This window comes from Triticum urartu, chromosome 7A (genome assembly GCF_056163025.1).
Source record: "Triticum urartu cultivar PI428250 chromosome 7A, HENAU_Tu73, whole genome shotgun sequence".
NCBI classification, from domain to species: Eukaryota; Viridiplantae; Streptophyta; class Magnoliopsida; order Poales; family Poaceae; genus Triticum; species Triticum urartu.
Genome location: NC_141879.1, coordinates 694,508,375 through 694,580,463, shown reverse-complemented (window position 1 = coordinate 694,580,463; position 72,089 = coordinate 694,508,375). Strand labels below are relative to the sequence as shown.

Below are 72,089 nucleotides of genomic sequence, written 5' to 3'. Positions count from 1 at the left end.
AGACTAGCAATATCAACCTTGACGTAGGTTGTCGATGCGGGGGCATCTTCAAAGCTGACCTGGCGAATCTAGGATGCAAATGGAGGGTATGCTTAATTTCAAATATGCTAATCTTTGTTGGAGGTAGTGCAGCGTGATGCAATAAGATGGCGGGAAGTTGCTATTTTCTAGGCTAGGCCTGACTAGTGCGCTTGGTAGTAATTTTTTTTGCGACTTTTTAGGGCAGGCTTGAGTCTGTTCAAGCCCGCTGAGTAGAATCATCAGTGGTTTCGACACAGTTTGCCATCCAACGTGATACCTCATCGGTCCGCAGAGCGGTCCGGACGTCTGTTTTTCGGCAATAGAACCGAACAAAAAGGGCTTTGCGGGAGTCTGGACATCCACATGATGAACCAAAAGCCACCACGTGTCATCTCTCCATCTGGATGGTAAAAAGCTGCTGCTAATCCTTGTTGCTTTGGCGAAAGGCTTTGAAAGCTTTGCAGAAACTACTTTTAATCCATCCATGTAGTTTGACGGAAGCTAGTTTGTAATTTTGGCGGAAGCTATCATTAGTACTACTTTTAATCCATGTAGTTTGGCGGAAGCTAGTTAGTAGTTTTGGCTGAAGCTATCCATTTCTAGATTAGTGCCATAGATTAGTAAAATAAGCATGCATGTAATTTGGCAGAAGCTGCGCATGTGATTTGACGGAAGTTAATATTTAAACAAGGTTTAGAATTTGGCAGAATGCAATATTGACACAATTGATTTGACGGAAGATCAAGTTTATTCGTGTTGCTTGTGATCTCAATTGAGGCAGACGTGTTTTATTTTACCAACACAAGCAACACGATCTGGGATTTGGCGGAAGGTTATTCTACTAATGCACAATTGTTTTGGGCATGGTTAAATGGCCGGCTTCTGTATTACTCTCCGCGGACTAGTCCTTATCGATCCGTGAACAGATATGATGTCCGATTTATGAGTCAATATTGGAGATGCCCTTAGTTACTTCTACACTCTGTGATATATTGCTCGATATACGTGGTTTGCGATTGCAAATTAGTAAATTACAAGAAAAAATGTGATAAAAAGGAAACAACAAGAAGGAAAAAGAGTAGAGCTTAGATGGGAAGTAAGTAGCCGCCGCCAAATGCACGATCGATCTTTGATGCCTTCTTCCTCAACATCGGTGATACTTGAGGCCATCAGTTCTCCCGGTCAGTGTCGGTGACATATGGGTTGAGCTTACGGGTACGCTTGCTGGACCTCTGGGCTTGCCCTGCAGATGTGCCAACAGCTGAGCACAGACGATCCATCCTCCCTCTTGCCATGGCAGCATAGATGCAGCACGGCGTTGGAGCAACGTACTTACGCCGAGCGGCCTGTGCCATTATGGCTGCTTCATTCTTGAACCCCTCGCGGGCGCCCAACACAACGATGTACTCCATTGCTGCCGACACGGCGGCCATGCCCAGCGCCGGCCACGGGCCGTAGCACACGAGGGTGACGACGATGTCGACGAGCGCCACAGCTCCAAACAGCACCCCGAAGACGCACTGTACGCACAGAAGACAAATATATATATATATATATATATATATATATATATATATATATATATATATATATATATTGTGTTGCTATTCATCACCCAGGATGCAGAATAAGTTATTCTTCACCTGAGGTAATCTTACGATCATTTCATAATTAAATTACGTTTCAAATTCGAATAGTTACATTCTTATATATATATATACATACATATATATATATATATATATATATATATATGATGTGAACTAATTTGTAATAATGTATTTTTTGAAGGTTGGTTGTAACGAAGGATGGGGTGAGGTCGATACTGACGGCAAGGTTGTCATTAACAAACCTGATTACGAGCCATGTATAACTAAAGATGATGCAGTCTCTGGAAGTCCAAAAGGAGGCTGGTATGCAAGTGAAGATGAGGTTGACAGCATCTGGAGCAAGAAGATTAAGACTGAGCCACTTGTTTAACTTTCATGCAATGTATTAGTAGGATGTGTTAAGTGGCTGTCGTTTCATCTTATGTATCAGTTTGAATTAATGATAAAATTTGGAAAAAAGTACCTGCTGTGTATTTTAATAATTTGAATGCAATGGAGTGGGCTTGTATGGCTGTCGGTGGCCGGCATGTAGTAAATTGAGCGTATCTATAAAGATATGATACAGAAGTTCTGTATAGCAGGCCTACATGTAAGAGGCGGAGAGGCGTGTATTTACAGCACGCATGCTGCCATCGAGCTGGTTCGAGCCTTCACTACGGCTCTCACACTGGCCAACTAACATAAGGCCCTGTTTGGTTCCAAATAAGTCATCAACTTATAAGTCGAAAAGTGTAAAAAGTGATTTATTTTGTCAAACGGACCCAACTTATAAGTCACCCCAACTTATAAGTTATAAGTTGCTTCACCCCAACTTAAAACTTATAAGTCATCCCCTTTTACATGGGTCCCATCACCTTTACATAAAAAAACAAGGTGGAAATGTGTGCTTAGATGACTTATAAGTCAGGTGGCAACCAAATAGACGTGACTTATAAGTCAGGTGACTTATTGAAACCAAACAGGCCCTAAGCAGGGGTAAATCCTCCACCTGTAGTTATTGCCGTGCACCGGGCAAGATGCGTGATCGTACGCATAGGGCAGTGGCAAAGAGACCTGTAGCAGAGAGAAAGAGAGCATACTATTGATGGTGAGTTGACATGTTGGAAATAAAAAATGAGTTTTACTTGGGACAAATGCGATGTGAAGCCGGTGCACATTAATACAAATGTGGCTACTGGGGGTAGATGAGGGAGAGTTAATTCATTTGGGTCTCTGCTCTCGTCGCCTCTCTTCTAGCTCGTCTTGTATGGAATATGCTATGAACCAGAGAGAGAGCAAAATCTGAAGAACAGACGGCCCGTGCATTGAAGTACAAGACCTAGAGGTAATATCCAATAGATAAAACATTTGGAAGCAGTTTTCTGTCTCTGGTTCGATTTGGATTAGGTTCTTTCTATCCCTACAAAGCTCTTTGACCTGGATGGACAGGTGGGCTGGTTCGAAATGTCCTGGTCAAAGCTTTGTTTCCTCTTTAATGGATCTGGGTCTGAGTTTTTCTTCTAGATCCTTGTTCATATGGTGTGGGTGCTGGCTGTACTGGTGGTCTTCGATTTGGTGATGGTAGCTGAACGTACTATGGTGAACTAGAGTATTTAGTTTCTGGGTGTATATGCACCTGGATTCATCCCAGCACACACTTTTTTGGAATTTGGAAGGGAGATTTCTGCTTTTAGGTTGTACTTTATTTCCATAGATGTTTGGGGGTGGCGGGGGTGGGGGGGGGGGGGGGGGGGGGGGGGGGGGGGGGGGGGGGGGGGGTGGGTTGAGGGAGGATGAGATATGATTCGATCTGGAATGTACAGTAAGTGAAAAACTGGGTACTGTACTGACTTTGAACTTTATTGCAGATGTCACCAGAAAGAGGGATTGGTACCAGTAGGTTGCCTAAGCATAGGTTCTTGTCTGATTGGGAAACTGGATGTAGCAGCATATGCCCAGTTGCAGAGCTTTCTCCTACAAGGAGGTATGAAGATCTAGGGGTGGTTCCAGACTGGAAAATTAACACTTGCTACACTCCTAAAAATCTGAAAGTTGCAATGGATGGTTGGGGGAAGACAAGAGGGCAGCAGTCAGATCCATGGGGCACTATGGGGTTCTTGAGATTGATACTTTTCCAAAGAAACATAAAGAGCAGGCAATGCAGCTGCTGATGAGTGTGATCCCTGAGCAGTCATGTTTATCATTGGACACTGTCGGTCTGAGAACTGTTGATTTGAATGCAGATGTGTGGTGTAGGATACTTGGAACCAGGAAAGGTGGTTCGAATGAAATACAAGTGTGCTCAGGGCCTGCTGAAGTAGATGATATAAAGTCAGTAAGGAGGCTTCTGAAACTTCCCGAAACATCTGTGCCAATAAAAGTGGATGAACTTCTAAAGATTTTGGTTAAGGAGCATAAATCAACAATGGAACCGACAGATAAAATTAGGTTTCAGAGGGCGTTTGCAATGCTTTACGTGACATCATTTGTAGGTCCTAGGGAACACCTAAATCAAGTTACTCATTCTGCTTGCCAATTGGTGTTGGAGCATGAAGATTTGACAGATTTGAACTGGGGCAAGTACACTGTTGATGAAATACTTGTTGGTGCGACAGAAGTCAGGGCAAGACAACACATGAAAACAGCGTGGGTATATGGTTACCCATTAGTACTAATGGTGAGATTACCTTATTGATTATATATGAGAACCAACAATAATTGCTGGAAGTTGAAAACACTGATGTTTTTTTGGGTCTGAATGTAGGTACTATTCTTCGACTCGGTTGACGTAGGTTTCATAAAGCTTGATGAATGAGCGGAGCCAAGGATCAAATACTACAATGCTAGCTTGCTGGAAGCACTTGTGAATTATAATAGTTCAAAGGTGGATGGGTTAACAACATATGGAATGCTGAAGGTATTTGTGTAAATGGGTGATAAATGAGATGTAATTGGGATTAAGCTATAGTTATAAAAAAAGTGTTCTATGTAAGTTTTATATAAAACTCAATTGAGCGATATAACATAGACGTAGATATAGAGTTGAGGAAGATTAAAAGTTGATGTGGCAAGAATGGATTTGATTCTGACTATTTTATAAGTTCCGTGGAACAGAATACAAATCGGTACTAGTACATGGCATAGAAAAAAAGACTTTCTATTGTGATGCAATAAGTAAAATTTGTTTAATTTGGATGATAGAACAGCAATTATTCTTTTCAGTATTTCCTTATAATTATATTGGTTAATTTGTAAGAAAATAACAAAAAACTTGTGGGGCTGTCATTCGTAAGAACTAATATTCAGTGTGTATATAATGTGTAAAATTGAAAAAAAAAACCTGTTATATAATGTCTAACAGTGAAACTATTATGTATTCAGCCTAAGAAAATCGTGCCGGACTTGGATTACGAAGAAGGAGAGGCGGATATTCTGGAAATGGCAACAAGTGTAAGTAATTAATAAACTGGATTGCAATAGAGTAATAGTTAAGCATAAATGGTCTGATTGTTGTGTTTACAACTGTCAGGCGATGCCATTGTTCATTGCACATGCGGAAAGAATGGCATTGGAGGGTACAAATCGTAGCATGGATTTACACGATATGCTAGTAACAGTAGGCGGGGCTAATACAGATATGGCCAGGATGGTTAGGGAAAATTACTTACATAATGAGAAGAGTAGGGTTGTTGAAGATTTCAGGAAGTTGTTTGAGTGCATCATAAACATCGGACTGGAGAAGAAGAAAAATAACATTAGTTATTTGAAGAGCTGTGGAAATATGTTGGTCGAAGGTAAAGAAAATTGTATAATTACAGTTGCATTAAAACGGACATAAGAAAGTTGCGGAATGTTTGACAGGTTTGAAGATAGAAAGCTTGGATTTATTGAAAGGGATCGGTGCTTCGAAATACAGCAGTGTGGCAGGTATGAAACACTTATTTGAACAAGTTGTTTACATCACAAGTAATGTAATGGGCGGTTGTTAGAGGTGTGTTTATTCCTATATGGAATAGGTGTTCGTCCAAACAATAAAACATAGTTATCTGTTCTGGTTTAGCATGGGTAATTTCGCATTCTAACTAATTCATTATATTTTATTCTATGGCGGGCAGGGTCGGCTACTGTTGTCAATGAAATTAAAGGGAAGGAGAAAGTGGGTGATTGCGCTGGAAAGAGCTTACTTGGTAAGTTGTGTGATGATGACAGAAAAATAACTAGAATGTAATTACATTTAATAGTTGATGAGTGCAACCTAATTAATTTGAAATACATAGGAGACGACAAGGGTGGTATTTCTGATTATTCGATGGGACCTCTTAAAAAATTACCAAGGGACAAGTTGGGAATGGATGAGTGGTGTGAAAGGAAAGGGGTATTTGTTCCAATGACCGTGTTTGCGCAAGCATATTTAAGACAAAGAATAAATGGTAAAAACATTGTTAAACAAGTATTTGTAGTTTATATGGTAGGAGCATGAATTATGGTTCATGTATATAATATATTGACATCTGAATGCAACAGCTGAAATACCAGATTTGAACATCCCGACGTATTATGAAGGAGAGTTTGTAGCCCAGTCAGATGACGTGGCACTTAGGCAGAAGAAAAGGCTGGCTTCTAGTATGACAGGAGAGGAGGAAATAGTTTTCCAGCCGGCGAAAAGGCCATTCGTATATGCGAGACAACGTAGGAAGAAAGTTGTTTTTGCAATCTCGTCTTTTGTACTAGGGCAATGCTACGAGGAGATAAGGCGCGCAGTGGCCAACCCGGGGTCGCGGAACATGAAGCAATCTTTCAGGGGTACGCGTCCTCGGTAAGCTTTGAGGACCTAATTTTGATTCTTTAACATGAATTAGAAAGTAGCAGGTGAGATGTACTGACACTGGTTAAAACTGTGGTTGTAGCATTTGGTTCAAGCATGAGGAGCCAGATTTGCTGGAGATGACTGGGGACGAATTTGTAGATCAGTTTACTGGTTTGTGTGGATTGAATTACAGAGGATTTGTTGTGGTCATAAGGATGATGTGGGAGGTTGAGCTGACTTGGATGACACCTGCACAACGAAACCGTTGGAGGCACATCTTGCTACCTCTCTGGGCGGTGAGTTGTTATGTTCTGTGGGACAATAACTGATTAGTGATAGTAGATTCCTTGCTAATAATGACAATTCAATATCTGTTTAGGAGCTGGTGGCGTATGACAAAAATTATCTTGCTAATTCAAAGGTGAAAGAAATGTTCACAAGTGAGGTTTGGGGGTATGATCTGCGTTGCTGCAGGATGGTAAGTAGATTGTTTGTACTTGCAATTAGAAGTTTGTAGTGGGAATATTAGTTTTGATATGAAGTGAGTTGTGTGACTGGTTATTTTAGATAATGGCGCCGAGAAGGGATAGAGAGCAATACTGGACATTGTATGCTATTGACATGAGCGAATGCATTGTGCATGTCCTTGATCCAAGGGATTCATGCATTGGAGAGGAACGTCTCCTGGAAAAACACAGTGGCATTTGTGAGAAGCTGATTACTGGATTAGGCAAGTGTGCAAGAGAGTTCTGTAAGGGCTGGGAAGTGGTGCCCGAGAAGTTTACATACAAGTGTCACGAGGAACTTCATGGGCCAGCAGACATGTAAGTTAATTGTTTACTACTATTGTGTTGTGCTTATATGAAAACTTTCTTTTATTAAGAACTGGTTTCGATCTCACAGTGACGAATCTGCGTTCGACATGGTGCACTATTTCAAATACTTCGACGGGAAATCGCTGGTGAATGGGAGATCAAAGGCAAGTTCTTCCCCTACTTGCCTATCTTTTTGAAAAGATAGTTATTAGATATGGTTATTATATAATGTATATGATATAACCGGCTAGAAATTTAATATATCGAATGTTGACTGGTTGTAGGAGTGGAATAAACAACTGAAGGGCAATGTGTTGCAGATGGTTCTGGGAATGAAAGGGAACAAAGGATGCCCGCCTAAAGGCGTCCTTGCGCCTGAAGTCTAGATTACAATGGATTAGGGGAACAATTATGTAGAAGAGATATGTGTGTATTATTTTGCGCCTGAATATGTATCAGGCTTTATCATGGTACTTAAGTATGATGACATGTGGACAAACTACAACATGTAGACATGGCTGCATATGTGGAGTGCTTAACTATGAGGGAAGAAGATTTGGCTTGTAACAACTAAGGGTAGGAGGTTCTGGTTGGGGTCTGTTAAATACTAATCAACCTACTCTGGTTCAAAAAAAAACTGCAGTCAAAGATTTTAAAACTTTGAAGGCTGTAGTCCTTAATTTGCAAAGAGACCTTTTTGGTGGACAAATATAGATTCAAAAAATAGCACCTAAGTAGTTGTTTAATTTAGGACAAAACTTCAGAGATTTGGACAGAGGAGATTTTTTTACCACTATGATTTAAGAAGGAGGCGTACTGTAAATATTAGGATTAAATTTTTTTAAAAATGACATGTGTTGAGTGAATAAAAGTGTCTTTAGAACATTATCAAAAATTTGATTGCTTATTTACACATATCGTGCAATATCCAATATAGTTGTGGCAATTTCTTCAGTATGTAATTTGAAACAAATTTAATAATTTGCTAGTTAAAAAATCAACATCCGAAAAAATGAAATTGATAGGCATATTTAAGTATATATTGGCCGTAGTTGTTGATTTTTTCCTCTATGTAAGCCTAATGAAACTCTAGAGATTTTGACAATGTTTATGATTTATGTCTTGAGAAGGAGTGGTATATTATTCTAAAAATACAGAGTGTGAACTGGTACGCTTCAGAAATATAAAAATGAAGAAGTTGTTCCTTGGGGCACGCAAGTTATTGTATGGTCAACATTCGTGAACAGAAATAAAGTCAATTTATTTTGAGTAAAAAAAGAAGAAAAATGAAGGAATAGTGGGACTTGCACAAGTAGTAATTTTGCAAAGGCATGAACTGAACATGACATAAATTATTCTGATAAAAAACATGATTGGCATGTAGAGAGGAAGTTAGGGGACTCACATGGGGCTGCAGGTGGTCTGCCAATCTTATCAATCTTTAACCGATGGGCAGATCAAGAGACATCTTGCATGAGGGGGTCTGCGATCCAGCTGGAGGATTCGTTCAGTAATGGAATGATCAGGGTAGTAACTGAATGTTGTATATTGGAGGGGCCAGGGGAAGGGGAGAACAAATGAAGATCTGAGAGGAGAGAAGTGAGGAGAAGTGGGCAATGACAGATCTTTAAGGCCGAAGTGGTGGGACGACTTGGGGGTAGGTGGTTTGAGCGGCTTTGAGTGGGCGGAGGTGAGTGAGGTGAGGATGTGGTGTTGGGTCACTAGTGCAGAACCGGGCAATAGCACTGGTTCGTAAGGCCCTTTAGTGCCGGTTCCATAACCGGCACTAAAATGTGGGCACTAAAGCCCCCCCCTTTAGTACCGGTTCAGCACAAACCGATGCTAAAGGGCAACCACGTGGCACGAGCCAGCTCCGGGGGCCGGGAGCCCTTTAGTACCGGTTGGTAACACCAACCGATACTAAAATGTTTGGGGGGGTTTTGGTTTTATAATTTCTTTTTCATTTAATTTTGTGTTTTTCATTTTAATTCTTTTTCGTTTCCTGGTATTTTACGATACTACACATTGTACACGTTATGCATATATATATATATATATATATATATATATATATATAGAATTTCTAGTAGAATCAATCATATATATATCATCAATGTCTCACAAACCACCATATTAATTCACACATACACACATGTATAGCTATATACAATTTCTCCTACATATGCATGTTGCCTTCGGAGCGAGTGGCATTTGCCTAATTGGTGCCTTCGGAGCACGATGACAATTGGAAGTGGTTCATGACCTGGTCGATGGGGGCGGTAGCGGGTAATAGTATTCTCCCTTCGGATTTATGACAATTGGAAGTGCTTCTACGCGCTCCGTTTCTAGGAGATTGTCCCGCACCTCTGTGAACTGTTAAGAAGGAGATCAATATGCATGTGTATTAGTTGTGTGACTAGATATCGATAATGGTGTAAAAATTGTGAATAGTGTTCTGACAAGTGTACCCATTCCTGTCTTTGAGATCTGCTCCTTTCGGACGCCATCATGCGAATGTTCTCGTAAACGCAGAATGCACACAGATCAGTCCCCTGCGCCTGCTTCAGGGCCTTTATTACGAGAATGGAATTTAATTTGATCAGATAATAATTAATCAAGCATGATAATTAAAGAGATGGCAGCTAGCTAGCTAGCTAGTACTACTTAATTACTTACCTTGGGTCAAAACCATTTTAGCTGTCGTTTCCATTCGCCTTCCGTGACGCTGATGAACCTTGCCCAAGCCCTGCCCACCGACAAAGAAAATGAATAAAGGGGTTATTAAATAGTTCATATCATGAAATGACGAACTAAATAGGCCGAGATACATAGTTAATAATGATTGAAATTACCTGTTGACTATCCCAAACAAGATGTTATAGTCACTATTTGCTCTGAGTAGTGAGTCCAGTATTTCAACTGTTCCGGCGTCAACTTTAATGATACACAAGATCCAGTGAAATCTGCATGCACACACGTTTGCATGTCTTAATTAAGCGGGCATATGTAAGCAAAAACATGTAGCTAGCTAGTAGGCAAAAATAGATATAATCTCGAATACATCGTCTCGAATAATAGATATAATCTCGAATACATCATCTCGAATAATAGATATAATCTCGAATACATCGTCTCGAATAATAGATATAATCTCGAATACATCGTCTCGAATAATATATAATATTGAATATTACATCACTGGCTAGGTAGCTAATTAAAGATCGAATACTACAGAAGAATCTAGGACACTCGCGGTTCCTGCGGCGCGGGCGGTGGACACCCAAAGAGAAGGAACCCTCACAGGATCATAGCTGAAGTGAGATCCCTGAAGAAACTGCCAGGTATTGGAGAATCTGCCGCCCTCTAACGCAACCATGTAGCGATGGACGTGCTCGTCCTCCTCCCTGACACGGCGACGTACCACCTCCGGCGGGGCCGGCTCCCTCCGCATCGAAACTGGCCCACGCGAACGCCACCAAACGAGATCAGGGTCGACGACGGGACCCGGGGCCGGGTTCCTCATCAAGCGGCGCGCCCCTCCAGGCAGCACCTCCCAGTGCCAGCCCGGCGGAGCCCAGTCCCGGACATGGGTCAGTCGGACATCGTCGCGGACGGGTCGACGACGAGGATGCGGGTCGGGCATCGTCGAGAACAAATACTAGCTATATGCCCGCAAAAAGTAACATTTTTTTAATGATTGGATTTTGATAACTAAAATTTCTAACACTTCTATATAACACTAATTATGCTATCATTGCATATGTCAAAATTCTATATGCTATTTCATACTAATTAAGCATCTAACACTAAAAACAGAAAACACAACTTTTATACATCCATTAAAAAACTGAAAAACAACATTATATAAAAAAATTCCATACTAATTAAACACTAATTATATCCATCTAACATGCATTCATACATATATACTAGTGAAAAAATAATAATCTAAAACATCTAAACTAATTAAACATACAAAATACGTATATACTAATATATACATGCATTAATTCATACATATGTACGTGTGTGTGTGTGTGTTCATCATGCTTGTGTGTGTATGGGCTCGGGGAGGGGCGGCGCCCATGGTGGCCGCCGGGGGCGAGGGAGAGGGGTTAGAGGGGGAGAGCTCACAACGGGGCGACGGCGACGGCGAGGCGACGGCTGGGGGCGGCGACGGGCCGGGGCGTGACGCGGGGGCGGCGACGGAGACGAGGGCGGCGACGGGGACGGGGGCGGCGACGGGGACGGGGGCGTCGACGGCGACGGCGTCGATCGATCGGGGCGCGCGGGCGGTGCTTCAATGGGGAAACAGAGGAAGAAACAGAGGGAGAATGAAATTTTCGTATGTGTTGTATATATAGAAGGCACCTTTAGTACCGGTTGGAGCCACCAACCGGTACTAAAGGCCTGTTTTGTCCAGGCCAAGCGGCGGGAACCGCACCCCCTTTAGTACCGGTTGGTGGCTCCAACCGGTACTAAAGGCCCCCCTTTAGTACCGGTTGGTGCCACGAACCGGTACTAAAGGGGGTGCGCTGGCGCAGGTGCGGTGCGCAAGTTTAGTCCCACCTCGCTAGCCGAGGGGCGACCGCACTGGTTTATAAACCCCCGTGCGGTAGTTCTCTCGAGCTCCTCTCCAAAGCAGGCCTACTAGGCCTACATGTTCTGTGCTGCCCTGTTGGCCTACTGGGCCTTTGCGGGCCTGCATCCTGGCCCAACAACAGGTTGGGTTTCTAGTCGTATGCAGGCCGCTCTGGCCTAGTAGGCAGACTTTTTTTTTATTTTTTTGCTTTATTTATATTTGAGTTGTTTTTTGTGTGTATTTAGAGTTTCTTTGTGAATATTTTTGCTTTAGGTACAAAGAATTACAAACTTTCTGTTAGTGCCCGTAGTTTTCAAATTTGAATAGTTTAAATTTTGAATTATTTGAAATTAGTGTGAATCACTAGTTTGTGAATAACTTAACTTTAAAAATCAGTAAAGGCATGAAAGAATTTGTTTGCAGATGAGTTCTCGTCCGAAACCCTGATACTTCGAAAGAGATTGTCCAGTTTGTACACGAAGTGCGTCCAGTTTTTGCCGTGACCCTCTCTACTCTTTCGCACATGCTATGCGGGTGAAATGATGATACCATGCTAAATTTCAACATTTTCACAGTTCATTTTGTAGTGATTTTCAATTTCACGATCATTTAGCTCTCTAAACAATTAGGTAAATGACTGAAAAACAACAAATGATGTCAGAACATGTTGGAAATTGATGACGTCGCTTTGAATGCTGCATACGGAACACAAGAAGTCCGGAGTTCAAATAAGTTATTAAAAATAAAAAAGAGGTGCAATGCTGGTTAATTTGCTTCAAGCCTTTCGGAATAGTGTAGATTGCACTGCACATAACTCAGTGCAATCTATGCTATTTCGAAAGGCTTGAAGCTAATCAACGTGCAGGTGAGCATTGCGCCTCTTCGTCATTGTCTCTGCACTCACGGCTTATAAACCGCTCATACTGCCTCTCTCTTGGCGAGGTGGGACTAAAAATCAGCTTACTAAGAAACTCTAGTACCGGTTCATGCCATGAACCGATACTAAAGGTCTTCGTGGGGGCCCCAGCCTGACCACAGCCGCACTGGCCTCATTAGTACCAGTTTGTGGCATGAACCGGTACTAAAGGTTGCTCACGAACCGGTACTAATGATGCCCGCCTGCCTAGCCGTTGGAACCGGCACTAATGGTCACATTAGTGTCGGCTCATATTCAAACCGGCACTAATGTACTTCACATTTGACCCTTTTTCTACTAGTGGGTGCTGATTGGTAGAAACAAGGGTGATTTCCTGGTGGGGGGTCTGAAAGAACCTGGTGGAGAGACTTAAGAATGTTACAGGGTAAAGTGGACAAACTAATGTTTCATGAATGGAAAATGAAAATTATTGTAGCTTTGTGGCAAGATTACTAGCGTCTATATGAAAAAGATACATAAAAGTATGAGATTAAAAAAAGGAATATTTTGAAGCTAGGAATAAAATAGTTGAATAATAATAGTAAATCATTAAAACAGGGGGTAGATTCGAATATCCGTTACATTGTTCGCTAAAAAAATTGATGATATATGAAACTTAGTATGGAGTTCAGATATAGATGATGTGCGTACATCATGGAGTACTGGTTTCGAAGAACTATTCTTCCTTATACTAGCCATGTAAGATTTTTGTCAACGTTGCTGGGAGGATGGCGAGGTTGCCATCTAACTGGAGTAACTCGGCCGCCATGAGTTTCTTCTGATGACCAAGTGTTTCCTGAGTTTTGCAATGAGACAGGTGGGATGTGAGCGTGATGATGAAGATATAAGTTTATAGAATATAGTAGAGGGAGTTGTCTTACATTGTCAAGCTTTGTAGCAAGATCGATGCCGTTGAAGTAATGCAAGACCGATGCCGTTGAAGTAATGCAAGACCGATGCCGTTGAAGTAACTGTTATTGAATAATGTTTTTTAGTATACTAGTTACCTTCAGACTTAGACTGCTGCTTCGAATGCCGGTACAAATTAGATAAAAGAGGGCTTTCAGGTGGCTGCAGTTCTTGTGCAATGCATGTTGTCCCACGGAGCGTGCAACAGATGCAACTTTTAGATAAGGTGGACAGAAGGCTGTGAAGAAATCTAGTGTTCTCTTCATGAACGAATCGCTTCAATTCATTGCAGGATTTAAATGAAACAGCGTTGTGCTGATTGAGGAGTATGCCGAGCTTGGAATGTGCCTGTATATAAAAATGAATTATATATTTACTGGGAGAAATTATGTGGTGCTGCAGAGTGGTTTAAAAAAAGAGTTATATGTTTACCAATTGTGGGTAGTTAGACTTGAGGATGCTGCAGAATTCCGATGGGGTAGGAATGTTAGTCAAGAATGAAGAAGTTCCAGCAGAAACAGGTTGAGGACTATCTGTAACGATAGTTTTTTTTGAAGGAATAAGTGGTTTCTTTGATGCCATCATATTTTGCATCAGTTTTTGAATCCCAAACAGAGCGCATGTAGCATATCTGAGAATGGTGACGTATCTGAAAATAAATAAGGGAATTAGTGCAGTGAACTCAAATTTCATCGGCTCCAAATGAATGGATTGGGTAATTACTACAGTATAATACCTGGCCTACGGAGAAATCTGGGGGCCCGGGGCCAATTTTAGAGCACTGGATTATCATCTTCCTGATCCTCGATTCATCGAAGCTGGATATGCGTGGGTACGAATTGTGAGGCAGGTTTAGCATGCCAAGGTCTAGGTTGTCAAGATAGAAGATCTGCAATTGAATAGAATTTTAAATTATGGTTGATTGGAGGAGACAAAACAATAATCTTGCATGTAATGCAGAAAACAAATTATGTTTGATAGGTGATAATACCTGGAAAAAAAGGTGGCATCCCATCAAGTGAGTAACTGGTCTATTGTTTTGAATGTCTTGCTTTACTTTCCAGCAAGCCGCCAGTAAATCAGCAAACACATAATCACATAAGTTGAAATCTGTAATTTTATCTGTGTTTGCGATAGCTGACCAGTAATCTATGATGGCATGGTCGTGCTTACTGGACGGGGTCAGGATGTGGCAGTCAATCTCTAAATTGCTGGCAGTTGATTCATTTAGATCTTCCATTATAACCAATTCAACACATTTGAGCACTTGATTCCCCTTCTCAGGCATACCCAAGACAGATCTAAAAAACCGAACTGAACTTTCTGCTTGTTGATATTCAATGATGTGTATGTCTAGGTTGCCACATGGGATACCGAAAACTTTGTGGATATCCCCTGGCCAGAAACTAATGGATCTATCATGAGATAGTCTGATGCATCTGTTGGGCCCATCTACCATGCTCATGAGCCATGTGCTGAATTTCAAATTGAGCTTAGAAATAGCGGGCAGACGCAACATGCCACCAAAACCAATTTCTACTACAGGTGGGATGTGAGCGTGATGATGAAGATATAAGTTTATAGAATATAGTAGAGGGAGTTGTCTTACATTGTCAAGCTTTGTAGCAAGACCGATGCCGTTGAAGTAACGAGCCATGTGAATCATACAGACGCCACTCTCGTTGCGGTCAAACAATGTGGCCGAAAGGAACTGGAAGTTTTTCTTCCAATTAGCCGCGTCAACATGCCATGACCTGGAAAACTTGTTCAAATAGGTGAAGAGGGCATCATGAAGCTTTTCTGCAATAATTAGGTGGCTGGCTTTTTGGGCAGTGTAAGAAGAAGCATCGGCCAGTGGGTCGCACATGTGGATGATCTTCCTCTTCATGTCCCAACAATACACACTCCATCCAGACTGAAGGTAAGCTGGGATAATGAACTTAAAGAATGAAAAATGTTAAACAATTTCCTTCGTATGCATCAGTGGAACGTTTTAAGTTAAGATACTTACTAGGCGCGTGTTCGGCAGTTGTTGGCTTATATATTCTGGGATGAATTGTTTCTGGACAGATACCATGTCCCATACATTTTCGCCAGCGAGTACAGCAGTCTTTAGCAATAAAAAAAGTGATTGTTAGTTGGAACTAAGATTTTAAAGCAAAAACAAAGAACAAGTACGTCATACAGAGAAATCAGCTTCGATGTAACGGCGCCATTTCGGGGTGGATCCAGGGTATAGCAATTTGTTATCAATCTGATTCAAACGGCGGAATATGAGACAGCAAGCTTCGTGGTCAAGAAGCTTGGATCCATACAACTGGTCGACAATAGTTTACCAGCCAGAGAGCAATATCGGGGACTGGCATGTGTAATCCACGGGCTGTGATAATAGAGGTAGGGTCAGGAGAAATGGAAATAAAAGAACAAATTATTGAAACGTAAATAAGGGATATGTCATACCAGCTAAGTTCACTTGGAGGGTGGTTCCGAAAATATGAGTGAATCACGATTAGAACGTCTGGTGGTGGATGAATGTGTAATCTACCATCAGTCCAATGAGAATCAGCGTAAGATGTGTGCAAGGTAGATACGGGGGTTGGTTTGAATGGTGAGATCTGAGCAAATACGACAGCATCTTCAGGCGGGTCAGTCTCATCGGTGAACATGAGGATGCCGCCTATTAGGCTGTCAGCCCAACATTTGGACTCTTCAGTTGGTTGGTGCAATTTCGTGATTTTTGGAGTAACATCGTCATCAGCGTCATATGCTGGAAGCATAACATGGAGAGGGGAGGTTAAAAAAATAGTAAAATACATATATATATATTAATGCACATGAAATGATGAGATGTAAAAAAAATATTGACTTACAGTTTATCCTGCTTTTCTTGTGTGATGGTGTGACCTCATTAATAGTGTAAGACGAATTGGCAGCCTTATGTTTATCCTTTGGTGCTGCAGATGTGGCGCCTGACATGGAAGAAGATGTGTTAAGATGTGAAACTGTTATTGAATAATGTTTTTTAGTATACTAGTTACCTTCAGACTTAGACTGCTGCTTTGAATGCCGGTACAAATTAGATAAAAGAGGGCTTTCAGGTGGCTGCAGTTCTTGTGCAATGCATGTTGTCCCACGGAGCGTGCAACAGATGCAACTTTTAGATAAGGTGGACAGAAGGCTGTGAAGAAATCTAGTGTTCTCTTCATGAAAGGATCGCTTCAATTCATTGCAGGATTTAAATGAAACAGCGTTGTGCTGATTGAGGAGTATGCCGAGCTTGGAATGTGCCTGTATATAAAAATGAATTATATATTTACTGGGAGAAATTATGTGGTGCTGCAGAGTGGTTTAAAAAAAGACTTATATGTTTACCAATTGTGGGTAGTTAGACTTGAGGATGCTGCAGAATTCCGATGGGGTAGGAATGTTAGTCAAGAATGAAGAAGTTCAGCAGAAACAGGTTGAGGACTATCTGTAACGATAGTTTTTTTTGAAGGAATAAGTGGTTTCTTTGATGCCATCATATTTTGCATCAGTTTTTGAATCCCAAACAGAGCGCATGTAGCATATCTGAGAATGGTGACGTATCTGAAAATAAATAAGGGAATTAGTGCAGTGAACTCAAATTTCATCGGCTCCAAATGAATGGATTGGGTAATTACTACAGTATAATACCTGGCCTACGGAGAAATCTGGGGGCCCGGGGCCAATTTTAGAGCACTGGATTATCATCTTCCTGATCCTCGATTCATCGAAGCTGGATATGCGTGGGTACGAATTGTGAGGCAGGTTTAGCATGCCAAGGTCTAGGTTGTCAAGATAGAAGATCTGCAATTGAATAGAATTTTAAATTATGGTTGATTGGAGGAGACAAAACAATAATCTTGCATGTAATGCAGAAAACAAATTATGTTTGATAGGTGATAATACCTGGAAAAAAAGGTGGCATCCCATCAAGTGAGTAACTGGTCTATTGTTTTGAATGTCTTGCTTTACTTTCCAGCAAGCCGCCAGTAAATCAGCAAACACATAATCACAGAAGTTGAAATCTGTAATTTTATCTGTGTTTGCGATAGCTGACCAGTAATCTATGATGGCATGGTCGTGCTTACTGGACGGGGTCAGGATGTGGCCCATGCAAAAGATCACGAAAGCCATATTGAAACAGTCAATCTCTAAATTGCTGGCAGTTGATTCATTTAGATCTTTCATTATAACCAATTCAACACATTTGAGCACTTGATTCCCCTTCTCAGGCATACCCAAGACAGATCTAAAAAACCGAACTGAACTTTCTGCTTGTTGATATTCAATGATGTGTATGTCTAGGTTGCCACATGGGATACCGAAAACTTTGTGGATATCCCCTGGCCAGAAACTAATGGATCTATCATGAGATAGTCTGATGCATCTGTTGGGCCCATCTACCATGCTCATGAGCCATGTGCTGAATTTCAAATTGAGCTTAGAAATAGCGGGCAGACGCAACATGCCACCAAAACCAATTTCTACTACAGGTGGGATGTGAGCGTGATGATGAAGATATAAGTTTATAGAATATAGTAGAGGGAGTTGTCTTACATTGTCAAGCTTTGTAGCAAGACCGATGCCGTTGAAGTAACGAGCCATGTGAATCATACAGACGCCACTCTCGTTGCGGTCAAACAATGTGGCCGAAAGGAACTGGAAGTTTTTCTTCCAATTAGCCGCGTCAACATGCCATGACCTGGAAAACTTGTTCAAATAGGTGAAGAGGGCATCATGAAGCTTTTCTACAATAATTAGGTGGCTGGCTTTTTGGGCAGTGTAAGAAGAAGCATCGGCCAGTGGGTCGCACATGTGGATGATCTTCCTCTTCATGTCCCAACAATACACACTCCATCCAGACTGAAGGTAAGCTGGGATAATGAACTTAAAGAATGAAAAATGTTAAACAATTTCCTTCGTATGCATCAGTGGAACGTTTTAAGTTAAGATACTTACTAGGCGCGTGTTCGGCAGTTGTTGGCTTATATATTCTGGGATGAATTGTTTCTGGACAGATACCATGTCCCATACATTTTCGCCAGCGAGTACAGCAGTCTTTAGCAATAAAAAAAGTGATTGTTAGTTGGAACTAAGATTTTAAAGCAAAAACAAAGAACAAGTACGTCATACAGAGAAATCAGCTTCGATGTAACGGCGCCATTTCGGGGTGGATCCAGGGTATAGCAATTTGTTATCAATCTGATTCAAACGGCGGAATATGAGACAGCAAGCTTCGTGGTCAAGAAGCTTGGATCCATACAACTGGTCGACAATAGTTTACCAGCCAGAGAGCAATATCGGGGACTGGCATGTGTAATCCACGGGCTGTGATAATAGAGGTAGGGTCAGGAGAAATGGAAATAAAAGAACAAATTATTGAAACGTAAATAAGGGATATGTCATACCAGCTAAGTTCACTTGGAGGGTGGTTCCGAAAATATGAGTGAATCACGATTAGAACGTCTGGTGGTGGATGAATGTGTAATCTACCATCAGTCCAATGAGAATCAGCGTAAGATGTGTGCAAGGTAGATACGGGGGTTGGTTTGAATGGTGAGATCTGAGCAAATACGACAGCATCTTCAGGCGGGTCAGTCTCATCGGTGAACATGAGGATGCCGCCTATTAGGCTGTCAGCCCAACATTTGGACTCTTCAGTTGGTTGGTGCAATTTCGTGATTTTTGGAGTAACATCGTCATCAGCGTCATATGCTGGAAGCATAACATGGAGAGGGGAGGTTAAAAAAATAGTAAAATACATATATATATATTAATGCACATGAAATGATGAGATGTAAAAAAAATATTGACTTACAGTTTATCCTGCTTTTCTTGTGTGATGGTGTGACCTCATTAATAGTGTAAGACGAATTGGCAGCCTTATGTTTATCCTTTGGTGCTGCAGATGTGGCGCCTGACATGGAAGAAGATGTGTTAAGATGTGAAACTGTTATTGAATAATGTTTTTTAGTATACTAGTTACCTTCAGACTTAGACTGCTGCTTTGAATGCCGGTACAAATTAGATAAAAGAGGGCTTTCAGGTGGCTGCAGTTCTTGTGCAATGCATGTTGTCCCACGGAGCGTGCAACAGATGCAACTTTTAGATAAGGTGGACAGAAGGCTGTGAAGAAATCTAGTGTTCTCTTCATGAAAGGATCGCTTCAATTCATTGCAGGATTTAAATGAAACAGCGTTGTGCTGATTGAGGAGTATGCCGAGCTTGGAATGTGCCTGTATATAAAAATGAATTATATATTTACTGGGAGAAATTATGTGGTGCTGCAGAGTGGTTTAAAAAAAGACTTATATGTTTACCAATTGTGGGTAGTTAGACTTGAGGATGCTGCAGAATTCCGATGGGGTAGGAATGTTAGTCAAGAATGAAGAAGTTCAGCAGAAACAGGTTGAGGACTATCTGTAACGATAGTTTTTTTTGAAGGAATAAGTGGTTTCTTTGATGCCATCATATTTTGCATCAGTTTTTGAATCCCAAACAGAGCGCATGTAGCATATCTGAGAATGGTGACGTATCTGAAAATAAATAAGGGAATTAGTGCAGTGAACTCAAATTTCATCGGCTCCAAATGAATGGATTGGGTAATTACTACAGTATAATACCTGGCCTACGGAGAAATCTGGGGGCCCGGGGCCAATTTTAGAGCACTGGATTATCATCTTCCTGATCCTCGATTCATCGAAGCTGGATATGCGTGGGTACGAATTGTGAGGCAGGTTTAGCATGCCAAGGTCTAGGTTGTCAAGATAGAAGATCTGCAATTGAATAGAATTTTAAATTATGGTTGATTGGAGGAGACAAAACAATAATCTTGCATGTAATGCAGAAAACAAATTATGTTTGATAGGTGATAATACCTGGAAAAAAAGGTGGCATCCCATCAAGTGAGTAACTGGTCTATTGTTTTGAATGTCTTGCTTTACTTTCCAGCAAGCCGCCAGTAAATCAGCAAACACATAATCACAGAAGTTGAAATCTGTAATTTTATCTGTGTTTGCGATAGCTGACCAGTAATCTATGATGGCATGGTCGTGCTTACTGGACGGGGTCAGGATGTGGCCCATGCAAAAGATCACGAAAGCCATATTGAAACAGTCAATCTCTAAATTGCTGGCAGTTGATTCATTTAGATCTTTCATTATAACCAATTCAACACATTTGAGCACTTGATTCCCCTTCTCAGGCATACCCAAGACAGATCTAAAAAACCGAACTGAACTTTCTGCTTGTTGATATTCAATGATGTGTATGTCTAGGTTGCCACATGGGATACCGAAAACTTTGTGGATATCCCCTGGCCAGAAACTAATGGATCTATCATGAGATAGTCTGATGCATCTGTTGGGCCCATCTACCATGCTCATGAGCCATGTGCTGAATTTCAAATTGAGCTTAGAAATAGCGGGCAGACGCAACATGCCACCAAAACCAATTTCTACTACAGGTGGGATGTGAGCGTGATGATGAAGATATAAGTTTATAGAATATAGTAGAGGGAGTTGTCTTACATTGTCAAGCTTTGTAGCAAGACCGATGCCGTTGAAGTAACGAGCCATGTGAATCATACAGACGCCACTCTCGTTGCGGTCAAACAATGTGGCCGAAAGGAACTGGAAGTTTTTCTTCCAATTAGCCGCGTCAACATGCCATGACCTGGAAAACTTGTTCAAATAGGTGAAGAGGGCATCATGAAGCTTTTCTACAATAATTAGGTGGCTGGCTTTTTGGGCAGTGTAAGAAGAAGCATCGGCCAGTGGGTCGCACATGTGGATGATCTTCCTCTTCATGTCCCAACAATACACACTCCATCCAGACTGAAGGTAAGCTGGGATAATGAACTTAAAGAATGAAAAATGTTAAACAATTTCCTTCGTATGCATCAGTGGAACGTTTTAAGTTAAGATACTTACTAGGCGCGTGTTCGGCAGTTGTTGGCTTATATATTCTGGGATGAATTGTTTCTGGACAGATACCATGTCCCATACATTTTCGCCAGCGAGTACAGCAGTCTTTAGCAATAAAAAAAGTGATTGTTAGTTGGAACTAAGATTTTAAAGCAAAAACAAAGAACAAGTACGTCATACAGAGAAATCAGCTTCGATGTAACGGCGCCATTTCGGGGTGGATCCAGGGTATAGCAATTTGTTATCAATCTGATTCAAACGGCGGAATATGAGACAGCAAGCTTCGTGGTCAAGAAGCTTGGATCCATACAACTGGTCGACAATAGTTTACCAGCCAGAGAGCAATATCGGGGACTGGCATGTGTAATCCACGGGCTGTGATAATAGAGGTAGGGTCAGGAGAAATGGAAATAAAAGAACAAATTATTGAAACGTAAATAAGGGATATGTCATACCAGCTAAGTTCACTTGGAGGGTGGTTCCGAAAATATGAGTGAATCACGATTAGAACGTCTGGTGGTGGATGAATGTGTAATCTACCATCAGTCCAATGAGAATCAGCGTAAGATGTGTGCAAGGTAGATACGGGGGTTGGTTTGAATGGTGAGATCTGAGCAAATACGACAGCATCTTCAGGCGGGTCAGTCTCATCGGTGAACATGAGGATGCCGCCTATTAGGCTGTCAGCCCAACATTTGGACTCTTCAGTTGGTTGGTGCAATTTCGTGATTTTTGGAGTAACATCGTCATCAGCGTCATATGCTGGAAGCATAACATGGAGAGGGGAGGTTAAAAAAATAGTAAAATACATATATATATATTAATGCACATGAAATGATGAGATGTAAAAAAAATATTGACTTACAGTTTATCCTGCTTTTCTTGTGTGATGGTGTGACCTCATTAATAGTGTAAGACGAATTGGCAGCCTTATGTTTATCCTTTGGTGCTGCAGATGTGGCGCCTGACATGGAAGAAGATGTGTTAAGATGTGAAACTGTTATTGAATAATGTTTTTTAGTATACTAGTTACCTTCAGACTTAGACTGCTGCTTTGAATGCCGGTACAAATTAGATAAAAGAGGGCTTTCAGGTGGCTGCAGTTCTTGTGCAATGCATGTTGTCCCACGGAGCGTGCAACAGATGCAACTTTTAGATAAGGTGGACAGAAGGCTGTGAAGAAATCTAGTGTTCTCTTCATGAAAGGATCGCTTCAATTCATTGCAGGATTTAAATGAAACAGCGTTGTGCTGATTGAGGAGTATGCCGAGCTTGGAATGTGCCTGTATATAAAAATGAATTATATATTTACTGGGAGAAATTATGTGGTGCTGCAGAGTGGTTTAAAAAAAGACTTATATGTTTACCAATTGTGGGTAGTTAGACTTGAGGATGCTGCAGAATTCCGATGGGGTAGGAATGTTAGTCAAGAATGAAGAAGTTCAGCAGAAACAGGTTGAGGACTATCTGTAACGATAGTTTTTTTTGAAGGAATAAGTGGTTTCTTTGATGCCATCATATTTTGCATCAGTTTTTGAATCCCAAACAGAGCGCATGTAGCATATCTGAGAATGGTGACGTATCTGAAAATAAATAAGGGAATTAGTGCAGTGAACTCAAATTTCATCGGCTCCAAATGAATGGATTGGGTAATTACTACAGTATAATACCTGGCCTACGGAGAAATCTGGGGGCCCGGGGCCAATTTTAGAGCACTGGATTATCATCTTCCTGATCCTCGATTCATCGAAGCTGGATATGCGTGGGTACGAATTGTGAGGCAGGTTTAGCATGCCAAGGTCTAGGTTGTCAAGATAGAAGATCTGCAATTGAATAGAATTTTAAATTATGGTTGATTGGAGGAGACAAAACAATAATCTTGCATGTAATGCAGAAAACAAATTATGTTTGATAGGTGATAATACCTGGAAAAAAAGGTGGCATCCCATCAAGTGAGTAACTGGTCTATTGTTTTGAATGTCTTGCTTTACTTTCCAGCAAGCCGCCAGTAAATCAGCAAACACATAATCACAGAAGTTGAAATCTGTAATTTTATCTGTGTTTGCGATAGCTGACCAGTAATCTATGATGGCATGGTCGTGCTTACTGGACGGGGTCAGGATGTGGCCCATGCAAAAGATCACGAAAGCCATATTGAAACAGTCAATCTCTAAATTGCTGGCAGTTGATTCATTTAGATCTTTCATTATAACCAATTCAACACATTTGAGCACTTGATTCCCCTTCTCAGGCATACCCAAGACAGATCTAAAAAACCGAACTGAACTTTCTGCTTGTTGATATTCAATGATGTGTATGTCTAGGTTGCCACATGGGATACCGAAAACTTTGTGGATATCCCCTGGCCAGAAACTAATGGATCTATCATGAGATAGTCTGATGCATCTGTTGGGCCCATCTACCATGCTCATGAGCCATGTGCTGAATTTCAAATTGAGCTTAGAAATAGCGGGCAGACGCAACATGCCACCAAAACCAATTTCTACTACAGGTGGGATGTGAGCGTGATGATGAAGATATAAGTTTATAGAATATAGTAGAGGGAGTTGTCTTACATTGTCAAGCTTTGTAGCAAGACCGATGCCGTTGAAGTAACGAGCCATGTGAATCATACAGACGCCACTCTCGTTGCGGTCAAACAATGTGGCCGAAAGGAACTGGAAGTTTTTCTTCCAATTAGCCGCGTCAACATGCCATGACCTGGAAAACTTGTTCAAATAGGTGAAGAGGGCATCATGAAGCTTTTCTACAATAATTAGGTGGCTGGCTTTTTGGGCAGTGTAAGAAGAAGCATCGGCCAGTGGGTCGCACATGTGGATGATCTTCCTCTTCATGTCCCAACAATACACACTCCATCCAGACTGAAGGTAAGCTGGGATAATGAACTTAAAGAATGAAAAATGTTAAACAATTTCCTTCGTATGCATCAGTGGAACGTTTTAAGTTAAGATACTTACTAGGCGCGTGTTCGGCAGTTGTTGGCTTATATATTCTGGGATGAATTGTTTCTGGACAGATACCATGTCCCATACATTTTCGCCAGCGAGTACAGCAGTCTTTAGCAATAAAAAAAGTGATTGTTAGTTGGAACTAAGATTTTAAAGCAAAAACAAAGAACAAGTACGTCATACAGAGAAATCAGCTTCGATGTAACGGCGCCATTTCGGGGTGGATCCAGGGTATAGCAATTTGTTATCAATCTGATTCAAACGGCGGAATATGAGACAGCAAGCTTCGTGGTCAAGAAGCTTGGATCCATACAACTGGTCGACAATAGTTTACCAGCCAGAGAGCAATATCGGGGACTGGCATGTGTAATCCACGGGCTGTGATAATAGAGGTAGGGTCAGGAGAAATGGAAATAAAAGAACAAATTATTGAAACGTAAATAAGGGATATGTCATACCAGCTAAGTTCACTTGGAGGGTGGTTCCGAAAATATGAGTGAATCACGATTAGAACGTCTGGTGGTGGATGAATGTGTAATCTACCATCAGTCCAATGAGAATCAGCGTAAGATGTGTGCAAGGTAGATACGGGGGTTGGTTTGAATGGTGAGATCTGAGCAAATACGACAGCATCTTCAGGCGGGTCAGTCTCATCGGTGAACATGAGGATGCCGCCTATTAGGCTGTCAGCCCAACATTTGGACTCTTCAGTTGGTTGGTGCAATTTCGTGATTTTTGGAGTAACATCGTCATCAGCGTCATATGCTGGAAGCATAACATGGAGAGGGGAGGTTAAAAAAATAGTAAAATACATATATATATATATATATTAATGCACATGAAATGATGAGATGTAAAAAAATATTGACTTACAGTTTATCCTGCTTTTCTTGTGTGATGGTGTGACCTCATTAATAGTGTAAGACGAATTGGCAGCCTTATGTTTATCCTTTGGTGCTGCAGATGTGGCGCCTGACATGGAAGAAGATGTGTTAAGATGTGAAACTGTTATTGAATAATGTTTTTTAGTATACTAGTTACCTTCAGACTTAGACTGCTGCTTCGAATGCCGGTACAAATTAGATAAAAGAGGGCTTTCAGGTGGCTGCAGTTCTTGTGCAATGCATGTTGTCCCACGGAGCATGCAACAGATGCAACTTTTAGATAAGGTGGACAGAAGGCTGTGAAGAAATCTAGTGTTCTCTTCATGAAAGGATCGCTTCAATTCATTGCAGGATTTAAATGAAACAGCATTGTGCTGATTGAGGAGTATGCCGAGCTTGGAATGTGCCTGTATATAAAAATGAATTATATATTTACTGGGAGAAATTATGTGGTGCTGCAGAGTGGTTTAAAAAAAGAGTTATATGTTTACCAATTGTGGGTAGTTAGACTTGAGGATGCTGCAGAATTCTGATGGGGTAGGAATGTTAGTCAAGAATGAAGAAGTTCCAGCAGAAACAGGTTGAGGACTATCTGTAACAATAGTTTTTTTTTGAAGGAATAAGTGGTTTCTTTGATGCCATCATATTTTGCATCAGTTTTTGAATCCCAAATAGAGCGCATGTAGCATATCTGAGAATGGTGACGTATCTGAAAATAAATTAGGGAATTAGTGCAGTGAACTCAAATTTCATCGGCTCCAAATGAATGGATTGGGTAATTACTACAGTATAATACCTGGCCTACGGAGAAATCTGGGGGCCCGGGGCCAATTTTAGAGCACTGGATTATCATCTTCCTGATCCTCGATTCATCGAAGCTGGATATGCGTGGGTACGAATTGTGAGGCAGGTTTAGCATGCCAAGGTCTAGGTTGTCAAGATAGAAGATCTGCAATTGAATAGAATTTTAAATTATGGTTGATTGGAGGAGACAAAACAATAATCTTGCATGTAATGCAGAAAACAAATTATGTTTGATAGGTGATAATACCTGGAAAAAAAGGTGGCATCCCATCAAGTGAGTAACTGGTCTATTGTTTTGAATGTCTTGCTTTACTTTCCAGCAAGCCGCCAGTAAATCAGCAAACACATAATCACAGAAGTTGAAATCTGTAATTTTATCTGTGTTTGCAATAGCTGACCAGTAATCTATGATGGCATGGTCGTGCTTACTGGACGGGGTCAGGATGTGGCTCATGCAAAAGATCACGAAAGCCATATTGAAACAGTCAATCTCTAAATTGCTGGCAGTTGATTCATTTAGATCTTTCATTATAACCAATTCAACACATTTGAGCACTTGATTCCCCTTCTCAGGCATACCCAAGACAGATCTAAAAAACTGAACTGAACTTTCTGCTTGTTGATATTCAATGATGTGTATGTCTAGGTTGCCACATGGGATACCGAAAACTTTGTGGATATCCCCTGGCCAGAAACTAATGGATCTATCATGAGATAGTCTGATGCATCTGTTGGGCCCATCTACCATGCTCATGAGCCATGTGCTGAATTTCAAATTGAGCTTAGAAATAGCGGGCAGACGCAACATGCCACCAAAACCAATTTCTACTACAAGTCTGCATTTAAAATCGTTAAATGTATATATAATTGAACAAACTTTTTGAAGTGAAGTCCTGTAACTTGGGGTCGGGCAAGCGGGGTCAAAGGACGAAAGGTCGAGGCCGGGGTGATCCCCTTCTTCATCCGGTTCCATGAAGGCTGCTGTGAGGGTCAATAAAAGAGATACAAAAATCTTAGCAGACATCCGGTGCAAGAGGGGGAGAGGAACAAAGAAGGAACGAATACGGCGTGGAGAGGAATAATGGAGTCTGGAAGCTTACATGATGTGCGGTCCGCCCGTAGTAGGAGAGGGCGAGCAGGTAGAGAACGCGTCAGATGGAGACACTATGGGGCGGCGGGAAGAGGGGTAGCTCGGGTGAGGAGATCTAGGGTTCTAACAGGAACAGTAGAGCGCGGGGCTGCTTCCGATGGAGGCTCTCTGTTTTGTTCTGCTCGGTTGGGGTAAGTGGTGAGAGGGTGAGAAGAGGATGATGAATGTACAGAGGTATCTGTCTGTCCATTGGGCATGAACAGTACTAGGCGTGTACAGAAATGATAATGATCACCGAGTAAACAAAAACGCTTATCACTAACTGTATATATTAGTCTCGAAGGAGTAGCTGGTTAAATGCAAAAGGATCAATCCGATTATGAGGCATTAATTAGGGCCTCTTTGATTCGTAGGATTTTGAAAACATAGAAATAGGAAAAGTGTAGGGTTGGAGTGGCATGCCCATTTGAATCCTATAGAATTAGCAATGATTGTTTGATGCCACGGGAAAAACAAAGGAATTGTAAAAAGAGGTTCGAGTGGATGTTAAATTTTCTATGAAATGTAGTACAGAAGATTTCATGAGAAAAATTCCTATGAGATTCAATCCTATGAATCAAAGGACCAACATAGGAAAAAATCCTAAGGATTTTAATCCTCCAGAAATTCTATAAAATTCCTTTTAATCAAAGAAGCCCTTAAACTGGTTATAAGCAACACAAAACAGTGTGAAGTGGCCCGACGCGGTCTGTGTACTGCGGCCTTCCGACGTGAACAGTGGGCAGGGCAGAGTTGGGTGGGGAGGGAGTAGCAATATAAATGCGAGCGGGACAGGTCTGCACAGGTCTGAAGGAATCTAATACAGGGCGAGCCGGTAAAGGTAATGTGCTAATACAAAAGTTGACCCGGTCATATACTAATAGGCACGGCCGGATGACCGTTGAGATTCCGGGGACAGATGTCCCCAGGAACCAACAGGCATTTCCCGACCACTGACCATTTTCTCTCTACTCAGAAGAAAAAATACATCTGGTTATCAAAGTGTCTTCATTGTTCATTGGTGAGTCAACTATTTTTTTATATATTTTTTGCGGGGAGTCCATTGGTGAGTTACTAATCCAGCTACATTCTACGATGGATACAGTAAGCTAAAAGTATGCGCATAGAACTCTATGTATCAATATAAGGTGTGGTCTATTAGATGGACCATGATTTTTCATGTTCACAACTCTACAACATTGCTTGTACTTAGCAGTGCAACATCCACATCCTATTTGTAGGCATGGAGCTGCTATACCCACACCGTTCATTTACTTACTATGCTAGTCTTTATTGTAGAGTGATGGATGCTGCTTGAATATGAATTATGAGTTATGTTCATGTTCCTCTTATTAGTAATGTTTATATATACTTGCACTAAGCTTCTACGATCATGGAATATTGGAATGATTGGCTAGTATCCAGATGTTTTCATTTATGAATGAACCTTCTTTGTGTTTTAGCCCCTGTGTTCACATAGTGATATTTTTCGGAAAGGAAAAATCCTATTCCTACATACTCGCTCTATAAATAAATGTTTTTATATTTCTTTATGGAGGAAGTAACACTTACAAAAAGGAGGGGGACCGGCGCCAAGTCCCGCAAGCTAGCCCCTCGCTTTTCAGGAATGATGTTGTTCTCCTTGCAGGCATGGGCAACCCCACGGACGTGAGGCTCGACTCTTCAAGATTTGTGTGTAAATTTATAAGGTCAACTCCAATGCGCAACCCCGTTTTATCATTATTTTGTTTATTTTGTGTATGTTCGGTCTCATTTTCGGATCAAATTTGCTCACGATTTGGGTCCGAAGCAGACACAAACCCGACGTTTTATGCGTCCTGGTCGTCTAGCTGTGTCCTCTCTTGTATGGCCTGGGTACACCTGCCATTCACCCACCATCCCCCCTCTCTCTCTCCACCTTTTCCTCTCTCTCTTTTCCCCCGCACACCCACCCAGGTGCAGACCACCAGCCATGCTGCGGGGGACAAGGCAGCCACCGTGGTCACGCCTCCGCTGTGCTAGCTGTCGGGGCAGCGCTAGAGCAGCGCCTCCGTCGTTCTCACTTGCTTGCGCTCTGGTCCGGGGCGCAGCTGCTCAACAGCATGAACAGGCCGCCTCGGACGTCAGGCGCTCCTCGCCACTCTAGTCCAGGACGCAGCACAACCAGGCCGCCCTCGCTATATCCCACATGGACTCCGCCCTCCTACAAGTTGTAGCTCGCCTGTGTTGCTCTCGTGGGCGTCACCACAGACGCCGCCTCCGCCAACTACCTGCAGTGTTGCGCCGTTGCGCAGCTCAGCGGCAACATTGCGGACGCCAGGCGCTCCTCGGCGAGCCCGGTTGCTGCTGTGGGCGAGCGCAGGGCGGGCGCAGGGCAAGTGTGGTGAGTGGCGGGACGAGCGCATCGGGTGGGCGAAGGGCGAGCGTGGTGGGCGCCGGGCGAGCGAGCGGCGCACGGGCGGGCAGAGGGCGAGGGCGGGTGCGCTTAGGGCTGCGGGGCGAGCGCGCTGGGCGGGCGCCGGCGAGCGCGCGGGCTAGGTGTTCGAGGAAATGCCCGGGCCAGACAGCTCACCAAATGGGGCAGCACCGTTGGGTGTAGAGGTCCTCTGTCCGTTTTCTCGACCTAAACGGATAAAATTCGAATAAATTGGACGTGTGTTTGGGGTGATGCGTTAGAGTTGGCCTAACCTTCTGGTGCTGATCAAGACGGAGGAGATGGGCTGGCTTCTGGGCAAGAGAATGGGCGTCGCATCGGAACAAGAGGATCGTGGATGAAAACCTCTGCGTCAGTGTCAAGCACATGGTGGACAAGCTGCTCAGGAAGTTTGTTGTTACGACCTTGATCGGAAGTAGAACTGAGATTCGGTATGATGTTAAGTACTAGAAATTACCAAATTTCTATTTGTGATGTGGAGTTGTGGGACACACAACTGCGAAGTTCTGCAGCATCCCTAAGGAGCAATGAAAGGCGTCTCATCGACATAAACGTGCACTAGTCGGCGCAATCAAAAGGTTGGAACTTATAAAAAGCTAGGCAATACACATATACACTTCAACACCCTCTCTTACATGCGACGCGGGAAGTCAACACATTAATAGACTTTGAGGTATGGCTCAAGAGGTCTATACATGGAGACAGAGGGGGCATCAACAGTTATCTTTTATATCTAAATAGGAGCACCCCACTAGCTGATTTCTCTTGACATGCAGCCTATACACATCAGCAACCAATTGCAATCTTCCACCTCAGCAAACCTGCCACTTCAGCATTTTCTTTTTTTCGTTTTCAGCGATGCGAACCATGAGATTTTTAATCTCTGTAGTTGGTTTCTCTCTGTCTTCCGAAACCGGCGAGTAGTCTATAATAGGAGCTGACACATATCGTGCTAACCTTCTCCCGTGATCCATTACTCTTTCCATTAATTCACCTCCCGTTTCCTGTTTTCATCTCTCCCACTCCCCAAACCATCCCTTGGCCCTCTACAAATCTGCACACATAAATTCACCTATTTGTTGCCTCATCAATTGTTGTCGCTGCAACCAACAATCCGTGCAACCAATGGATTCCATGGGACCATGACGAGGGGCTATGCCGGCAACATCTGCAACCTAGCTCTAGCGCCCTCCTCCCATGTCATATTCTGCCACGGTTGGATTCGATGGCGTGGTTCTGCGCAACCCCTTATGCAACCGGCTCTGCTGCCCTCGCTTCCTTCCCCATCTTCCAAATCTTGCCTAGATGGAGCCCAATGAAAAGGTGAAAAATGATATATTTTTTGTATTGCATCATTTAATTATTTTATCTGAAATTTGTCGCTTTTTTGACTGTGGTATCCCCTTCTTCAACCGGCTTTACTGTCCTCGCTGCAACTGGCTCTGCTGCCCTCGCTCACTTTTGACTGTGGTATCCCTTCAATGTTGTTTCAGTAGATGTTATAGAAGGAAAGAACAGTGATAGAAAAACAAATGCCTAGGATAATATAGCTGAAGGACCGAGAATCCAACACGGTACACTGGTAAGCATTCTATATTTGATGTTTTTTTGGCAAAACAACCATGTTTGATTAATCTGTCTACACATCATGAATTAGATTCAGTATGATATGCACAATTACAGTATGATATGGAGTACAAAGGAGATTATGGTTGTTCTGTACACTTATTTACTTTCATGGAGGCCTATAAAAATTTACTAGAGATTTTGATCCATGACGTGAGTAGCACTGAATTTGTCGTCCAAGTTTTTGCAATCACATGCATCAGAGTGTTTGTCTGCTGATGTTGGCATCCTACAGTACATTGATACAATATATCGTATTTATTTTGAGTTTCCTTCTTCTCAAAGCATATGCACTAGGGCCTTAGTATCATACCATGAGTTCTGCACCTTTATGTAGAAATCCATGAAAGGCGATTCATGCACATCTGAACAGCCATGTACTCCATAAATCAGCTAATCATCTATATCCTGAAGATGCATCTATATTTTCCTTCCGGTTTTCCATCGTGGATGTTTAAACATTGAGGTGTTTATATCACGAGATATAATATAATTATTATGTAAGGATTATTTACATGGTTAATTTTTTAAATTCTAAGTCTCTTTAATTAGCTTCGACATGCATGTACTCCCTCTGTTTTTATTTAGTCTGCATATTAGGTTTGACCGAAGTCAAACTTTGCAAAGTTTGACCAAGTTTATAGAAAAATATATAAACATTTACCATAACAAATCTATATGATGTGAAAGTACATTCAATAATGAATCTAGTGGTATTGATTTTTTATTGTATATATTAATATTTTTGTTTATAAACTTAGTCAAAACTTACAAAGCTTGACTTTGACCAAAGCTAATATGCGGACTAAATAAAAACGGAGGGAGTATATACTATTCTTAACTCTTGCTAGCTTTTGTTATTAAATAATCAATGTAACATATTTTGGTCAGCAAGTTTCCCGTTTTCTAAAATTCCATAAAGTGCATCTTAGTTTGACTTTTTACAGGGAGAGCTATATGTTCTTTCAGGAGGGAGAGAGGTTTAGATGTTCTGTCTTCAACATGTTAGTTGCACGTATAGGGTCGTAGAGTATCAATATCTATATTCACTTCATGTTGTATTTGTTTTCTAGCGTCTAGATTATGTTGTAATCTTAAAGTACACATAATTTATGACTTCATATTTTATTTGCTTTGTACCGTGCAGATTATGTATGTCCTTCTCAAATCATTTTATGTGCTAATTCCACTAAGGGGTTGTAGTTTTTTATTCATGTTATCAAGATATTTTGTTTAGTTGAGTCCTAGCAGAAAGTAAATTTGACTGGCCATTTTGATTATTCATTAAGATATTGTACTATTGAGCCACAACCAGATAGGAAAAATGCTATTTAGGGCAAGTTATTTTATGTACACAATAATCACATTCAACTTCATGCAAAACATCCTGCAGCAACGCGCGGGGTTTCTTCTAGTTTGATAAATGCCTAAAGCCAGAGAGCTGCACAAAAAATAATCCCGGCCCAACATTTAAAGAATTGGCCCATTTTCATTTACATTTTTTTCTCTACCCCATGTATGAATATATTAGACTAAAAAAGTGTGAAAGTATATTGTTATGAACGTATTATATGTGTATTTGTCCATGTACAAATTTTTTTGGTGCTATGAAAATTGTTTTTTTAACTCCACCAATGCACCCGTCCACCGAAAGGCATTTTCGCTTCATCGGGTCAATTAGCCTACCGTGTAACCTCTTTTTTTTTGCGGTTAGCTTACTGGGTAACTCATTTTTTTTATTTTTTTTTTCAAAAAGAGGGATCTCCCCGGCCTCTGCATCAGAACGATGCATACGGCCATCTTATTAATCAAAAAAAGGCAAAAGTGCCAACAAGGTTCCACAGTCTTCAGCTAAACAAAAAGAAAAAAGAGAAATGCAGCTCACACAGAGCTACAGACGGCTAGATATACAAACTAGCCCAAAAAAGATGCCACAACCGGCTGGCTAACAATAGATAAGGAAACTAATTGCCTATCCTATTACATGACCGCCATCCAAACCGGTTGAAGATACCCCGAGCGACCATCTCCCAACGGATAGATCCAGTAACCAAATGCTCCCTGGCCTCCATCGGAGTGAGTAGCGACCACGAACGGATCAGTGCCGTAGCTCGGAAAATAATCTGCAAAAAATGAATCCGTGATGTTCTGTTAAAAACCAAATCATTTCTGCAATTCCAGATAGTCCATAACAAAGCGCAAACTCGAACCCGAATATGTCTTGCGAGAACAGGCCCAACCCCATTAAGCCATGTCCCAAATAAAGCATTGACAGAAGTCGGTGGAGTAAGATTAAAAGCAATATGGATCATCCGCCAAAGAACTCTAGCCAACGGGCAATCAAAGAATAAATGCTTAATCGTCTCATCCCGATCACAGAAACTACACCTAGTAGGTCCTGTCCAATTGCGTTTAATCAAGTTGTCCTTTGTTAAAATAACTTGTTTATGGACAAACCACATAAACACTTTTATTTTTAAAGGCACCTTGACAGCCCAAACAAACTTGGAGGTTGGAAGAGCAGTCGAATTAATAACATCAATATACATTGATTTAACTGTAAATACTCCAGAACTAGTCAACTTCCAACGCAATATATCGGGTCGGTGAGAAAGTTGAACCTCCATCAGTCTCCTAACTAGGTGAAGCCATTCTTCCCAACGATTGCCCGCTAGCGACCGTCGAAACTGAATATTAAGGGGGATAGATTGGAATATCGTTGCCACGAACACCTCACGTCGTTGAGCAATCCGATATAAAGACGGGTATTGAATGGCTAAAGGTGATTCACCAAGCCAAGTATCCTCCCAGAAACGGGTACTTGTACCGTTTCCAATAACAAATCTCGTCCTATTGAACAGAGATTGTTTGACTTTCATTAGTCCTTTCCAGAAAGGCGAGTCAGTCGGCCTGACTACGACCTGGGACAATGTTTTAGTTTGGAGGTACTTGTTACGAAGGATCTGCGCCCACATGGCCTCAGTCCCGGAGGACAGCTTCCACAACCACTTACTAAGAAGACATCTGTTCTTGACTTCAAGATTTTCAATACCGAGACCCCCTTGGTCTTTTGGTCTACAGATGATGTCCCATTTAGCAAGCCGGTATTTTCTTTTAAGTTCATCACCCTGCCAAAAGAAGCGCGATCGATAGAAGTCCAGTCGTTTCCTAACACCAACTGGGACCTCAAAGAAAGATAAGAGAAACATAGGCATACTCGTGAGCACCGAATTAATCAATATCAACCGGCCTCCGTATGACATGAGCTTACCCTTCCAACAACTCAGTTTTTTCTCAAATCGATCCTCGATGCACTTCCATTCTCTGTTTGTTAGCCTACGATGGTGAATCGGGATACCAAGGTAAGAGAAGGGTAGACTCCCCAACTCGCACCCAAACAACTGCCTATAAGACTCCTGGTCGTCTTTGGCTCTACCAAAGCAGAACAATTCGCTCTTATGGAAGTTAATCTTTAACCCGGTCAATTGTTCAAACAGACATAACACAAGCTTCATATTTCTCGCCTTGGCCAAATCATGCTCCATAAAGATGATTGTATCATCGGCGTACTGAAGAATGGAAACACCTCCCTCCACAAGATGAGGAACCAACCCACCCACTTGACCATTTTCCTTAGCCCGGCCTATCAAAATTGCTAACATATCCACCACAATGTTAAACAGGATAGGGGACATCGGATCTCCTTGTCTTAGGCCTTTATGTGTATGGAAATAATGACCTATGTCGTCATTCACTTTAATTCCCACACTCCCTTTTTGCGTAAATGATTCGATCTGTCGGCGCCAGGCTTCATCAAAACCTTTCATACGCAATGCCTGTTGGAGAAATGGCCACTTAACCTTATTGTACGCTTTTTCGAAATCCACCTTAAAAATTACTCCATCTAATTTTTTGGAATGGATTTCATGGAGCGTTTCATGAAGGACAACCACCCCTTCAAGGATGTTCCTGTCCGGCATGAAAGCAGTTTGGGATTGCTGCACCACAGATTGCGCAATCTGTGTGAGCCTATTAGTTCCGACCTTGGTGAAGATTTTGAAACTAACATTGAGGAGGCAGATCGGCCTGAACTGCTCAATCCTCGCAGCATCCGTTTTCTTCGGAAGCAATGTGATAGTTCCAAAATTCAAGTGAAATAATTGAAGCTGTCCAGAGAATAGATCATGAAACATAGGTAGTAAATCCCCCTTAATAATGTGCCAGCACTTTTTATAGAACTCAGCCGGAACCCATCCGGACCGGGAGCCTTATTGTTTTTCATTTGTGCAATAGCATCGAACACCTCCTTTTCTGAGAACGGGGCAACCAGGATATCATTATCAGCAGCAGTCAATTGAGGCACGTCCTCAACCCTGGACTCATCGAGGGACACACAATTGGCCTCCGGCGGTCCAAATAGCTGTCTATAGTATTCGGTAATATAGGTTTTGAGATTATCCTGCCCTAAAATAGTGCCCTCATCCTGCTCTAGCTGAAAGATCCGCTTCTTTCTGTGTTTACCATTAGCAATGAGGTGGAAAAATTGAGTATTCGCGTCCCCTTGGACTACTTTGCGGACCTTGGCACGCAAAGCCCACTTCAATTCTTCTTCGCGGAGAAGTTCTTTCAGCCTCTTCTCCGCCTCATTTTTAACTTGGAGCTCGGTGGGCAACAACAGCGCGGATTCAGCTTTTACGTCCAATGCCTGTACAAGAGAGAGGAGCCTATCCTTCTCAATCTTATACACCCCACTTAGATGCTTAGCCCAACCCCGTAAGAAGCTTCTCAAATGCCTAATTTTATTCTGCCAGCGCTCGACCGCCGTCCTTCCTCCAACACCCTTAGCCCACTCCCTGGCTATGATGTCTAAGAATCCCTCACGTTCGAACTAGGCCATCTCAAAAGAGAAGGTGTTTTTGTTTCCTATATGGTTCGGCTTCCCTGAGTCCACGAACAAAGGTGTGTGATCGGAGATTCCCCGCGTGAGAGCTTGCACCGTAACAAGAGGGAACTTCTGTTCCCACTCCATGCTGGCGAGAACCCGATCAAGCTTCTCATATGTCGGGTTTGGCATAGCATTAGCCCAGGTAAACTGTCTACCAGTGAGCTCTATCTCCCTTAGATCTAAGCTTTCAATAATAGTATTGAACATAAACGACCACCTGCCGTCGAAGTTATCATTGTTTTTCTCCTCTCTCCTTCTAATGATATTGAAATCACCCCCAACCAAAATCGGAAGCTGTTCGGACCCACATATCCGAACCAGATCCGCCAAAAACTCCGGTTTAAGCTCGGGTTGGGCGGCACCATAGACCGCTACCAACGCCCAGTTGAACCCATCAACTTTAGACCTAACTCGGAACTTTACCGCGAAGTCACCCATTACTACACTCCGGACTTCAAGGAAATCACATCTCACACCCAGTAAGATGCCCCCCGATCTACCTCGTGGCGGGAGGCAATGCCAATCGAACTCAAGGCCACCCACAAGAGAGGAAAGAAGCTGCGGCGCAAAATTATCTCGACCGGTTTCCGACAGAGCAACGAAATCTAACCGGTGTTCCAGAGAAGCTTCAGCAAGAAACCTTCTTTTAGCCAAGTCTTTCAGACCTCTGCTATTCCAAAAGATTCCTTTCATAGTTCATCATGGAATTTTTTAGCAGTCCGAATCGTAGCACTCCTACGAACAGCAGAGTCGGGATAAATCTTTCGCTTCCACTTACACCTTGGCTTAGTGCGCTCCGTCACCCGGTCCTCATAACCGGACTGAACGGAACTGATATCTACATCATCTAAGGGCACATCCTCACCCTCCGACTCCTGATTAGAAGGTGCTAGGTCCGCACATAGATTATTTAGCACTCTAACCCCTAACGCATCAATTTCCTCATCATTCATGGGCTTGACCACAGCAAGATGACGAATAGTCTCTAAGGCCCGCTCCGCCTCTAAATCTAACATATCATTCACCGAGTTGGAGATTTCAATATCATTAGCGCCTAGTGAAACTCCTAATTGGTTTGCATTATTAACAATCTCCTCAGGAGCAAAATGCAATAAAGAATTAGATATGTTAACGGACATACCAGTAGATATCGCAGCATCGTGAAGCTTGGCCGCCCTCATAGCGCACCGCTGCTGCAAATCGTCCACCTCCGGAAGGTCCAGAACGCGAGCACTGATCCGTCTCCCCGTAGAGACCGGGTCTGGGATACCACCGAAGGCAACAACCTCCTCTCGAGAATGAGGAGGCTGCGGGCTCCCGATGCCCTCAGACAAGTGCCCGGCGGGTATGGCAAGAGGCGGGACAGCTGGGGCCACCTGCCCACTCCCTCCTCCTGCCCCGCCCACCGGCTCAGAGCGGAGCGTCGAAGTCACCGAGAAAGCGGTCCTCCTGACCGCAGACGATGAAGGGAAATCTAGGGCCACCTGCCCCAGCCCCTCCCCCCCGGCGTCCCGGGGGATGCTGGCGCCATAGCCAGGGCCTGAGGAGGGGGAGCCGAAGCCACCTGCCTCGTGCTCCCGCTCCTATCGCTGGCGGCCCCCGACGTGGCCAGTGACACCGGCGTCTGTATAGGTAGGGAAGAGGATAAGGCCACCTGCGCTGACCCCCGTCCCGTAAGGCCCACCTCGGTCATAGATGACAATGTCGGAACCACCTCAACCTGTATAGCAAGGGAAATAGGAGCGACCTCCGGCTCTACATCCCGAACTGCAGTCCCCGCAAAGTCCAAAGAAGGAAGCGTGTGCTCAAACTCATCATCAGTCTCTACCCTATCGCTCCACAGCTTGGGAGGCGCAGAAGCAGGCTCAAAGGATCCAAAACGCAGTGTCGTCGTGGGTACCGGAGGCGGAGTGGAGCCAGCACCGGTCCCCTCCCCAGGCAACTGAGCATCTGGACGAGATCCGGTCGATCCCTCTCGAGCAGACTCGTCTGGCGCCCCCGTGGCTCCTGCACCACTATCACTCTCGTGCATATCAACATCATCCCCAGCAACCTCGTCAGCGAACATCTCAATGTCCTCAAACTCTATGTCGAGCGGGAATACCTCTCCCCTATATGTCCAGTGAACGACATCAGGCACGAAGTCAACATTCAGAACACTCACCAATATCCGAGCCACTCCATGAGCCCGAGTGGAAGCCATATCCACTCTCTCCGTCTTTCCAACCATGATACCCATACTGGCTACAACTCGAACGTCCTGCAGAGGCTTAGATGGGGCCCCAGAAAACCGCAACCAGATCTGTGTAAGCGGCTTGCCTTTAGGCTCCACCTTCGTCCACTCGTGAAACTCCAAAATACACGTAGTACCTGGAACTCTACACAAGCCAAAACTCAGCAATTTCTGTAAATCCTCCACAGAAGGGAAATCCACCTTAAAGACATTCGCTTCGAGTCTGACTAGCTCCCACTGATAGTCCCCCGGTGCCAACTCCTGAAGCCTCTGGATAATCTGAGCCTCAGTCACCTCGCCCTGAGTTTCTTTATTTTGTACACCATCGAGACAAATGCATACACTTACATATAAGTGACTTGATTACTCGCTGATGAATATGATTACTCCAGACATCATCTACGTACTTTTTGTTTCATATTCACCTGCCAAGGATTAGTACTAATAATAAATGACGCACTACTTTCATTTATATTAACTGCCACATGACACTAAAAACTAATTATCTAGATTCATTTTTTCCCTTGCTATGAATATGACCTATAATAGCAAATAAATTCTGGCTTTCTCGCTCTGAAGTCAACGCAGCTTCTTTTATTGTGAAAATTTATATACTATTGCGCAAGTTACTCCAATTTATTCTAAAAATAGTTTCTTAACTATTTTGACTTTTTGTTTAACCATTAAAAAATCACCTTACAGGGTACATATTTCCCCATGAAACATTGGGTTTTTCCCCACCAAAAACTTATTATATAATGTTACTGCAATATCCCCCCCCCCCCCCCCCCCCCGGCGGTTAAACCAGCAACCTACACTTTCTCCACCATTTATTAACTACATTTTCCTTTGTTCTTATTAGTACATTTTTTGGGAATAACTAAATATTTCCCTTGTACTTCGGAAAATAAAATAGTAACAAAGACCACATGCAATAGATTTTGTAATTAAAAATTAGACAATAAAGGAGATCCTATAGCCAAATCACATGTTTTATCACTACACACGACGGGTATTGAGCAAGACAACTTCAATCGGACAAAGTTTGTCAACACGGAAAAATAATTAATCTCATAGTTTCCTAGTTTCTTAAACCGACCAAAAAAACCGCGGACGTAGATTTCTTGTACTCGTTACAATGGTGTATGGGGACAGCTACACCCTTGTACGACAAAAATCTGTAATTCCACAATAAGTCAATAGTTTCTGCAATTGTTTTTCCAAATAATATCGATTTTTTATTGTAGTCATTGCAGATAATCAACAGAAAGAAATCTCCTTCTGACTACCTTTATCAAAGCAGTCTAATGTTTTTTCAATAAAAAATAATGAATAGTGAGCTATATACTACGGGAAATCCCCTTTCGCACCCGCATGTATATACCCCCTATATGGGGATTATTTTATAAATAATTAAGCAAAAAGTCAAAATAGTTCAAAAGTATTTTTAGATTAAACTTGACTTCACGAAAAAAACAACCTTCACTTCACAGCGTAAAAGGGAAAATTTATTTGCTATTATATGTCACTATTCATGATATTTTGATCGACAATTTGTCTTCTTTGGAAAGAAGTCAAAGAGAAATTTTCTTTTTGTGAAACTTCTCTCACTAGTACAATTAAAGGTCAAGTTTATTTCAAAAATATTTTCATAAATTTTTGACTTTTTGTTGAATTTCTAATTTATTTTTTCATTTAGGGTACATATGTACCCAAAACCAAACGTTCCCCTCCCCTATACTACCAATTAATTTTTGTACTTATTTAATTAGTCCCATGGATAAATCTATTTTTCATACTTATTTAATTAGTCCCATTTTCTTGCCGATCCTTTGGACATTCTTACACGCCCACTTAACCAAGCTACGTTGACGACGGGCCTCTGACAAAGACCTCGTTCTTGCAAAAAGGTGAGTGTTCCAGCATTTATCCATGGACGATGGAAAGCGCGTCATCCCTGCCGGCAGATCCTGTACCAACCTGTTCCACCGCCTAGTACAGCACTGTTCATCAGGTTAATAATCAACTTTCCAACTTTCCCTTCAAACCGTATAGTGCCAGACGCTACTTTATCTGCCAATCGCGATGCCCCTATTGACGCATTGGATAACCGGGACACATGTCCTCATAGACCAAACGTTCGCCTCCGTCTAACTTTCCACTAATAAATTTACTGGTGCCCCAATTTCTTCTCTCTCCTGCCGTGTTTTTTGGGCACCAATGTTGGTGATACTCTAATGTTTGTCCGTAGAGTCGCTGTCCGAAACGCAGAACAGATAACAGAATACAACTAGAACTCTAGCTAGCTAGATAGCCACGCGATGCGCCGGCTACATATACATGGAGCTCGGACCAATGGAGAAAGCATATACGCGGGGAGATTGAAACGCCAGGCCGGGGAAGAGAGAGGCGGAGGCATCCAAACGTCGGACTCCGACCATGGCTGCGAAATTCATGGACCTCAAGAATGGCGGCGCCCCCATGGAGCCGGAGAAGCGGTGGCCTGCCAGCGGCGACTACATCCGTAGGCCTGGCGTACGTTCATCAGCTTCGCTCTAACTACTCATTTTATAGTCAATAAAATCAAACCGCTACTCCCTCCGTTCTAAAATAGATAACTATTCCTCACGTAGGGTAACGAATAGTGCAACCCTATATATAGTTATTCTTCACCCCTTTATTTTACCATCAATGCACCGTAATTTTACATTCCGTAAGTTTTGTCTTATTTCCGACGCAAAAAGGGACCGTAAGAAAATATATAATCGTCGTAAAAAATATTTTATGTTATGTAACTATTTGAATTCAAAACGTAATTTAATTATAAAATGATCATAAGATTATCTCGGGTGAAAAATAACTTATTTTGCACCCTGGGTGATGAATAACAACACTATATATATAGCATATTAGACGCAGTCAGACTCACCAGTAAAATCCCCTTCTTTTCTTCATCTTCTTCCTTAGTATAGAGCCCCAACACTGGCCTAACCTGTTTGTCATTTCCCACGATGTCAAGCTATATTTATAAATCATACAATCTTATTGTTTAAATCACTAATTACATTTTTACCTGCTCAACTTCTGAACCAGAGTAGGTATCTCCTGTCTCAATAGTTGCATAAGCTGCCCCTCCTTCCACACTTGCAGTTGTCTGATACGTACAACTTAGTAAAAGATTGAACAACAGAAGCAGGAAAAATTTCAAACTAGTATAGTGCACGCACTGAAAAGTTCCTGCGACGCTTCTTTGATTCCATCACCATGGCCATGGATGCTCTGAATGGTTCACTCTCTCTCTCTCTCTCTCTCTCTCTCTCTCTCTCTCTCTATCTCTCTAGAACATGATGAACTTCTATTGCCCTTGTGAGTACTGAAACTTCCTCAAGACTTGGCATGTCCTTATATGGTGAAGCACCTCCACAGCATTGCCGCCTCTCACACGCGATTCAAAATTCAAAAACCCACACATTTATTACTCCTCTGCCACCCATACCCCACATGCCTTTTCCTGGCCTTTTCTTGCAGCCTATCCCAATCTCATAAACACACTGTAATAATTTTTTTTCTTGTACTTGTTCATTTTCAAAAAAATAACACCTTTGTGCCACCATGCAAAATATATAACCGATGTTTTTTCCTTTTTCAACAATGATTTCTATGCATCCTTGCTGCTGCACTTACTAATGTAACGCCTACATATTAAACATATATGTCTTACCACTATGACATTCTTACACAACATAATTAAAAAACTAACATAACTTCAACATTTCTGTGTTCAGAAGTTTTACAACACAAACTTGTCCAAATGTTTAAAAAAGATCCAATTACAAGTGCATAATCAATTCAGATACATCCTACAGAGGGGACCCCATCCAATGTAGAGTACAAAACTTTTGAACAAGTATTCCTACGATGACCGGCTATGCCACAATTTCTACATGTCGGAATCTTCCTCGGCTTCTGCGGTTCGTTGCCCCTTTGAGGGCATGTAGTTCTCTTGTGCCCCTTCCCACGGCAAATGGTGCAAAACCTCGATCGCTTGTCATTTATTTCATAATTCGACTTGTCTCTTGGCGTTGTCGGATGACCTCTCATCCTAGGCTTCTTCTTAGGGGGTAACAGGGACATGTTGCTTTCTGTATCCATGGTTCTAGAAGTTAATGCAATATTTGAATCAACCGTGCTCAGGTCGTCCCCATGTACAGTAGACGAGGCCGAATTAGCTTCAATGTTCCCATTACCATTGACTGAAGATTTCCCATCCCCTCCTACCGTTCTTGCTTTTGCATTTCTCCATTCAATTTTCCCAGCACTTGACGCAGCTCCATCACCAATATTTTGCTTCTGACTACACTTTGAAGGAACAGATTTACCAACAGAAGAAGAGTTGCATGCCTTCCTTTTTTCAATTAGACTCATTCCATCTTTTAGATTACTTAGTGGCAAAGCTCCCTTCTTCAGTTCTACCAGGCCGCTCATGACATAATCAAAAGCCTCTGGATTGCTATCACCCATCATAACCAATTCCAGGGCCGAGATGTACATAGCATTGTGCCTGAAAGTGGTGCAATCAGGTAGGCCTACATCTTTTTGATAATGCTTCAGATGTTCAGGAAAGCTATCACGTGCATCTACTATCCATCTTTTCAGTATGTGCTTCCTTGGTATCTCATTCAATCCCAACACTATAATCACCTGTTTTTCCAAATCACTTGCAAAGTCAGCAATGGACAAATAAAAAGAAATACCTACTTGTAAATCATATCTACACACCTTTAGTGCATGGCAACAAATCATCCCCATATGCTCAAAGAGTCCACACTCACAACTGAAAAAATCTCTGAATTCTGAAACAACCACCTTGTATCTGCTCTTGTACCATTTCTCCCTCGATTCCACCTTCACGTGTGTTGCCAGGTACTCAGTCCTTGGAACTAATTCTTTGATGTAATAAGAACCTGAGTAGTAAAGACTTTTTCCAAACAGCTCGAACATGGCCCGAGTATACACCGTGCTTGCATGGCGTTCAATTGGTATGTTAACTTTTAGAACTACTCCTGCCTGTGTAACATAAAAAAATGATTCAGCCTTAATTAAACACAGTACAATATATTAAAACAAACTTGCTTATCTTACCAATTTGGTGCTCTTTTCTTGGAAACCTTCTTCTTGCTCTCTATCAAATAGTACTTTTGCATAATGCTTCACAAAAAGATTCATTGGGCATGCTGGAGGAACATAATTCTTGAGCATGTGATTTGCGCTCTCACTCCTTTGTGTGCCCGTCATTTTTGCACAAAATTGTCCAGAAAAATATGGCTTAGCCCACTTCTGCCTCACCTCAAATTTTGTATCAGGAATGTATTGCTCTGCAAACTGTATTTCTTCATAATCTCCAGCCACCCCTTCTCAAACTCTTCGATAGTTAGCATGTCGTTCACAAATCTATGGAATTCTGCTCGGAAGTCACTCTTCTTTGTATAATGAAAACCCAAACTCTCTTTAGCCTTACAAAGAATATGCCACTTGCACCAACCGGTGTGTTGTTTCTGGCCAAACATTCTCAATAGCAATCTCCATCGCCCTTGCTTGGTCTGCTCAGATTTATAATAAAAAACAATATTAACATAAATTCCATATGTACTACTAATCATATTCATTTCATATCAACGAAATTACTTATTTTATGAACTTTTCATATCGAAAACAAACAAAAAAAATTACCAGTTAGGATTGTCACCGGAACCTTTCCTCCCATCATCTTCACAAATTCACGGAAGACCCATTCGAAACTTTCTGACTGCTCGTCCCTCATAAGAACACCAGCAAAAATAGTGCTCTGGAAATGATTGTTGACACCTACAAACAGCCCAAATGGCATGTCGTACAGGTTTGTCTTGTAAGTAGTGTCAAATGTCACCGCATCTCTGAAATAGTGGTATTGCAATTTACTTCTACCATTAGACCACAACAATGTCCTAATCCTGCTTTCATCATCCACTTGCACTGTGTAAGAAAAATCACTATCTTTCTCTTTCATCTTCGAGAAAAGTTCTATTGTTTTACGCACATCATCATCAGCTTGTTCTCTACTAATTTTCCCACACAGTGTACGTAAGCACCTTTTGGTGAATGGGACATTCTCAATCCTCCCAAAATAGGTTCCAATGATGCTGTAAACCTTACTAAGATTAACATTATTCTGCCTAAGATGCGCCACCAATTCTCTAGTGTAGTTATCTATGTGCCTATGCAAAGGAAAATGCAGCTTAGAAGCACAAGTATCAAGCAGTGCATGATTGTGCTCTGTCCTATTCTCAGATATATACCACCCCCCGTCATCAGTTCGTAGTAGCCTCACTGAGGGAGTCCTGGGTTAGGGGGTATCCGGACAGCCGGACTATCTCCATTGGCCGGACTGTTAGACTATGAAGATACAAGATTGAAGACTTCGTCTCGTGTCCGGATGGGACTCTACTTGGCGTGGAAGGAAAGCTAGGCAATACGGATATGAATATCTCCTCCTTTGTAACCGACCTTGTGTAACCCTAACCCTCTCCGGTGTCTATATAAACCGAAGGGTTTTAGTCCGTAGCACAACAACCATAACATACAATCATACGATAGGCTAGCTTCTAGGGTTTAGCCTCTCTGATCTCGTGGTAGATCTACTCTTGTACTACCCATATCATCAATATTAATCAAGTAGGACGTAGGGTTTTACCTCCATCAAGAGGGCCCGAACCTGGGTAAAACATCGTGTCCCCTGCCTCATGTTACCATCCGGCCTAGACGCACAGTTCGGGACCCCCTACCCGATATCCGCCGGTTTTGACACCGACATTGGTGCTTTCATTTAGAGTTCCTATGTTTCGTCGCCGTTAGGCTTGATGGCTCCTACTATCATCGATAGCGATGCGGTCCAGGGTGAGACTTTTCTCCCCGGACAGATCTTCATATTCGGCGGCTTTGCACTGCGGGTTAATTTGCTTGGCCATCTGGAGCAGATTGAAAGCTACGCCCCTGGCCATCAGGTCAGATTTGGAAGTTTGAACTACACGGTTGACATCCGCGGAGACTTGATCTTCGACGGATTCGAGCCACAGCCAGGCGCGCCGCAGTGTCGCGATGGGTATGACCTAGCTCTGCCGCCGAACAGTACCCCAGAGGCCGCGCCCGCATCAGCTCCGACCCTTAGCTCGGAGCCAACTACGCCAATCGAGGACGGGTGGCTAGACACCGCCTCAGGGGCTGCAGTCTCGACGGCGATCGAGCCAAACACCAGCATAATCCTCTGCGCAGCCCGTGACTCCAAGGTGCCAGACTCTTTTCCGGACTCCGAACCATCCGCGCCCCTGCCAGTCGAATCCGATTGGGCGCCGATCATGGAATTCACCGCCGCGGATATCTTTCAACACTCGCCCTTCGGCGACATTCTAAATTCACTAAGGTCTCTCTCTTTGTCAGGAGAGCCCTGGCCGGATTATGGCCAACATGATTGGGATGCGGACGACGAAGAAATTCGACGCCCACCCACCACCCACTTCGTAGCCACTGTCGATGATTTAACCGACATGCTCGACTTCGACTCCGAAGACATTGACGGTATGGACGACGATGTAGGAGACGAACATGAATCAGCACCTATAGGGCACTGGAAAGCCACCTCGTCATATGACATATACATGGTGGATACACCCAACGAAGGCAATGGCGACGAGATAGCGGAGGATGACCCCTCCAAGAAGCAACCCAAGCGCCGACGTCAGCGGCACCGCTCTAAGTCCCGCCAAAGCAAAAGTGGTGATGCCGACACAGGAGATAATAACACTCCGGATAGTGCCGAAGACAACAACAATCCCCTCCAGCAAGATTTAGAGCAGGAGGATGAAGGAGCCAACTCTCCTGAGAGAGCGGCAGATGGAGAGGAGGAGGATGATCAAATGCCCCCCTCCGAAGATGAGGCAAGCCTCGGCGACGATGAATTCGCCGTACCAGAGGATCCCGTCGAACAAGAGCGCTTCAAGCGCCGGCTTATGGCCACGACAAATAGCCTGAAGAAAAAGCAGCAGCACCTTCAAGCTGATCAAGATCTGCTAGCTGACAAATGGACTGAAGTCCTCGCGGCCGAGGAATATAAACTCGAGCGTCCCTCCAAGAGTTACCCAAGGCGCAGGTTACTACCCCGACTGGAGGAAGAAGCGTATGATATGGCTAATCGGCCACCTCGTGGCCGCGATAGAGAGGCATTCCAGCCAAAAGCTCAGCCTCCCCCAACGCCATTCAAATAAAAAGGCATGGGGAGATACGCCAGACCTGCGAGACATATTGGAGGAGAAGTCAAAGCATTCAAGATCGATCTACGGATCACGGGGCGCACCACTCTGCGAGACGACAAACGTCACGCCGGACACAGTAAAAGCAAATCCGGCCGGGCCGAACACTGCGGGCAAGACCCATTCGAGCTGCCTCGCGATATAGCTCAATACAGAGGTGCCGCACACCCCTTATGCTTCACAGACGAAGTAATGGAACATCAATTCCCAGAAGGTTTCAAACCTGTAAATATTGAATCATACGACGGCACAACAGATCCCGCAGTATGGATTGAGGATTTCCTCCTCCACATCCACATGGCCCGCGGCGATGACTTACACGCCATCAAATACCTCCGACTAAAGCTCAAAGGACCAGCGCGGCATTGGCTTAACAGCTTGCCAGCGGACTCCATTAGCTGTTGGCAAGATCTGGAAACCGCATTCCTCGACAACTTTCAGGGCACTTATGTGCGACCACCAGACGCCGATGACTTGAGCCACATAATTCAGCAGCCAGAAGAGTCGGCCATGCAATTCTGGACTCGGTTCCTTACAAAGAAAAATCAAATCATCGACTGTCCGGATGCGGAGGCCTTAGCAGCTTTCAAGCACAACATCCGAGACGAGTGGCTAGCCCGGCACCTTGGTCAGGAAAAGCCAAAATCTATGGCAGCTCTCACGACGCTCATGACCCGCTTTTGTGCAGGAGAAGACAGCTGGTTGGCTCGCAGTAATAACATGTCAAAGAAACATGGTACCTCAGATACCAAGGACGGTAATAGCAGGTCACGTCGCAACAAGCATAAGCGCCGCATTAACAGCGAAAATACTGAGGATACGGTAGTCAATGCCGGATTCAAAGGCTCTAAACCCGGTCAGCGGAAAAAGCCATTCAAACAAAGTACGCCGGGTCCGTCCAGTTTGGACCGTATACTCGATCGCTCATGTCAAATACACGGCACCCCAGACAAGCCAACCAATCACACCAACAGGGATTGTTGGGTGTTCAAGCAGGCCGGCCAGTTAATTGCCGAAAACAAGGATAAGGGGCCGCATAGCGATGACGAGGAGGAGCCCCGGCAGCCGCACACTGGAGGACAGAAGAGGTTTCCCCCGCAAGTGCGGACGGTGAACATGATATACACAACCCACATCCCCAAGAGGGAGTGAAAGCGTGCGCTCAGGGACATATATGCGTTGGAGCCAGTCGCCCCAAAGTTCAACCCTTGGTCCTCCTGTCCGATCACCTTCGATTGCAGGGACCACCCCACTAGTATTCGTCATGGCGGATTCGCCGCACTGGTCCTAGACCCAATCATCGACGAATTTCACCTCACTCGAGTCCTTATGGACGGCGGCAGCAGCCTGAACCTACTTTATCAGGACACAATGTGCAAAATGGGTATAGAACCCTCAAGGATCAAACCCACGAAAACGACCTTTAAGGGCGTCATTCCAGGTGTAGAGGCCCATTGCACAGGCTCAATTACACTGGATGTGGTCTTCGGATCCCCAGATAATTTCCGAAGCGAAGAGTTAATCTTCGATATAGTCTCGTTCCGCAGTGGTTATCACGCGCTTCTCGGGCGAACCGCATTCGCTAGATTCAATGCGGTACCGCATTATGCATACCTCAAGCTCAAGATGCCAGGACCTCGCGGAGTTATTACAGTCAATGGAAACACAGAGCGCTCTCTCCGAACAGAGGAGCACACCGTGGCCCTCGCAGCAGAAGCGCAAAGAAGCCTCTCAAGGCAATCAACCAGTTCGGCGTTTCAAAGCCCGGACACATTCAAGCGCGCTCGGGGCAATCGGCAAATAGACCGCCTGGCGCGATCTGAGCTCGCGTAGCAATACGGCGGCCACCCCAATCCCAGCCCAACGGCGATATTCGTGCCACGCGTACATAATTACGCATTAAAAATACCATGGGCACAGGTGGGGAGGGGGGCACAACTGCAGCATGCCCCAAAACGCGGCCTAAACCGCACTAGAGGCTTCCCGTTTGGTTATTTTTCTTTTTCTTTCAGGACCTTAATCTCTGGAAACACTGTCCGGCATCACTATTGCCGAACACATGATGCAGCAACCAAGGAGGCAAACAACTACGTTATACCACGGAATTCCCAGGTTGATTACAGTAACGAGCGAAATATTCGATTTCATATCATTCCTTAGCTTTCCCTTGGAAGGGACACAATCCTACTATTTGCTTATCGCACTATCTGTATCACTCTGCTTTAGCGCAATTTTTCAATAAACAATGCATGACATTACAACTATTATTGCATTCTTGTTATATATATATGTGTGTGTGTGTGTGTGTGTGTGTTCATTAATGACGCCTTGCAACCGTACACTCTGGTACGGCCAATACACCAGGGGCTTACGTACCCCACAATGCGGTGTGAAAAGTCCGAACAGTTTCACAGGTGTGACACCCCGAACTTATAGCATTATATGCATCAGCTCCGAATCATGTCTTTGGTCAAATGTTGGGTTTGCCCGGCTCCTATGTTTTGGTACCATACGTTCCGCTCTATCGGCTAAGGTAGCGCTAGGAGAACTACTGCGATTGTACCCCGGTTCTACCGGGCTGAGCACCTCAGTAGAGAAAGCTAAAACTGACTGTCATGATAAGGCGAGAGACTGGTCGCTGTTCGGCGAGGTTTTTCGAGTCCCTAAAGACTTATGCTGCTTAGGGCGAGGGGCCGGCCCTGTCCGGCTTACAGGCGCGTATCACGCCCCGAATTCGGCCTTCCGAATACCAGGGGCTTCGCCGAAATTTAAAATTATAGAATTCTATGGCTAAATGAGAGTGATAAAGCATTATTAGTCCGGTTGCCTTGTTCATTGTGCTGAGCACCTCCCTCGAAGGACCCAAACATGGGAACAAGAGTGCTCGGGTTTATCCCAAACACCCCAGCACTCGTGGCATGGGGGCAGAAGCCGAGGACTAGCCATCTCTCAGATTGGATAAACAGCCAAACAGAAGGTAATATTTTAAATTCTAACAAGCGTTGCATAGCGCATATGAAACAAGTTTTCATACATACAGGATAAAGCGAGCAAGTCTCATTCAAATATTACATCTTTCGAACACTCGTCCGCGATGAGACGGGCGCCCGGCAGAACACCCTCGTAGTACATCTCGGGGTGGCGGTGCTCCTTGCCCTTTGGCAGCCCCTCCTTGATCAGCTTCACGGCGTCTAGCTTGACCCACTGCAATTTCATACGGGCGAAAGACCGGCGTGCACCTTCAATGCAGACAGATCGCTTGACGACCTCCAGCCACGGGCAGGCATCCACGAGCCGCCTCACCAGGCCGAAGAGCTGTTCGGAAGGGCGTCGCCAGGCCACAACCGGACTATAAAGCTCTTCATGGCCTGATCGGCCGCCTTATGTAGCTCGACCATCTGCTTCAGCTGGTCGCTCATTGGCACTGGATGTTCGGCCTCAGCATACTGAGACCAGAACAGCTTCTCCGTCGAGCTTCCGTCCTCGGCCTGGTAAAATTGTGCGGCATCGGACACACTGCGGGGCAAATCTGCGAATGCTCCTGAAGAGCTCCGGATCTGGGTAAGTAATCGGTAATTTACTTTTACATGCTTACTTCGCATATAGAAAGCCTTACCTGCCGCTATCTTCTTCATCGCATCGATCTCTTGGAGGGCCTTTTGGGCCTCGGCCTTGGCACTTTTTACGCTCTCGAGGGCCGCGGCAAGCTTAGACTCCTGCGTCTTGGAGTCAAGCTCCAACGCCTCGTGCTTCGCCACAAGAGCCTGGAGCTCTTGTTGCACCTCGCCCACCCGAGCCTCGTGCTTCTCTTACTCGGTGCGCTCCTTGGCCGCTGTATCTTTGGCCTTGGCCAGCGCTTGCTTCAGGGTCGCCACCTCGGTCGTGGCCCCTGGCAAACATACAATGATCCTGTAATTTTGCAATCGCGTCCTTTTTTATATATACATATCTATAGACGGGGTATTACTTACCCTTGTTCTCCTCGAGCTGCCTCTTGGCAAGGCCGAGCTCTTTCTTGGACCCCTCGAGGTCCTGCTTCAGTATGGCGACCTCCGCAGTTAGTGCGGCAGACGCCAGCAGCGAAGCCTGCATATGCATATTGACATACTTATATTAGACTCCTGCGATATTATTTGATCCTCTGTTCGGCTTTTCTTTGTGAACACCGAACAAAGCATCAGGGGCTACTGTCTATGCGGTAATATTTCTACTACATTTTAAAACACTTACCTTAAAGCCTGTTAGAAGGCTGGCACAGGCTTCAGTCAATCCGCTCTTGGCCGACTGAACCTTCTGGATCACCGCACTCATGATAGTGCGGTGCTCCTCGTCGATGGAAGCGCTGCGAAGCGCTTCCAGCAGATTGTCCGGTGCCTCTCGATGGACAGAGGTCACCGGCACAGGCGTCTTGCCCCTCTTAGAAGGAGACCGCCTGCCCGAGCCTGGAACCGCTGGAGGGTCCGGCACGGTGTTCGGCTGAGGGCCGAACTCGGAGCTCTCGGGGGCCCCGTCCCCACGGCTCACGTAGTCCGGAAGGTCGCCTTGAGGCGCCTCCAGGACTGTCTCCCCTCGATCCGGTGCCTCTTGAGACAACACCTCGGCGTCGTCGGCAGGATGAGGGGAGGTGGAGGTCGGGATTGGATCCCTATCCATGTGCGACAAGCCCAAGGAGCCATCCGATGATACATCGATACTGGCTCGTGGCGGCCTGCATAATTGCGTGCGGCGTTAGGGAAAGCAATGCGACAAAGGAATCCTAGGAGTTACTCTCGTATCCGAATACTTACGATGTCCCCGGGGGCTTGACCCTGGGCAACCACTCGCCTTCGCCTTCGTCAGCGGCGGTGGAACTGTCCGGAAGGAGAGTGCTTCCCTTCTTGGACCCTCCGGCCTCCCCAGTTGGGGAGGCCTTCCTTTTCTTGTCTCCCCCAGTCGGTGGGGGAGCATCTTCTTCTTCTTCTTCCTTGTCTTAAGGGGAAGAGTGCGCCGTAGATTCATCGGAAGGTGAGTCCGACGACGCCTGGCGTCGGGAACTCTTTCGGGTTCCCTTGGCCTTCTTGGTCTTCTCCGGCACCTTATAAGGGGCCGGAGTCAGCATCTTCGCCAGAAGAGCGTCTGCGGGGCCTTCGGGCAAAGGAGCCGGACAGTCGATCTGTCCGGCTATCTTCTGCCAATCATGTCAAAGGTACGGGAGTTTAGATCCCGCATAGAGTCAATCTATATAAAAAAATAAGTATCCTGTGAAAGGCAAAGAAGCTTACCGCACTGGCTTGGCGCTTCGCGCTGAATCCACGATCCTCAGTAATAGGGGGAGGGACCTCGGCATTTTTGAACAGCACCCTCCAGGCGTCTTCATGAGTCGTGTCGAAGAGCCTGTTCAGAGTTCGGTGCTGCGCCGGATTGAACTCCCACAAGTTGAACTCATGTTGTTGGCACGGGAGTATCCGGCGGATGAGCATAACCTGGACTATGTTGACAAGCTTGAACTTCTTGTCCACCATGTTTTGAATACATGTTTGGAGTCCGGTCAGCTCTTTCGAACTACCCCAGGATAGGCCCTTCTCTTTCCAGGAGGTGAGCCGCATGGGGATGCTAGATCGGAACTCGGGGGCCGCTACCCATGCGGGGTCGCGCGGCTCGGTGATATAGAACCACCCCGATTGCCACCCCTTTATGGTTTCCACAAAGGATCCCTCAAGCCATGTTATGTTGGGCATCTTACCCACCATGGCGCCTCCGCACTCCGCTTGATGGCCGCCCACCACCTTCGGCTTGACATTGAAGGTCTTCAGCCATAAGCCAAAGTGGGGCTTGATGCGGAGGAAGGCCTCGCACACGACGATAAACGCCGAGATGTTGAGGATGAAGTTCGGGGCCAGATCGTGGAAATCCAGGCCGTAATAAAACATGAGCCCCCAGACGAAGGGATGGAGAGGGAATCCCAGTCCGCGGAGGAAATGGGTGAGGAATACCACCCTCTCATGGGGCCTGGGGGTGGGGATGAGCTGCCCCTCATCGGGGAGCCGGTGCACGATGTCGCCGGGAAGGTATCCGGCTCTCCTTAGTTTCTTGATGTCTCCCTCCGTGACGGAGGAGACCATCCACTTGCCTCCCGCTCCGGACATGATTGGAGAAGGTCGAGGTGGGAAGTGCGGACTTGGGCGCTAGAGCTCGAGTGTGCGAAAACGGATGGATAAGGGAGGAAGAAGGCGTGGATAGAAAGGTGAATCCTTATCCCTTTATATGGGCAGACGAAACTAAGCGTCCCCACTTGCCTGGTAAAACTCGCTTATCCCCCAAGCGCCGCAATTGATGGCGCGGTTGGGTTACCCACGCCCGTATTGATGAGAATCCCGTAATAAGGGGACACGATCTCTGCTTTGACAAGACGTGTCAAAAAACTGCCTCGCGTTATGTGCGGGGCTGGTTAAAAGAAACGGTTCGAATAATCACCGGGCCATGACGTAACGTCATGCTGTCAAAACAAGCCAGCAGATTAGATATGCAAAAATATTATTCTCTCTACAGTGGAATGTGGAACTTATTTTGCAGGGTCGGACACTATCCTCGTATTCAAATTCTTCTGTGATGTATTCGGAGAAGGAACCCGCCTTGCAATGCCGAAGACAATACTGCGTGCCGGACTCATCGTCATTGAATCCTGGTTCAGGGGCTACTGAGGGAGTCCTGGGTTAGGGGGTCTCCGGACAGCCGGACTATCTCCATTGGCCGGACTGTTAGACTATGAAGATACAAGATTGAAGACTTCGTCTCGTGTCCGTATGGGAATCTATTTGGCGTGGAAGGCAAGCTAGGCAATGTGGATATGAATATCTCCTCCTTTGTAACCGACCTTGTGTAACCCTAACCCTCTCCGGTGTCTATATAAACCGAAGGGTTTTAGTCCGTAGGACAACAACCATAACATACAATCATACCATAGGCTAGCTTCTAGGGTTTAGCCTCTCTGATCTCGTGGTAGATCTACTCTTGTACTACCCATATCATCAATATTAATCAAGCAGGACGTAGGGTTTTACCTCCATCAAGAGGGACCAAACCTGGGTAAAAGATCGTGTCCCCTGCCTCCTGTTACCATCCGGCCTAGAAGCACAGTTCGGGACCCCCTACCCGAGATCCGCCGGTTTTGACACCGACACTCACCATTGCACGCCATTTTGTTCTGCATGAACTGCTGTTCTCCTTATTTGGTTTCCCGTGTTACAAAACAAATGCACATGTCAATTTTACAACCGAACATGCAATCTACACAATCTTGTATGTAATTAATTATAAATAAACTAGTTACTTACCGAACAACAGCAAACAAACTCCTGCATACACCTCACTCCTTTCACATTATTTCCGCTCTTCCCGTAACGTATGCCAAAGCCACATTCCCAAGAATAAAGGTTGTAAAAGTCGTAATATTCTGTCAACGAATCATAACTCAATCCTAGCTTTGGTGTAATGACTGAATCAGTTTTCCTTTTAGCAAACCCCCTAATTGCACTTTCAAGTGCTGTAACCCTCTCTGCTTGTATAGTTCTCTCATCAGGCATTGCTCCTCGCCTATGCCTGTATAAATAAAATGCATGAAACACTTTTTCTCTTCACAAAGTTTATTATAAACTCTAAGTACTCTTGAAATTACCTTCTAACCCAACTAGTATCACTTTCAGAAACCTGCTCTGCTCCACCGGTGTCTGAAATTTGCATACATTCTTTGCTGCCCTTGTCTGCTTCAGTAGGCTCAATCAACCCACTGATAAGCTGGAGACCCTCAGGCTCAGCCAAATCTGACTCTTTCACAGTGTCACTACCATTGTTTTGCCATGCGTGAACATTTGACAGCATCTGCTCTGAACCTGAATACATATGTGACTCGCTTCCTTCATTTACTGTTTCCAGAGCACTCAGCTCATCGCCGTAGAACAGCTCCCCATTATTCACACTTTCTAATAAAGCAAGGAATCTAAATGCGGAAATCCCCATAGAATCAACACCGCCATGTAATGAAACAACTAGACTGTCAAAAAATAGCTTGCACACAAATAGGCAAAGAAGAGGGGGACACAGCCTTAGGTGTTACCTTTCTTGCCCGTATACTCCAGTATTCATCAGCTTCTGCTGTGTCACCATGGCGCCGCCGTGCCCTCTGTAGCTCAGATCTAACCTTGAAACCCTATCCTCCTCCCAGAGGCAACTCGTTTTCCTAGTCAATGGCATATCTGCTCGCACTGCCTACCACTTAAATGCCACACTCCCCAGCTACCACAACATTTTTTTAATGCTTCCCTTCCCCTGCCATACATAAACATTGTCTTTCCACTAGACATGTGTTCTGTTCGATTCCCAAGCCCTTCTGGTGACATGCGTTCGCTGCCCAAGCCCTTCTGGTGACATGCGTTCGCTGCCCAAGCCCTTCTGTTGTTGGTATCCAGATGCCAATGATTAGTACTAATCATTATTTTCACACTAATTTTCAAATGTATTAATTGCCCATGACACTAAGAACATGTACTCCATTTTTTTACTTCCTTACTATTTACGTTTAACTACATACTTATAGATATTTTTTCCATAGAACTTACACCAAACCTCTCATGTGTTACCATTGTACGGGGTTTTACTCGGTTCTTTAGCGTGCCAACAAAACGGCGGCTCCATTGCTTTTTTTACTTTCCTTCATTTTTTGATGTGAAAACTATCCCATATGTACAAACAAAGCCATTATTTACATGACAAGTCATAACTATCTGTAATAGTTTTTCCCTATTAATCTCTTTTTTTATCATACTCGTTACACTTAGTAAACAAAAAAACTCAATCTCACATATACAATCAAGAAACACTTACGTCATCCCCCAAAAAATCATGTTTACTTCGCATCCTTGTCAACATATGTTTGACTTGCCTTTCAAATTCTGCCATTAATAATTAATTATTAATTACAAAGATAGTGAGTTATCCTCTCAAACTAGTTCTTACAATCGCCGCCCTTTGTTTTTTTAAATCACCCATATGGGTTGAAATCCCACTCTTCGATGTTTATACCTGTGCAACTTATCATTACAACATCCAATTATAACCACCCTGGGTGCATTTTTTGTATACGAGTACCACAAAATGAATTGTCATTTATTGCAAAAAAACATATACGAAATTTTATTTCATTGCATCAAAGTCATTCATTTAACAAATTTTCACCTACATCGAAACTAATGTGATCCGAATTTACATTAGCCCCTTAATCATTTTTATTGCTAACATTGACAAGCACCATCATAACTTCATACATTTTTGGCATTGCAACTTCTCATTACCGCTCTGTAACCAAGCAGCTGTAATTATGAAAAATATGATTAGTTTCCATGAAACCAGCAGAACTACATTTTTTTACCTGCTACACGCCGTCTAACATTTTTTCCACAAATACACAACACCAGAGTGATGCATCTCAGAATTCAACTGCATTTAACATAGTACTAGATTGCAGAAAACCACATAAAACATCCGACATATGCGTTATATATTACATTATATTTAAAACTTCTTGGGCAATCAGTACTTCATTCCAGCATCGTAGGACTCACTATGGATTTCGGCGGTACTCCAATATTACCATCCATTGTCAGCACCATGTGTACGATGTACTCCCTTATCTTCTTCAACCCATCCTGTTTTACTTGCCAAGATTAAGGATTTTTAATTTTTTACAAATTTTCGGAAGTATGGAAATATGTCATACCTCAGTACATCAATGTGCCAGACCAGTCCCCATGTAATTCATAATGCAATGAACAATGTAGAATGAACTGTCAAATCTGCCAAATGAAACTATATCAGACTGATTAGCACACAAAAATAGGTCACAAGATTATTATGCAAGATCAGGTATGACCTGTTGCTGGCCTTCTCAAGGAAGGTGTGATAGATGAACTTGAATGATTCCGCATTGATATTCCATCCATCAAAGAACCTATAAACACATCTACAAAGAGCCTCGATCAATCTGTAGCATAACTTCTTGTGCTTTTTCTCCAGCACCCACATTGGACGGTTCCCCCTTTTCGGATAGAAAACATGCACTCTACAGGTTTCAATATCAAATGCATATAAAATCCAGAATTGTTCTTCATCCCGGTATGGAGCAAAAATCTGCATAGCATATATCAAGTTACACAATAAACATATTAATTGTTGTAGTGCACTTATTTATAAATATGAAATAATTACCACTCTGCAGCATTCAACGTCGTATCCCAATTTTGGGTCAGTAAACATCATCCTCACGGTCTCGTCAAGTAAGTACTGCTCCGTGTTTAACACCAATTCCTGCGTTTTACGATAGCTTAATTTCCAAATCATATTTTTTTCGATACTCAATTTAATAATTCACCTAACATTACTTACAGCCCATATAGGTAGCAAGATGTGCCTCCACCTTCCACGGTATAGTGATGTAATCCATTTAATCTCTACAGTTGCCATCATTCTTATGACCATTTCAAACCCATCCTTCTCCAAGCTACCTGGGCCGTTGAATTGGGCAACTACCTGTTGTCCAGTTAGGGATATCCTTGTAGGCACCTCATGTATCAGCCAAGCGCTGCTATTATAAAAAATCAGTTCACAACGACATGTATGTAATCACGAGTTGTGTTCTTTCAAAACTGACGATTTCAATGTCTTCTTGAAGCATATCATCATGCTTCTGAACCCTTTTTCCAATACACCATTACTAACTGTAGGATACATTGATTGGAACTGGAAAGGACACGATGCTCTGATTATTGGTAATGCAACCTTCTTCAAATTGGTTTCTACATGGATCTTTTTCCTGCGCAACTCTTCAGCTATGTGATGTAGCTCATCATGTGGACTACAGTGCACCAGCATCCCTTGATTGAACATGCATCCCTCTTCAGGTACAACTTCCTTCCCTTTAACACTTTCACTTCTAACCATCAACGGCATGTTCAAGTCTGGGACCATATACCATGTGAACATAATTTAGTGCATTCAGGTTATGTACTAAGAAAAACAGTAATGATTTGCTATACTTGTATCTTTATGTGCACCCTCACCCAAACTTGGACTTGCCTTCCGCTTTGTACCCTTGGCAAAGTTTTCACGGACACCTAAATCCCCAAAAAGTTTGTTACAAACGTTGTACATTACGAATTCGAACTTTACATTACCAGGAATTAGATAAATTCTTACCAGCCAATACGTTGTCCAGACAAGAAACTGTTTCGTTTACCAAGCCACCCATCTGTACCTCGTATTTCTGAATATAACGCAACATTTTCACTGTGCCAACAGTCAGCATCAATTTCTCTACTGATCAATGTGTCTGAAATAGATTTTTCTTCCTTTCCTCATTCAGACTAATTTCATTCATGAGATCTGCATGGAACTTCATTGATCTTTCAATCCTGCCTTCAGCCTGCTGCGCTAGTTCCTCTAATATCCAATTCCTCCCCTATATGAATTTTTTAAGATTCAATATAATGTAGTACTTGCATCCCATTAAACTAAAATCTGGTTGTATATATTTACCTTCACACATGATTCTGTAGCTAGATCAGAAGCTAAGTTATCAGCATTCTTGATTGATCCTTTTACCTGTCAACATGATAGACGGTCAGAGGAGTGCTTCCATGTGAATTTTAGCTATCTTTCTTACAATTCCCCAATTTTCACAAATAAACTGACAAGGTAACTACTTATTCATATACCTTCATTAATCCAAATGTAATGCGCCCACCATCTACTTTGTTGTTAGCCTTCACAAGCGCACTCAGGATTTGTTTGTTGTAGTACTTTATCCTAGGCACGGCTTTCTGATCTAGTTGAATCAATCCTGTGTCGACGGAGTCGAAATAAAGAATCTGTTGTACAAATAACTGTCATTACAACCACAAATTTAAGATACAAACGTACTTTGCATATTGAATTTTTAAAAATACCTCCAGTAGAGCAGGGCACCCATGTAGTGTTATGTTAAGCAGTGCATTCTCCCGGTTCAATTTCCTTGTGCCGCTTATTATTTCATCAACATCATATTTCCCCCAATTGACATCTTTCAGATCCGGATGAAGTATCACCATCATATATGAACTCCTGTTCACGCAACATTTCCTCTCCACAGGACCAAGCGCAATAGAAAGGTACAACATTGCAAACGCTACCTCTGTGCGGGAAACGCCCTCATAATTTAATTCGATCACCTTCTTACTTTCTCCCAACAACAGTGCGACAAGTTCAGAAATTGTTATTTCTTCAGTTTCGTCGTACAGTTCCAGTATGCTTCGCACAACTTTGATTTCACTTTGGCTTGGGGCACCTTCAGAAACTGGAATCGTTTTGAACCACCCATTCTGTTCCCAGTTATGTTAGCTGCCGCAGCTTCTGTAATATGAACTATGTCACAATCATCTACTCGAATTCTCAGAGCACGGTCATCAGGCATTACATTGAGCATCAACCATGCTGAATGATTTAGGTCTGTGTGCACCATCTTGTTAATCCACTCTACTCCTGCAATGCCTAAATTACTTATTTTGCCCTTTTGCTCTGGAGATAGTTCAAGATACAAATTTTGCAGATCCGACGCAGTGAATCTGCCCTGCGCCTTCGAAATGTTACCAATAGAACTGGACGCTACTTTTGTGCCTGCACACTCTTCTATTGGACAAGATTCTTTACCAACATCCACCGGTTTAATACTACTCAATACATCACCACCGGATAACTCTGTCTTATCGTCTTCTTCTTCAGGTTTCCCAGTTTCTAGCATAACCTGGACAGTATATCTCCCATGTTACAAATGAGGTATGACAAATGAAGGCGGGCTGTGTTTCTAATCATACGCAACATACAGATGCAGACGTTGTTACCTTGCATGAAGGCAGTCCGTCCATTACATCCACCACCTTGCTTTTTCTCCCTCTCCGTTAGGCACTGAGCTGTTCTTCGCTTAACTTGGTAGGAGGAGTTCCTTCAGAGCAAATGGATAGAATGAATGGAGGGTCTAGCTTTTACCCGAACAATTGCACCGACAGTCCAGTTAAAGTGCCTACACCAAACCACCACCCATATTTACTGCTACACCATTTTGCTACTTCCAGCCAGCTGCCAACTTCTCGATGCATTTTTACACAAACAAGATGTAATCATAGAAGATGTGGCTTAGTGGAGGCTTTCACTGGTACAAAAAGTACAGTTAGCAATTATTTATTTTTTCTCACCGCCGAGTTAAATTATGTAATTAAGTCTTAATTACACAAATTTACTAATCCTACTTTTTAAATTGTTTTATATATGCTTCCTCTCGCTTCCCAGGCATCCGTGCTACATAAACATGGGACATTTTCCATACTTTGTACTAAACGCAAAGACAGATTAGTTGTGCGCCAACTAAGCTAACTTCAGTCCAGGCCTCCGTGTTTTGTTTGTGTAAAGCGTGCTGGCTTGTTTAGTCCAGTCCTTTCTGACAAGAACCTCGATCTTCCAAAAAGGTGGCGTGTTCTAGCAGGACATTTTTATCGGCGCTGCATATGAAAACGCGTGAGGGCTGCAGAAAGATTCTGTACCGACCTGTCCGCGTACTACTACGACACTGTTCGCCTTCCGTGTATTGCACTGTACAACTATTCCTTCAACCTGTATTTGCTGAAACGTTACTTCATCTGTCAATCGCGATGCATGTGTTGACAAATTGGATAACGGGGACATATGTCCCCATAGACCAAACGTTCGCTCCCGTCAGTGCTCAGCTTATTAAGAAAAATGCTTAATTCCAAGGGAGAACTACTTAAGAGCGTCTCTAGCAGACCCCTTAAACCGCGGAACTGAAAACGCGGTTTTCAGTTCACGAAAAACGCATTTTAAGAATCGATTTGAGCTACGGCTGAACATACCCCTTAAACGTGGACTGTAAAACCAAATGTTCGCATATATTCTTCCCCACATTTTCTTCTTCCTCTCGCCCGTGTTCATATTCAGTTCCCATCGTCTTCCGTAGTCGCCGAATCGATCCAAGAGCCAGCTCCTCCATTGCCGGATGGATCCAGGAGCTAGCTAGCTCGACCGTGGCGGGATGGATCCAGGAGCTAGATCGATCCAGGAGCTCCTTCGTCACCGTAGCTGCTCGAGTTTCCGGCGGCGGCGGCCGGGGACGGACGGGCGGTGGTCCGGACGGGTAGGGTGGCGGCAGTCGGGGATGGACGGGGAGACGGCCGGGAGCGAGCCATGAAGATTGTGATGGCAGTTGGACTCCTGCCAATGGTCTTTCGCGTATACAGGGCGCCCTTGGGTTGCCTTCGAAATCCTTATTTTCACGGGTTTGGCGGAAATGTTTTCCGCAGCCCTTAAAATATTTTACAGGTTGGAGTTGTTTATGGGTTTTATTCGGGTCATTTTTTCCGTCTAAAACTGTAAACTGGCGGTTATTTTACAGTTTCGTGCGTCTTAAAAGGTATGCTAGAGATGCTCTATGGTAGGTTCAATTAACGCGCAACCATTCATTTGAGAAACAGGAAGGAGCTCTCGTATATACCAAATCAACTACATTATGTATGAGCATATCAAATAATTAAATCATATTTATCTAAAAGTGGAACTGGGAAAATTTTATGTTCTTTGACGATTTGAATAATGATGTTTTTAAAATATAAGCACAAAGTATGCACATGTTGTCAACTTATTAATGAATTCAACTTGCATGATACATTTGGCATACCCTAGTAGTTATTATAAATATATCTATCTACTAATACACTAGAAACCACTATTAATATGTTTGTAATAGTTTATGATTTAAAATTCTCTATCATGATATTTGATGATATTAAATTATATACGAACACACGGTAACCCAAACATACATGCAAATATATATGTATGTGTCAAACCTTAAAAAATCAATTTAAAGAAAGTACGCCATACAATTTAAATTTAGCACAAACAAAATATTCAGTGATATAATTGTATAACAAATACCATTATGAATATTATTTAGCAACATTTTATGTGATTAACTATAATAGTAAGTAATATGAATTTTAATCATTACAACTCTAATATGGTATACGTTTAAATAGATATAAAATTTTAGTATAAAAATTCATATATTTTAATTCTCCCCGTGACAAAAAAATATATGTGGAACATGTTTGGTCACAATCCTTTAACATCTCATCACCATATATTTACTGCCGCCGGAATACTAAACACATCAATGTAGGAAGTATAACTTTTCCATTGGAGTTAATTACGCACATTAATAATAATGACCAGCCGATCCCTAAAAAGATAAAGAGGAGAAGGGATAATAATCTTGTGATGCGTGCAACAATAGGTCCACATAATTACAACAATAAGGATATAATATAACATCATACTACTAACACCCTCGATACATCAAGCTTGCGACATGACATAGCACGTAGCCCTCCCACACAAATCAACTATATAAATTGTAAAAGCAACCAACAAAAGGCATAATCAATCAACCGTTGTTTTTTCACTGCACCCACACTCAGCACAACACAAGCTAAACACAAAATTAAGATAAATGTATTTGAGGGTAGAAACTAAAGGTTGAGCAAATGGATACCCAACTCAATAACAATCTTCTATCTTAGCAGCTATGAAGTTCAACACAGAGATTGCAACAAGGATGGAGGTAGATCCCATTTTTACCATATTCCATAGTTTCTTTACCCAATGGAAAAACAAAAGTTTGTCCAACAGAAACTATAAAGTGCAACACCACTACGACTAACAATATTTGAGAAGTCAAATTTGTACTAATGTCAGTAGAGTTGGAATCGAACCTTCAAACTTAATCTTTCATTTATCAAACCGAGCATCACACGTGCATTTCTTCTATAGAGATTTGGAGAAGCGTTCATACGAACATTGTAATTTCAAATAAAAATGTAAGATTATAATAGCTAATATGTTGAATGCACGAATGGCTCCAACCCAACAGTGCAACTCTAAACCTATCCCTAGGGATGATGGGGTTTCTAAGATAGTTGATTATGTTTAAAGAGTACATAAAGGGGTGCTCACAGATATTGGACCTCAGCACTCCATCCCCATACGAGCATCCGTGTATTGGCGACGTTGTTGTCTTCATCAACCCTTATATTCGAGCTTAGCGCCACCATGCAAATTCTCAAGCTATTTGGTGAGCTACCAGTCTGCATGGTAAGGGAATATCCAACGTTGCTCACCAAATCGGCCCTAAATGTAAGGACCTAGCGCTGCAGGAATTTTTTACACCGAAGGACAATTACTAAAATGTCCAGGTTGGTCCGGACATCCGAAATCCCGCAAATCGGAACCATCTCAAATGGAGGTTCACAGGCTCTCGGACCTCTGCCACGTCAGGCACTGACACGCCCGGCCCACCCAAAAACTCCTCTCCCGTCATCCAGTCATTGGTGTCGAGATCTTCCTTCCTTGATTTTTCGGCGGCCTCCTCCTCGTACCGGCAAATGCATGGGGAATCGTATTCAATTTTGAAGGGGAGCATCGTCGTATCCCCGTATACCATGGAGAATAGTGTGTAGCGATGGATTTGTTCAGGGTGGTTCGCGGGCTCTAGAGGACCGCTGGAAGGTGGCATACGGTTGAGGCTCTAGCGATGGATCCTATGTTTTTTCTCCACTATTCCTATGAGTTAAAGTGGTCATTAATGAGGAACACAGTTGTGGACATTTAGCATTGGGCATGGGTGGTCTCAGTAGTATTGCCCGCAGAAGGTGGCATACATCACCGCCCCTTATAGACCGCTTGTACTAAACTACTACATATGCTCACTATAGGTAATAGCGCCGAATGGCCCATAGTGTGCCGAAGATAGGTCAGGGCCAGCAACCGGGGGTCTCGTGATTTTTTTCTTCAAACCAGGTTTCATGCAATTTTTCTATGGGGAGCGCTACACGTCGGCTAGGTAATGATCCAAAAAGATCGACCGCCTCACCAGACATTTGATGGAGCTTGTAATAGCCGTCTAATGGCCCATCACGTGAGCGTCGGCCTTTGCAACAAGGTTAGTGTTGCATTCATCCCGCTACAATAGAAGCTTGTTGCAAAGCACCATTGAACAATTTTTTGTTTCTGAAACAATACCCATGTTGCAGAAACTTTTTGAAACAAGACCCTGTTGCAGAAAAAAAAAACTTCACCACCAAACCATTTTTTCTTTCTGAAACAAGACCCATGTTGCAGAGAACTTATGAAACAATACCCTTCTTTCATAAAAAAACATTCACCACCGAATATTTTTTTTACTTTCAGAAACAAGACCTCCATTGCAGAAACCCTCTGTAAAAAGATACATGTTGCACAAACCTTTTGGTAATGTTTGTGTGTGGTGCCAACCAAAGAAAATGGTTTTTCTGGACTTGTGCCAGACTGAGCACTCAATCATGATTGATGCAACGACTATGAGAATGCGGATGCTACGTGTGCATCAGCCGGCTGATCTTTTTAAAAGATTGGCCGGGTCGCTCGCCGTAGATCTGGCGTCATCAAGCGGATGACAGACATCCTAACTTTTTCAACATAGATTATGTTGCAGAATTTTTTGCAACAGAAATCATGTTGCGGAAACGTCTATACAATATTTTCTGCAACAGATATCGCGTCATGGAAACATATGTAGAGTTTTTTTTCTTGTCACAAAGGTCATATTGCAGCATTTTTTGCAACAGAGACATGTTGAGAAGTCTGTAGACTTTTTTCTTGAAAAATACATTATTATTATTGTATATTGTTTTTGCAAAAGCATGTTGCAGAAGACGAAAAAAAACCAACTGGCTCTCAATCATTAGTGGTTAAGATAAGAAAATAATAATAATGAGCAGTGTTAAGCCCCACATGGGACACATGGTGTGCATCTCAGGTGGCGGATGATGCGCTGTAAATCGGCTGGGTGATGGGAATCTTTTCCCTTTTCAATTGTGGTCTTTTGGGATCAAGTTTTTCCATTTTCCATGTTTGTCCAGTGCAAAATGATTTGTATGTAAGAAGTGAATTTGACATGCCAATATATGCAGAAAGTTATGTCATCTTATTAAAGTAAACATTGTCATGCTTCTGTTATGAGTGCACAGTTTATCTATGGTGATGCACTACAAGCTTGGAAAAGGTATGACTTGTATAGCTATGTGAAATGACTAGATATACACAAGATGTAATTTGCAAAAAATTCCTAAGGTTACCTGTTCTGGCTTTTAAGGCCTACTTTTTCTTGTAATCACCTAGCAAGAAAAATATGATTTATTATACTATGTGTTATTTTCAGGCCTATTTGTAGCCGGATGATAGTCCTGCAGCAGACTTTGACATGGCCCATGCCTGAATTTCTAGAAACCTCAAATGGATAATGCAATAGTCTGTGTAACATTTAAGATGTATGAAATCTCCACTGCTTTTCAAGTAGCAGTGTTGCTCTGGTGTAGATTGTATAGGATGGCATGTGCCATCTTCATTTATACATTTGTTTGGCTGAGCTTCTTCTTCAAACCATGCACAACACCTGAGAAAATTGACAAGTTGTGCTCTTGTATCAGTTGTTGTAACTGGCGCATGATTGCTCATTAGTGACTTTGGCAAAAAAAAGATGCAAAAGATTCATGTAATTTATTGTTCGAACCATTGGAAAGCTCAACAGTTATGACTGTAACATTAAGTACGTATGAGAGAAATATATTTTTAAATAACTGTTGTGAATGATGTTGTTTTGCAACTGAACGAAAGATCTCTGAATACATTTCTTTATATGCTTCCACGCAAGAACATGAAGTGTATCACATTGGAGCATCACAACCATGCACATGAACTGTACAACAATTGCTCCTCTAAACTACAAAAAAAAGTCGCATACGAATTTGTCGCAAGTGTACATTCTTTCTTACATGGTGCTAAAAAAACTAGAGCCGGAGCCAACCATACGATCTGGACTAGTACGAGAGGTGAAATTATCAATTTCATCAGCTGTCATCTCATAGGCACGCGCGCGCGCACACACAGAGAGAGAGAGAGAGAGAGATCCCTGGCTGGGTACAGGAGAGGGAGGGATAGAGATGACATGAGCGATTTTTTTCTAATCCTAGCATCCATCGCCATGGTCCAGTGACCGGTGGCACATGAGATAAGACAGGGAAATGAAGATATAGAAACGGGAGAAAAGACAGGGAAGGACAGAATTAAGCTGCACTTCAAGGTTTATTCTGCCAAATGTACCAATAGCTCCCCTTGCACAACATCCTATCTCTCTCTATTTAATCCAAGGGCTCACGTTCCACCGGAGCACCTGGTGCATGAGTCGGGCGGGTGCACAGGATACGTTCTCGTAGCAACTATGCAAACACGACGCTCATTCCCCATCTATAGCCGTCAACCCTGCCTACATGGTGCACCAACGCGGCATCGGGCCCACTTTGCATCCCTTAATCTCACTAGGACGTGTGGGTCCAACTCGAGACCTCCGGAGAGGTTAGCTTACACACGCGTGTCTCTAACGTTGACCCGCAAATTTGCTCCCACATCCGCCTGCGGATAAGGGGACCAGTTTGTGGACACGGATGCAGGAGCCGGCCATCTAAAGATGTCCGCATATGTCTGATTATATTTCAAATGAAATTCGATGAAAATGAACAAAATTGATTTAAACTCAAATAAATTGGACACTTTTTACATAAAACGGGATGCTTTTCATCTAAACCAGAGTAAATTCTTTACATTTAGACTTCTTCTACTAGACCAGACTCTAAACCTAGACTAAAATGACTGTCGGCGCCCATTCCCCATCTTTGGCCGGCCATGAGCCCTGGAAAATGAAGCTCCACCCCCTCCGCAGCCCCTCTGCTAACATGTGTTCCTCATGTCCGGCAGCTCGCTCGTCAGACTGCCATATTCCTTGGAGGTATATGCTTCAGCTAGAGGGGAAGAATAACCTGCAATTCCCCATACCTTCCCTATGTTCGGCAGTGCCACTCATCAGAGTAGACTCCGCATCCATGAAGTACGAACCAAGGTTGGCTTTTGGGGCAGGTGACGACAGTGGCATGCGAAGAGGGAAAGAGACAAGCTGTGCGCACCGACAACGGGCTGGCACATGCCTTCATAGGAGCCAAGCGGCGGTGGCCTCCCATGATCTACTTTGCTTTGCTGCCGGCAGCGACCCCGGAAGTGTTGGCCGCCTCATTGCGTTCCACGCCGCCGGCTTCTTTCTCCACCAGGTGGGCACGGTTTTGCTCACGTTGATGGTGGATGGCATGGCAGGATGTTGCCTCGTCCACGACAGTATCATTGCCCGTGTCGCCATGCTCCTCCGCAAGCTGGCTTGGAGCGGCAACTTGCTCCTCCGCGCGCCGGCTTTTATGCTGGAGAATGCCTCTTCCTGCTTGCTAGATGCCATGGACAGTTTGTAGAATATGGCGCAAGAAGGAGATGGCGAGCGGAGGTGTGGTGCAGTTCTTGCCCGACGTCTGGCCATGTTTGAATAGCCATGGACGGGAGGAACCAACTAGCTTTGTGTTTAACGCTAGCTAGCCAGCTCGTGAACGGAGGTGTGTCCGAAAAAGGTTCCTCGGCACACACGTGACTTTAATGAATGCAGGCGAGGTGGCTTGTTCAACCGGGTAGGCAAGTATATGTGTTCAGTCGGGCGTGCACCAAGCAGTCCTCTCACAGCTGGCACGCCGCTTCAATGCCGGTGTCAGTGAGAGGTCATGTCTACCCTGGGCCGGCATCAATGCGGAGATGCCGCTCACATCGATATGTATGCAAGAAAGTGTGAGGGCGAGGGAGGAGGGGGTTTGGGTGGGCCAGGGCAGTCATAAGTGTACATGATAGTGGTTCGGACGTCCGCAAACCCCCCTCCCCCACACTTTGACTCTAGTTTGCAGGAAAAAATGTGTCTGGACGACCGAGCAAACCGGTACAGCCTCGCGTTGGATGGCACCATATGTCCGGTGCTACTTCTTGAGCTTGAGTTGGTTTTTCCCTTGAAGAGGAAAGGGTGATGCATCAAAGCAGAGTAAGTATTTACCTCAATTTTGAGAACCAAGGTATCAAAACAGTAGGAGACAATGAACGAGTCACCGAATACCTCCACAAACAAACACCAACTTGCACCCAACGCGATAAAGGGGTTGTCAATCCTTTCACGGTTATTTACAAAGTGAGATCTGATAGAGATGGATAAATGGTAAAGTAATATTTTTGGTTTATAGATCGGAAAGTAAAAGATTGCAAAGGAAGTAAAATAGAACACTAAAATTGTAGATCGGAAACTTATATGATCGAAAATAGACCCGGGGGGCATAGGTTTCACTAGAGGCTTCTCTCAAGATAGAAAGTATTATGGTGGGTGAACAAATTATAGTCGAGCAATTGATAGAAAAGCACAAAGTTATGACGATATCTAATGCAATGATCATGAATATAGGCATCATGTCTGTGTCAAGTAGACCGACTCCTGCCTGCATCTACTACTATTACTCCACACATCGCCCGCTATACAGTGTGCATCTAGAGTATTAAGTTCATAAGAACAGAGTAACACTTTAAGTAAGATGACATGATGTAGAGGAATTAACTCAAGCAATATGATGAAAACCCCATCTTGTTATCCTTGATGGCAACAATACAATACGTGTCGGTTCCCCTTCTGTCACTAGGATCGAGCACCGCAAGATTGAACCCAAAACTAAGCACTTCTCCCATTGCAAGAAAAACAAATCTAGTTGGCCAAACCAAATAGATAGTTCGAAGAGACTTGCAAAGATATCAAATCATGCATATAATAATTCAGAGGAAAATCAAATAATATTTATAGATAAGCTGATCATAAATCCACAATTCATCGGATCTCGGCAAACACGCTGCAAAAAGGTATTACATTGAATAAATCTCCAAGAACATCGAGGAGAACATGGTATTGAGAATCAAAGAGAGAGAAGAAGCCATCTAGCTACTAGCTATGGACCCGTAGGTCTTAGGTAAACTACTCATGCTTCATAGGAGAGGCAATGGTGTTGATGTAGAAGCCTCCCTGATCAAAAACCCCTCCGGCAGGACGCCGGAAAAGGCCCCTAGATGGGATCTCACGGGTAAAGAAGGTTGCGGCGGTGAAAAAGTGTTTTCGTGGCTCCCCTAGTAGGTTTTGGAATATTTGAGAATATATATGATGTCTACCACTACAAGAATTCTGTTAATACATGACAGTTCTAGTCCGTCACTGATCAATGAAAAATTGTCATGGGTTCCCTTCCATGATGGATTTGCAATCCGTCATGTATATCGCGTCATAATTTGATATGGCAGCTTCCATGACAGTTCTTGGCCGTCATGGAAGTGCGCCAAGCCCTCCCATGCCCAATCTTCTGTGACAGAACAAGCCGTCATGGACGTACGCCATGTTGGATTTTTTCTTGACCAGTTGGAATGACGTGGCAACCTACATGGACAACACTGGACAATTGTTTTTGTGTTTTTCTTATTAACCCATAAGGATTAGATATTTTTGTTATCTATAAATTTCATGCCTAACACTCAAACAAGGCCATAAATCAAAATTAATTTTCACATAACAACCCAAACTTGTTACAATCACGACAATGTTCAGATACCAAAAATACATATTTACATAGATAGCTCAACAAGTATTTACAACCATTATTACTACATCAGTTTGCATTTCTCGGAACTGATCTAAAAAAGGAGCCTATAAACAAAATTACTACATAACTTTGCACTTTCTTGGAACCGATCTCAAAAAGTAGCCTCTGATTTCTCTATGTATTTCTCTGTGTATTCGTTTTGCAAAAGCAGCCTCTAATTTCTTGGAACCTGCACTAAACAAAGGCATAAAAAACAAGTTAACAAGCATGTGGACAAATCTAGATAAGTGAAAAGAATTATCAGCTTGGCAAATATGGATGATAGGCACAAGTGTACATACAAACTATGGGTGAACTATTTTAAGATGACTAAGCTTCAGGCACTACAGATATCTAAACCTAGACCAGTTTCTTATAAGTAAAAGAGAGTAAAGTGCGGAAAAAGTTTTCTTTTTACAACTTGTCCAGATGTAGTCCTTTATTGTAGATTCAGGAAAGAAAAAAGCATTGGGATAGTAGATCTAGTAATAACTTCCTAGAAAAAAATTACAAGCATAAACTGCTACACTTTCTTTTATTTAAGTTGGCAATAAAAGATAAAAAGTACATGAGGAAAAACCAATGCAACAATTGAAGTTTCGAATACTAAGCACTAAATAGCACTCTGCTCACAAAATGCTTCTGAATAGTCTGAAGTGGAACCACATGGACAAGCAATAGATAAACTTTACATATTTTGGATCTGAAATAGATATCAAGAAACTTACACAAGACCGGTGCCTGAAATATCATTCCAGATGAATACAAGAGCTATTTGAAGTTCGTTCCTGGAGTTCCTTCCGGACAACAACATTAGCCCTTGACAATAAACATCAAGACATGTTCTATCGTAAATATTTAATTAAAACTTAAAAGAAGGAAGGAGCATGCAGAGCTTCTGATTTATGAATAGCTGCAAGGGCATTGGGCATCAAAAATACTATTGTCATCGGCAAGTGTTCTTCTAAGTTTGAAATTCTAGTAAAGTAAAAAATATGTTTTATGTATCACAATTTATCCTCGAAATGCGAATCTGGTATATCGATAAATACAACTCTGTATTCAGGCATTGACCAATCAATATCACAAAAAACATATGATGGCTACTTTCATGAGGCAAGAAAAGTACAGAACTATGGAATACAGGAAAGTATGAACAAAACAAGTACGAACTGCATCATCCTTGATGCTAAAATAAATGACAGTCTTATCTACTAAAGTACGCAATCCATGCTGGAACATCACACCACACTATCTGCCACAAATGTAGCTTGGACAAAATGGTCAGCTAAGTAGATCCCATAGAGATAAATCGAGTCATGAGATTTGAATGTTCAGAGAAAGGATAAGATACGATAGTACTCTTCTCAGCGAAAAGGCAGATAGCATCATCACCTGCCCCACTGGCAATTACATCCTTGCTGCATGCACAGAGTAGCAAGGAATCAACAGGAGCATATCATGGGCGTTTACTTACTAAAATAAACAAGTAGTTGCTTAACTAACTAGCAGATCTCACGAATTCTACACTGCTAGTGCTCGCATGGTGAGAAAAGAAGAAGGAAATAGCCAGCAGCGCTACTCTGTCGTTGGCTGTAACATGCGAGTATCAGGAAAGGAAGTGGGCACGTTTTCTGCATTAGGTTCAATCCAAGAAAATTTGAGAGTAATCACTTGGAAAGAAAAGAAAAATAGAGCGAGCGGGTCGACCTTGTTCTGTGGGGAATCATGGTGGGCGGGGGTGGGCGACCTCACTGTCGAACTCGTCCAGCTCGTCGGGCTCGAGCGTGGGGTCCCAGTCGTCCGTCCATGGAACTGGAGAGGCAGAGAGCTTCTGTTGATCTGAATCGAATCAAAAAATTGATTGGGGATGAGAGAAAGAAGGAAGGAATGAAGGAGAGAAGACGAGGGGAAAGTATGGAGGGACCTTGTGCGAGGCGTACTCGTCGTCGACGTGGTCGAGCTCGGGCCTCCTGCAGGTCACGGTCGTCATCCTCTCCTCGTCTGACAGTTGCTCGAGGCAGTTGCGCGGCTTGGGAGATGGAGGAGGGAGGCCCCTGGTCAGATCCATGGCCGGAGCGCCGCAAGCGGCTAGGGTTGCCGCCGCTTCCATGGGGCCGCTGCAACCGCCGTCGCCATGGATCTCGGGCCGCCGTCTTCGGTTGGAGGCAGGGATGTGGTGGCGGAGGATGGGAACGAGGAGAGGCGTGGTGGTGGAGGACGGGGACGAGGAGAGGCGAGGTGTGGCGGCGGAGGACGGGGACGAGGGGAGGCAAGGTGTGGCGGCAGAGGACGGGGACGAGGGGAGGCAAGGTGTGGCGGCGGCGGATGGAGAAAGAGATTGGGACGGGGAGGTGTGTTAGGGTTAGGTTTTATACTGGTAAAATTTTAGGGCTTTAGGTGGGCTTTTTGCGGGCTTGCGGGGCTATACTAGGCCGTTCATG

The 72,089-nt window shown here is 43.3% G+C and overlaps 1 protein-coding gene and 1 pseudogene across 1 annotated transcript; both read right to left on the bottom strand.

Moving 5' to 3' along the window:
• Positions 1–13,421: 13,421 nt before the first annotated feature.
• On the bottom strand, positions 13,422–15,723 carry LOC147961632 (uncharacterized). The gene is made up of 3 exons (XM_087533589.1): positions 15,651–15,723; positions 15,249–15,565; positions 13,422–13,526 (listed from the first exon to the last, which is right to left on the bottom strand). The coding sequence occupies exons 1-3, from the start codon at positions 15,721–15,723 to the stop codon at positions 13,422–13,424; spliced, it is 495 nt and encodes a 164-aa protein (XP_087389715.1).
• Positions 15,724–35,581: 19,858 nt separating this feature from the next.
• On the bottom strand, positions 35,582–55,183 carry LOC147961631 (uncharacterized; annotated as a pseudogene).
• Positions 55,184–72,089: the final 16,906 nt, after the last annotated feature.

What these genes read in the sequence shown, in the direction of transcription:
- LOC147961632 (XM_087533589.1), bottom strand. Translation starts at nt 15,723, where the DNA reads ATGGGACATGGTATCTGTCCAGAAACAATTCATCCCAGAATATATAAG. An exon ending in AACTGCCGAACACGCGCCTA is followed by an intron (nt 15,566 to 15,650) that starts GTAAGTATCTTA and finishes TCATTATCCCAG; the next exon opens with CTTACCTTCAGTCTGGATGG. An exon ending in TTGCTACAAAGCTTGACAAT is followed by an intron (nt 13,527 to 15,248) that starts GTAAGACAACTC and finishes TGCAAAACTCAG; the next exon opens with GAAACACTTGGTCATCAGAA.